Consider the following 72,089-nt stretch of genomic DNA (forward strand, 5'->3'; position numbering starts at 1 on the left):
CGTGATTAGCGTGTTACTAGCATGTTGTTACCATGATTAACAAATTACTAGAATGTGGCTAGCATGATTAGCATGTTACTAGCATGTTGCTAGCATTATTAGCAAGTTACTAACGTGATTAGCATGTTACTAGCATGTTGTTAACAAATTAACAATTATTACTAGAATTAACAAATTACTAGAATGTTGCTAGCATGATTAGCATGTTACCAGCTTGTTGCTAGCATGTTTCTAACATGATTAACATGTTACTAACATGTTTTTAACATTATTAGCATGTTACTAGCTTGCTGATAGTGTTTTGCTAACACGATTAGCATGTTGTTAACATGTTACTAGCATGATTAGCCAGTTACGAGCATGTTGCTAGCATTATTAACAAGTTACTAGCATTATTAGCAAGTTACTAGCATGATTAGCATGTTACTAGCATTTTGTTAGCATGATTAACATATCACTAGCAGGTTTCTAGCATGATTAGCATGTTACTAGCATGTTGCTAGCATTATTAGCAAGTTACTAGCATTATTAGCATGTTACTTGCATTTTGTTAGCATGATTAACATATCACTAGCAGGTTTCTAACATGAATAGCAAGTTACTAGTATGATTAGCATGTTACTAGCATGTTGTTAACAAATTAACAATTATTACTAGAATTAACAAATTAATAGAATGTTGCTAGCATGATTAGCATGTTACCAACTTGTTGCTAGCATGTTTCTAACATGATTAGCAAGTTACTAGCAGTTGTTAGCATGATTAGCAAGTTACTAGCATATGTTTCTAGCATAATTAACATGTTATTACCATGTTGCTAGCATGATTATCATGTTTAAACCAGCTAAAACCAATTGATTCAGTAAAAATAGGCTGGTTGTCTAGTCTTAGCTGGTTTAAACTTGGCTGGTCTTTAACAGGTCTCCCAACTTGGCCAGCTAAGACCAGCCTGACCAGCTGGAAAAGTGGCCAAAACCACTGTAAAACCAGCCATTCAGCTTAGGCTGGTTTCAGCTGTTCTTAAGTAAGGAGTTGTTAAGCTTTGCTATAGCAATAAACAGCTTAGATGCACCATAGGTCTCTTTGTCTAAAAGTTTTCACCCCCTCAATGAAAGTCTATGGGATTTTAGGTGGTTTTGATAGTCTGGTGTTCGAAAACCATAAGCCGGATCAGTTAGAAAAAATATAGCAACTAACTTTAGTCCAGTCTGAAGGTCTTACCTGAGTTTGGTGGTTGTAGCTTTAAAGCTCTAGGAGAAGTAACTTACTAAATTTTGGTCCAGAAGAAGAAGAATATAATATAGCAGATCAGTAAATTGGCTTAAATATATATTACAATATGTGGGAAAAATTTAAAGCAGTTTAACATAAGGCTGCAACAACATAACATGAAAAAAAGAAGAGGTATGAATACTTTCGCAAGGCACTGTATATATATATATAAATTATAAAATACACAATTGTACGCCACTGCTGGAGATGTGGAGTCTTTGGGTTTGTTTGCTGTGTATATTTTTAGATCTCAGTGAATGGATTATTCTGTTCGCTCTGTTCCTAAAAAAGTATGTTGTGAAATGACAACATAAACCATATCCTTTAACCCACATTTGGACGCCACCAAACAGAATCTCGAGGAAAAAATTTCCCTGGGTGCTTTTGAGAGGTCAGTGATTGGGCATTTGCTCTGGAAAACCAATGAAACTAGTATATGATCTGGTGTAAAATTAATTTTTAATAGAATCAGTACTTTGCTAACTAATATTATGCCTTCTAACCTCACCTTTCACCTCTTTTCACCATGTTGTTTTAATAAAAACATTTACATATTTTGTCAGGCACACCCCGTTCATAATTTTCCCATCAAAATAAAATTCTTCAGATGCTTAGATGTTCATCTCATTCACTGCTTTTGTTCTTCTCCTCATGAGAAGGAAATTTAGCCTGGATTCTCCCTTTATTCCTAGTGGGATAAACCAATCACACACTTTAGCAGGTGGTGGAGCAGAACATGTTGAGACTTGCATAAAAACATTGCAACAGCAGAGGAAGACACTCACTAAATGATGCTTCATTTGATGCTCTCCTCCACAACTAGACTATTAGATAAGATAAGTGACATTATATTATATTATATTATATACATTAACACATATTGTAAGAGGACTGCTTTCAGGGTTCATACAAGCTGCTTAAAGAGCTTTTCGAAACTCTGAATCAGTTAAATCACTGATTCAAAATGATTCACTGTTTCAAAGCAGTATGGCGTATCGCGAATCTTTTGATTCAGATCGGCACTTCAAATCACGTATTGCGAGTCAGACTTTGGAGCAGGTTCACAAATCATTTGATTTATATCAAAACTTTTGAGCAGTTTCTCAAATAATTTAGTGAATTAACTGATTCACGCTCCAAAACAATCTGAAAGGATAGTTCACAAATCATTATTCAGATCGGGACTTCGGAGCACAGAGTGCGAAATGTGATTTATATTGAAACTTTGGAGCTGGCTCACAAATCTTTGAACTTCAGAGTGTGGATCGTGAATCATTTGATTCATATTGAAACTTCTGAACGAGTTTGTGAATAATTTCAGGAATTAAATGGTTCATGCTCCAAGTCCTGATCTGAAATGATTTTTCGCTAATCTTTATTTACATCGGGACTTCGGAGTGTGGTTCACAAATCATCTGATTTAGGCTATATCGGAACTTTGGAGTGGTTCTGCAAAATTTTGAGATTGGGACTTCAGAGCGGGTTCATGAATCACCTGATTTTAATCGGAACTTCAAAGCGGGGATGCAAATCATTTCACGAATTAAATAATTTGTACACCAAGTCCTGTTCTGAAATGATTGTTTTGCGAATCATTATTCATATCGGGGCTTCGGAGTAGGTTTGCGAATCATCGGATCTGGATCGGAACATTGGAGCGAGTTTGTGAATAATTTCGGGAATAAAATGATTCAGGCTCCGAGTCCTGATCTGAAATTATATTTTGCAAATCAGATCGGGATTTCAGAGTGTGGTTCACAAATCAGCTGATTTAGGCTATCGGAACTTCTGAGTGGTTTCGTAAATCTTTTGAGATCTGGATTTCGAAGCAGGTTCAAATCATCTAATTTAGATCGGAACTTTAGAGCGGGTTTGTGAATCATCTGATTTTGGATCAGAACTTTGGAGCGGGTTTGCGAATCATCTGATTTTGATCGGAACTTCGGAGTGAGTTTGTATTTAATTTCTGGAATTAAATGATTTGCGCTTAATTACAAATGATGTATTTAATTTCTGGAATTAAATGATGTTTCACAAATCATTATTCAGATCAGGACTTCAGAGTGCGGTAGGCGAATCATCTGATTTTGATCGGAACTTCGGAGCGAGTTTATGAATAATTTGGGGAACTAAATGATTCGCGCTCCTGCTCAGAAATAATGTTTCATAATCATTATTCAGATGAGGACTACGGAATGGTTTCGTAAAACTTTTGAGATCTAGATTTCGGAGCAGTTTTGCAAGTCATCTAATTTAGATCAGAAACTTTGGAGCAGGTTTGTGAAACATCTGATTTGGAAGGGAATTTCGGTACGAGTTTGTGATTATTAAATGAGTTGTGCTCTGATCTGAAACAATGTTTCACAAATCATTATTCAGATCAGAACTTCAGAGCGGTTTCGCAAAACTTTTGAAATCGGAACTCTGGAGCGGGTTCAATTTGATTTAGATTGAAACATCTGATTTGGATGGGAATTTCGGTACGAGTTTGTGATTAACTTCTGGAATTAAATGATTTGTGCTCTGATCCGAAACAATGTTTCACAAATCATTATTCAAATCAGAACTTCAGAGCGGTTTCGCAAAACTTTTGAAATCGGAACTCTGGAGCGGGTTCGCAAATTATTTGATTTAGATTGAAACATCTGATTTGGATGGGAATTTCGGTACAAGTTTGTGATTAATTTCTGGAATTAAATGATTTGTGCTCTGATCCGAAACAATGTTTCACAAATCATTATTCAAATCAGAACTTCAGAGCGGTTTCGCAAAACTTTTGAAATCGGAACTCTGGAGCGGGTTCGCAAATTATTTGATTTAGATTGAAACATCTGATTTGGATGGGAATTTCGGTACAAGTTTGTGATTAATTTCTGGAATTAAATGATTTGTGCTCTGATCCGAAACAATGTTTCACAAATCATTATTCAAATCAGAACTTCAGAGCGGTTTCGCAAAACCTTTGAAATCGGAACTCTGGAGCGGGTTCGCAAATTATTTGATTTAGATTGAAACTTCGGAGTGAGTTCGTGAATAATTTCGGAAATTAAATGATTCGTGGTCAGCGTCCTGACCCGAAATAATTTTTCGCGAATCATTATTCAGAGCAGGACTGCAGAGAGCGGTTTGCGAATCATCTCATTTAGATCAAAACTTCGTAGCAGGTTAGCAAGTCATTTTGTGAGTGAAATGGCTGGTGATCCACACTCTAGTCCTGAAATTATGGTTCATGCAGATTATGAATTATTTAATTTAGGTCACAACTTCGGTTTGCAAATCTTTCGATTCAGATCAGGACTTCGGAACATGTTCACAAATTATCTGATTTAGATTGGAACTTCAAAGTGAGTTTGCAAATTATTGCTTGAATTAAATGTATCTGCGCTCCGAGTCTTGATCTGAAATGATAGTTCACGATCCACTGTTCGGATCAGGACTTCGGAGCGGGTTCTTGAATCATCTGATTTAGATAGGAATTTCGGATCGAGTTTGTGAATAATATTGGGAATTAAATGATTTGCCCTCCGAGTCCTGATCTGAAATGATGTTTCACAAATCATTATTCAGATTGGGACATTGAAACACAGATTGTGAATAATCTGATTTAGGCTATATCGGAATTTCTGAACGTTTTGCAAAGCTTTTGAGAACGGAATTTCAGAGCGCGGGTCGCAAATAATTTGATTTAGATCGGAACTTCAAAGCGAGTTTGCAAATAATTTCACAAATTAAATGTATTGTGATCTGTGAGTCCAGATCTGAAATGATGGTTCACAAATCATTACTCAAATTGGGATTTCACAGCGTGAAACATCTGAATCATTTGATTAAATTCGGGACTTCGGTTCACTATTTTCAAAAATGTTATATTAAACAGTAGAAAACATCAAACCATTAAGGCAGCACAGTTATAAAAACAAAACAGAGAAAAAAACAAAGAAAGAAAGTATGCACAAATATGTATTTGTACAAATACCTTAATAAAATTAACCATGGATTTACTATAGTAAAAGTGTAGCAACCATGTTTTTTTTTTGTAAAACCAAAGTTTACTACAAACTCCATGGTTAAACTATGGTTAGTGTATCAAATCCACAGTTAATTTGTAGTTATCATGGTTTAACTATAGTAACCTTTTTTTTTTTTTTAATAGTAAAACTTTTTTTTTTTTTTTTTTTTTTTTTTTGAGTAACGGGTGTGCTGCCAGGTTATCAAAAAAAAAAAAAAAAAAAAAAAGTAATAGATGTAAATGTCTTTTTATGATGAACAGAGCTCTACACTGTAAAATCTAATTAGTTGGGCTTACTTAAAAAAAGCATGCAAACCGATTGCCTTAAAAAAACTAAGTAAAGTGAAATAGGAATAGTATGTTGTAGTGACAAATGCTTAGTATAGTTTAATTACACGAGAGTTCTAGTAACTAAAAAAGAACTGTAGGGGGTACTTAATCATTTACTTTAGGCTTACACTTGACTTAGTATAGCTACTTACTGACTCCCAGAGTGCATTGCAGCATGAATAAATTATGCAATTGCTTTGTTTTACTGTTGTTCTTTTTATTTGCTAATTTTATTTACTGACTTGTGTCAGCAGTAACACAACAAAAAGAGAAAATAAAATAATATAATGGTTATTGTCACAATTAATAAAAATAAATAAAATTGAATTGTTACCATTGTTGTGATTCACGTGCTGAATGTTGAAATCTGTGACTTGAGCACATCACCACAAATATAAAAGGATTGTTTCAACCCAATAAAGTTTCTCAAGGTGTTTATGAAGAACAATAAAATTGTAAAAGATCATTAATAAACATAAAAAAAATACATTAGCTAAAGAATTAAAAGATTTAGCTAATTGAAATATCAGAATTAGAAGGATACTTTTTAAAAACAACCTACTTATTACTTTTCTTCCCTTGAAATCAAAAATTATGACTTCATGTTGCATTGCTGCATCAAGAGGAAGAAAATTATAATAAGAACAGCAAAGTTCCAAGTGCCCAACCAAACGGAACATTAATCACTATAATGGCAAGTAAAAAAATAATAATAATAAAAAAATAAATAAATAAAATAAGACACACAAACAACATTTTACAAAAAAAAAAAAAATCAACATCAATTTATGAAGTCAGCTTATGTGATGTCCTCTCAAATATATAGTTGTATTGAAACAACATTCAAGATGACTTTGGGAAATGTGTGAAGGTAACTAGTGAAAAATAACTGCAGATTAACAGTTGCCACCTCAAAAAAAATTATTTTCTTCTTCTTCTGTTGTTATTTTGCAAATTAGCAACATATTAGTGCACTGCTGCCTCTCACTGGTTTATTAATGTCATTGGTTCCTTTGTGGCTACTTGAATATTTTAAGTAAGCGTCACTCAAAGTAGTAATTAAACTGTTTTACTCGCTTGGAAGTAGCTGTAACTTAATAAAACCTAGTAAGTATAGCAACTAAGTAAAGATAACTAATTATATCTAAGTAAGGTAAACTATTGGATTTTACAGTGTAGAGTAGGGGTCACCAGACCCGGTCCCTGCAAAGTTTAGCTCCAACCCTAATCAAACACACCTGAACCAGCTAATCGAGGTCTTACTAGGTATACTTGAAACTTCCAGGCAGGTGTGTTGAGGAGGTAAACTCTGCAGGACACCGGCCCTCCAGGAACAAGTTTGGTGACCCCTGCTCTAGAGGGTTTCCATGTACTTGTCTAGATCAACTTTAAATAAAGAGAGATTTAGAGCCAGATTTCTGATTATGTATGTGAAATTTAGCTATCAACAGGAAACACAAACTAATTAAGTAATATTTTTCTATATTCTCTTTTACGTAGTCAAAAAATTCCAAAGTGCTTCCCTTTTTTGATGTTTTGATTTATTAGTGTAATTGTAATTCTTTATTTATCTTTTTCAAAATTTGAAAGACATTGATTAGTGAGATCTTTGTTTGAAATCCTTGAAAATCAAAAAGTAGTGCTTGAAAGTCCTGACATTTCATTTTGCAGTATCTGTACAAATCATGTGCTTTTCTGTCACTGTGTCTTTAAGAAATCTCCTCCCGCCTTTTGCTCAAAGTTCCGCGGTGAGTGTCAACACGAAACATGTGCGAGAACACGGAAGTAAACTTAGTGTATTTCACGTATGTAAACGTCTCAAATGAACATTATATGTTGATTCAATAAACGTTAGTTTTTATAAAATGCGTGAGACCGTATATTGTCTTAAACGTTACAGACACGTGACGTCCATCAAGAAATACGCGCCTAAACTTCAGCAGTGTAAGTGTTTATCACTTTGTTTAACGAGTTAAGCGATCATTTAGTCAGTTTTGTTACTTGTTAAAGTGATATGTAACTTATTATATTCTGTAAAATGTTCATTGAAGTCTTTTCCCAGCACTTGTTAATGCTGTTACACACTTGAATGCAGCTGTGATTTAGTTTTAGCCACAACGGAATGAATGAGTATGGTGCATTTACAGTGATTTACCATGGTAACTGTAGTTACCTCTAAAATAGCGTAGATAATGCAGTTATTGTTACTAAATACAATAAGTTGGTATTGTTATTAAGTGTTCAACTAAAATCTGACAAAAAACTAAAGCTAGAAAAGGCAAATACATATACATACATACACACACACACACACACACACACACATATATATATATATATATATATACACACACACACAAATTGCTAAAGTTAAATATGCAATAATACGCTGTCATTTAATTATTTATACATGGACATACACACTGTATAAGTAGATAACAAGTAAACAGCAATTTGTTTGGATTTTTTATTAGAAACATTAGATTTATATTTTATTGGAAATATTAGACGACTATTAGAAATAATGATTTTTTAAATTAAGTTCAATTTAATTATTTAGTATTTAATAATTGTTAGAATTTATATAATTATAATTAATTTATTATTTTTTTTTAATAGTTAACAATTACATTTAATATTAATTAATTGATTTTTAAAAAGGTAATTATTTAGTATTTTTTCTGTAGTGGTGATGCTCATGTGCTGATCTTGAGTTTTACTCACTGCGGTTCATTTCTGTTTTTTTATTGATTTTAGTGTTTCCAATTAACACCTTTCTTTCTCTCTGCCTGATGTTTTGTCTCTTCAGTGCAGGGGCTTGTCTGAACATGGCCGCCCAGTCTAGAGATGTGACCCCACCGCGGTGATGGAAAGATGAAGACGGAGGTGCCAGATTCATCTCTCCTTCACTTTTCTCAGTATATGTTGTTTGTAGGAGGGGCTGAAGAAAAGAAAAAAAGGAATAGATGGAGAGTAAACAGGCGGAGGAGAAAGTGTGGCTGGCCACAACTGATGGAGAAAGAGAAGAAGGAGGACATATTGATGGTTTTTCAGCTAAAAGAGGAGCGATGATGGGAATGGAAGTGGGACTGGCTTTACCAGGTTTCTTTGGGAACTCGCAGTTGGAGGAAAGTCCACCATTAGGACTTTCTCTCTCATCGGACCATACGGACACCTGGGCTCCGTCCATCTTGTCGTCCTCTTCCTCTTCTCTGCCCTGTCTCTCTCCTCCTCTTCCTCCATCGGTGGGGCTGGATGGCGTGTTGGCAGAGGGCCGACTGATTCTGGACGTGTATCGGGGAGGTGGAGAGGTTCTTCCTGTGTTTTGGGAGCATGCTCAGGACCGGATGATAGGCCTGCAGTACCTCAGACTGGGATCAGAGGACGAGGGGGCGTTAGACAGAGCGCTTAGTGTCCTGCCCAGACTCACACAACTGCGCTCTCTGACTATCAGAGGTACACAAACACACATCTATCTATCTATCTATTTATCTGTCCATCTGTCTATCTGTCCATCTGTCTATCTGTCTGTCTGTGTGTCCATCTGTCTCTCTTTGTCTATCTATCTACCTTTCTGTCTGTCTGTCTATCTATCTATCTATCTGTCTGTCCCTTCATCCGTCCATCTATCTCTTTCTGTCCATCTGTCTGTCTTTGTCTATCTGTCTATCCATCTGTCTCTCTTTCTCCATCCATCTACCTTTCTGTCTGTCTGTCTGTCTGTCTATCTATCCATATATGTGTCTGTCCATCTGTCTGTCTATCCTTCTATTTGTCTATCTATCTGTCCATCTGTCTGTCTTTGTCTATCTGTCTATCCATCTGTCTCTTTTTCTCTATCTGTCTGTCTATCTATCTATCTATCTGTCCATCTGTCTATCCATCTGTCTCTTTTTCTCTATCTATCTATCTATCTATCTATCTATCTATCGGTCTGTTTGTCTGTCTGTCCGTCCGTCCGTCCGTCCGTCCGTCTGTCCGTCTATCTATCTATCTATCTGTCCATCTGTCTATCTGTCCATCTGTCTGTCCACCATCTGTCTGTCTGTCTGTCCCTCTGTCCCTCCATCCGTCTATCTGTCTCTGTCCATCTGTCTGTCTTTGTCTGTCTATCCCTCTGCCTATCTATCTCTCTATCCATCTGTCTCTCTTTCTCTATCTGTCTACCTTTCTGTCTGTCTGTCTGTCTATCTATCTATCTATATATATGTCTGTCCATCTGTCTGTCTGTCTGTCCTTCTATTTGTCTATCTGTCTGTCCATCTGTCTCTCTTTGTCTATCTGTCTACCTTTCTGTCTGTCTGTCTGTCTATCTATCTATCTATCTATCTATCTATCTATCTGTGTCTGTCTGTTTGTCGCCTGTGTGCCTACCTGTCTGTCTGTTACCATATTTTTTTGTCTGTTTATCTGTCTGTTATGTTTTAGGTCTGTCTGTCTATATATTCATCTGTCTATCTAACTTCATATTGTTTCTTTATAACCTATATATACCTATATACCAATACCTTATATACCTACATTGTTTCTCTATTATGTTTCTGTCTCAAGGACATCGTTTCTATGACCCTCAGGGTGACCCTCTCCCCGGCCTGCTCTCATCTCTTCCTGACTCCATCTCCTCTCTGTCTCTTCTCGTTCACCTGGATCTCTCCTTCAACAGTCTCTCCTCTCTTTCTCCCTGTCTCCTGTCTCTCTCTCATCTCTCGGATCTCCTGCTGTGTCATAATCGGCTGACGGGTCTGCCGGAGGGTCTGGGTGCACTGGTGTCCCTGCGGCGAGTGAGTCTGCTGGGGAACAGGCTGCAGGATCTGCCACAGGGCGTGGGCCTTCTCTGCAGGCTAGAGGAGCTGGACGTGTCCTTCAACCAGCTGGAGAGACTTCCAGATGAACTCGGCCAACTACAGGACTTACAAAAACTGGAGCTGTCAAATAACAAGCTCAGAGCGCTGCCGGAGACTCTGGGTGAGGAACACAAACACACACAAACATGCTGGGTTTCATGTTTTATGGGGACTTTTTATAGATAGTGTAATTTTTATACTGTACAAAAACAGTATTTTCTGTCCCCTAAACACAACTCTCACAGAAAACAATCAGTATTTTTACATCTTCAAAAAAACCCATTCAAATTTCTGGTTTTACTATCCTTGTGGGGACATTTGGTTCCTACAATGTAGGGTTTACCTTAAGGGTCTGTATGTGTTTTTCAGGGTCAATACCAGTCCGATTATTATAGATCAAGTAGACCGACAGACGATATTTTGAACCTATATATATGTATATGTATATGTCTGGTGTAAAACTGAAAATGAATCTCAAAATTAAGAATAACAAGGGCCCTGACAAAACTTTCTTTAAATGCTTTTAAAATATTTTAATGGCAAATCGGTTGAAAAAATGACAGAAACTGATAACCATACAAATGCTCAATATTGGCTCTGATTATCAGTTGACCCCTAGTTTACCTGGACCACACACTGTCTGGCTAAGACTTTAATCGTTTTATATAAAGCAACTTATAAATAATACCGACTAACCATGAGAATAATTTGTTTACCTAGTTGTTTTATGGCATGTTAGCATCTAAGGCTATTTTCATGGCAAGCATGGTAAAAATGTTTTTAAAAAATAGGTAAATAAAATAATAAGCATATAATAATAATAATAATAATAATTTTAACATATATATATATATATATATATATATTTTTTTTTTTAAATAGGTAAATAAACATTTATTAGTCATTTTAATAGTATTTAATATTTAATTTTACTTTAAGGCTTTTTCTTGGCAAAAACAGTAAAAATATGTTTTAGAAAATAGGTAAAAAAAACTTTTCATAATCATGTTAATAGTATTTAATATTTAATTGTGTCTAAGGCTATTTTTCATGGGAAGAGCGGCAAAAATATTTTTTAAAAATGGGTAAATAAACATTTCTTAATCATTTTAATAGTATTTAATATTTAATCACATCTAAGACTATTTTTATGGCAAGAAAAGGTAAAAATAGGTAAAAGACATTTGATAATCATTTTGTTATTATTTAATATTTAATTGTATCTAAAAATCTTTTTTTTAAATAATTAAATAATAATTTTTTTTTATTATGTTTAAAAATATTTTATAATTATTTTTATATTTAATAATAAGGTAGGCAAGGGATTATAATTTATATGCAAAAAGATAAATTCAAGATTTTTAGCTACTTAGAATAAAACAAAATATTTATTTATTTATTTTATGTACAGTATGAATAGTTTTTCCAAATGAGGATGTGCCTAGATGTCTGCAAATAGAGATTTTGGCACATTTAATTTCTGGGGACAATTTTATTTTCAAACTATAGCTAAATAAGCACACAGAAACCACTCAAACACTTTCACATTGGTAGTGTAAATGCTAATATGTCCTGATGTGTCCCAAACAACACCAAATGACCATGTACTGCTGTACACTGATGCTATCTTTGTGCCAAAAAATTGTTTTCAATTATGACAACTATAGTAGAAGCAACTATTTCTTTTAGCATTTGAAAGGAAAATCTAGTATTTGTGACATTGTTTGCAAGTGTCTAATAAACTGTCTAATAAATGGCTCATTCTCTCTCTCAGGGTCTCTTCGCTCTCTGAGGCAGCTAGTAATCCACTGTAATGATCTGAGGAGCGTTCCAGAATGTTTGCGCTCCCTCCCACTGCTTGACAAACTGGACGTGAGGAACAACCCGCTGGGCCGACCGTCGACACCCCCACTGATCGCCCACGTAACCCCAGGTCACTATCGTTTAGATTGCATTATTGTATTGTTTTTATCAAACATATATGGCCTATTAAGATTCTGTATTCTGCATGATTTTTTTGCATTGGTAAATGAAACCCCAAAAAATAGTAATTTTGACAATGACACTGTTTGTGTTTTATAGTTCTGGAAGAATCTGAGATCCCAGAGCTGCACCTCGGATTTGGTCAACAAAGGTGAACTGAGCCCACCTTTATTTACCATTCAAAGATTGATTGAATCTTTGATGAAAAAGGATTAATTTCTTTTAAAAATGTCACATACTAGTTTAAAAGAATACAATATATACATTCTATAATGTTAGTTCCTATTGTAATGCTTCTCTGCTCATCAGTTTTCAAGTATCACCTGCTGGTTGTCACGTGTTCCTTCCTGGAGGGGCGGAGCTCTTGTTTCCACGGAGATGCGTGAACGCAGTCACTCAACTCCAGTGGGCAGAGAGGAGACCAGACAGGAAGTGGGTGTGGTTAGAGGAGCATGACGTCCTGTTGAGTCGACCGTTGGAGCTCTGCCCACATGGAGCCACATTTGAGGAGGTTATCGTTTTTGTTTATACTTATATAGATGTAAACACTTAAAGTGAAAGAAAGCTCCTGTTTTAATAACGTATAAATAATAATTTTTTTAAGTATAATTTATTATTATTATTTTATTATTATTATATTTATTATTATTATTATTATTATTATTATACATAATATATACAAGTAAATTAACAGTTGTAATGAATAAATACATTTATAAATATTAATAAGTAGTTAAAATAATTTTTTAAAGTGAAAAAGCTCCTTTTTTGTTGTAGAAATAATACAATTCATAACTATAAATTAATACAATATGATAGTATTATACATCATTCACAAATGCATTAAAATAAATAATAGTTGTCATGAATAAACATATAAATGTTTAATAAATGATAAATAGTTTGAATGATTTTTAAAGTAAAAGCTCCCATTTTATATTGTATAAATAATACAGTTTATTACAGAAAATAATAATACAGTAGTATTATACATAATATACAAATGTATTACAATAAATAGTAGTTGTAATAAATAAATATATGAATATAAATAAATAAATAGTTTGAATAATTTTTAGTGAAAGAAAGCTCCTATTTTATATTGTATAAATAATACCTTTCATAACTATAAATTAATAAAATACAATAGTATTATACCTAATATGCAAATGTATTAAAGTAAATAATAGTTGTTATAAATTAATGTATGAGTATTAATAATTAATAAATAGATTAAATAATTTTTAAAGTGAAAGGAAGCTCCTATTTTACATTGTATAAAAATAATAAAACAATATTATACAAAATACATGCACATTTATTAAAATAAATTAATAGTTATAATAAATAAATATTAATATAAATAAATTAAAAATAGAATAATTTTTAAAGTGAAAAAAGCTCCTGTTTTATACCGCATACAGTGCTATTATAAGTAATAAAATATAAAAACTATAAATAAACATGTAACTAATAATTATAATAAATAAATAATTATTAGAATATTATAACAATTTTAGAGTAAAAGAAAGCTTCTGTTTAATGATGTATACATAGAACTAATAACTAAAATTAATACAATACAATATTATTATAATTATATATGAAGAATGATAAATTAATAATTATAATCAATACATATGAATACTGTTAATGTTTAGAGTGAAATAAAGCTCTATTTTATGTATAATGTATAAGTAATACATTTAATAACTAGTAAAATACAGTATTATTTTTAATATATGAATATAATATATGAATTTAAAGCTCAAGTTGTATAATCTATAAATAATACAGATAATAACTATATTAAAATACAATATTATTTTTAATAATATATGGACAATTATAAATAAAAACATAGTATATTAATAATTATTAAAGTATGAATATTAACAAAATATAGTAATTCTAATAATATTAAAATGACTGATTAATAAATAATTAAAATACAGTATGTTTTATAATAATTACAGTAATTTTTCTCGGTGTCACTGTTTTAGCCGGTCGAGGTGTGTATTCCATATCGTAAAACACGGAAAGGTGACGTTGCGGTTCGCAGGTTTGATGGTCAGTCTTGGACGACACTTCTCACCACGACCAGGAGGGGAAGTGAGAAACACAGCTGCAGGCCAGGTGGACGCCCAGCACGGGTGAGCCAATCTCTCTCTGTCCAACGCCTGTAAACAATCCTGAGAGCGTTAATGCACACATATATATTATCATCTGTGTGTTTGCAGTTGGCCTGCTGCAGTGTGTCGCAGTTCTCGTGGTTTGTGGCCATCTCACGTCCGTTCCTGGACAGTTGCTCTGTGTCTCCAGCGGGGGCGCTGCTGGTGTCCCAATTCGACCCGGGGATCAAACTTTCTTTCCCTCCAGAGTGCACAACAGTGACACGTACGGTCACAATGCAGGTCAGTTAAAATGATCAGAATGTTAAAATGTACAGTAGAAATTATGAATGATTGTTTATATATATACGCATATATTTTTTCTTAGGTCCTGCAGGTGGCGCTGTCTGAGGTGCAGGACCTGACCGGAGACCCTCATGCGAGTGCCAGCCCACTGCTATGTCTCTCTCAAACTCCCAGCATGCACTTCCTTCAGCCAATCAGAGTGCAGATTCCTCTTCCACCTGGAGTGACTGGTATTGCATCACATTTACTCTTCACTTCTTTCCAGGAAACTGTTTAATTGTTAAACTGAGCAAATTCTAAACTTTAAGAGTCTCATTCATGCCTGAGAGATTAAAGTTCATAGAGATTAATGCTTCTTAAAACACATGAGGAATGTGTACAATGTGCTTATATAGAGCTCAATGTACAGTCACACAATACTGACTGTCTTCATTTTCAACACTACATCATTGTTTTAGCATTTCAAACTCAACAAACTACTTTGAAGTATGCTTGAGCTGATTTTTTCTTTTCAATAAATAACAGCTTTTGTATTTTTATCTAATGCAGGGATTCCCAAACTGTTTAGATGTAAAATATTTGTTTAAATAATTTATTTGTTTTGTTTAAACAATTTCACAGCACATTCACATGTTTTCTGATGTTGGTTAATAGTCACATGAAAGTAAATGGATAAACTATTCAGTCTTTTTTGTAAGACATTTATTTTGACAGTAATTTAATTTCAGTTCACATTACATTCTGGGGTTTTAGGAACCCAATTAAACTGAATAATAATAATAATAATAGTAATAATTATTATGTTTTACCTCTAATTATAAAAATGAAGTCAGATATACAAGTTTGGGATCATTAAGATTTTTAATGTTTTTAAAGAAGTCTCTTATGCTCATTAAAGTTACATTTATTTTATCAAAAATACAGAAAAATATGTAATATTATGAAATATTATTGCAATTTATTGCAACAGTTTTTTATTTTAATATACATCAAAGTAGAATTTATTTATGTGATGCAAAGCTGAATTTTCACGTTATTGAATATTTGACTGCCATTTTAATTTAATAAACACAATGTTGTATACTGCAGATGCATGTTTTAGGGTTGTGTGTGTTTTCGTGTTCAGGACACATGGTAGACAGATCCCGTTTGCACCTGATGCACGGCGACCCCACGGCCCACACCTGGACTGACATCACCGCTCAGGTGTCACTTTATGTCACGCACATCTACGCCGTCTTCTCCATCACACACTTCTCATGGTAAGCGTCTATAAGCACACAAAAAACATAAACATGAACCTGCACATACTTCTGTCATATATGTGTGTGTGTGTGTGTGTGTGTTCAGGTACTGGTTGTGGTACACCACTCACAGGTGTGTTAGTGGCGTAGTCAGGAAGATGTATCAGCGCTTGAAACAGTTCCGGGTTCGATTTCTGGCGCTACAGAGAAAAAACGACCCAGAGCAGGTTCTGCTGCAGTGCCTGCCTTCAGACAAGGTGAGTGAATTTGTGTTTTTACCATCAAAATGAGACACTTCACCTTTATGAGTCATGGTTTATGTCTCTTTTTAGGCTGAAAGCAGGTTGGTGTCTCTGTTGGAGCAGTATGAAGGTCCTCAGCCGTCTGAATTGTGTGTCCTGCTAGAGGGAGAACAGTTTTTCGCCGGCTTTGAGAGAGGCATTGACATCAGTGCAGGTGGACGAACACATACCCACAACAAAAACTCTACAGCCTACTATCAAACATATTGAAATCTCAATAATAGCTTAGCTGAATGTATTTTGAATGTGTTTCAGACCGTCCGGATTGTAAAGATGGCAGACTCTCATTCACCTTTTACTCTCACCTGAAGAACATTAAAGAGGTGCACGTGTGTCCGGCCCACCCACAGCAGGGTACCATTAGAGGACAGGTGAGACGTTCAGGTCATTCAGGGGTCGTAGTTGTTGGAACAGCCCAGTATTTGAAGTCAAAACACTAGTGACTAGACAAGTGACTCTGCCTCCCTTGTAATAAGATGTGTGTTCTCCCAGGTGTCATTTTACCGTGGTGAAGTGCCTAATGATCTTCCAGAGGAAGTGGCGAGGAAAAGAAAAGGTCACGACGACCAGTGGTTGGCGACGCTTCCTCTCCGGATTCCTGTGAGTGATCTAGAAGATCTAGAACTTTATGGGTCTGTCACAAACCACAGTGTCTTGTACAAGGTTACGCTGTGTATTATAAGATACCTAGCTCTGTCATGATGCTAACATGAAATATCAGATGCACAGTAGTTTTTCACAGGTTTTTTTATTCGATTGCGCCGCTTTTCCAGTGTTTTTTCTATGTGAACATGGACGCGCTCAAGTTTTTCTTATTCACAAAAACACAAAAGCTCGTTCTTTGTGAATGGTAACTAGCGATAGGAGCGCGTCACACGTGAGCGGTTAATCGTGTGCACCAACATGTGGTTGAATTGTTCTTTTCTCTTTCTCTTTTCACTGGCATATTGTTGAAGTGTCTAATTATAACATTTGGTAATATTTCTATTGAAAATCGCAATTCCTCAAATTCAAAAAAGTAAAATTGTGCCAAAACATTACATATATATATATATATATATATATATACTTTAATTCTTTAATAATACATTTGATTAAATATTAATTTAATAATATTATTAAAGTGTTTTGTATCGTGTGGTATTTATATTATGTAATATTTATTTTGTGTTATAGAATATATATAAAAATAATATATTTTATTTTTTCATTACAAATATGTATGTAATTTAAATATATACAATTATATATATATATAGTAATTATTTAGAAAAAAATATATTTGTAATTTAATTTTTTATATATATATTTTTTTTTTCATATTCATATTCAAATATTATTAAAGAATTTATTTTGTATAGTTCAGTATTTATATATTTATAGTTACATGTAGTATTTATTCTGTTATAAGCTTAATAGTATACAATGCTCAGTGAAAATGTTTTAGATATTTATATTTTTATATTATTATAATAGAAATATATTTTATTAAGCACTGTCACTGTTCAGTTTTTATACAAAATTTCCAATTTAATTGCAGAAAATAAAACTATTATACATTAATTTTAATTATTATATAATAATACATATTTATTATACTTTAAAATTATTAAAGTAAATAATACGTAATATTAATAGAATAAAAATAAATTACATTTGACAATATTAACTTAATAATATTACTAAAGTATTTATTTGGTAAAGTGTAGTGTTTATATTATGTAGTATTTATTTTGGTATATATACTTTAAATATATACAATTTTATGCAATGCTTAATGAAAATATATTATGTATTATTACATTTTACATAGTATTAATTTAATAATATTATTCAAGTATTTATTTTGTATAGTAAAGTATTTATATTTACATGTAGTATATATAATGCAGTTGTAAACAAACAAAATACGTGTTTTAATATTTTGTTATATTAGTAGAATATAAAATTATATATAATTTTAATATATACAATTTTATGCAATGCTTAGCAAAAAATATATTATTAGAATATAAAACAATGTATAATTTGTATAAAAGTATGACAAGACTCTACTGAAACCGTCTGTGAGCGTTCGTCAAGTTGTCTGTGTGAATTGTGTGGGACATCTACTGTAAGTGACTATTAACTGAGCTGCTGTCCATTAATGTTTCAAATCAGCGATTTGTTAGGTTTTCTTTTAGTTAAGATGCTGCTTAAACAGTAAACAGTGAGGCAGCTCACTAGTGCCCATGAAAAATATCTATAGTTCAGATCACTTATTTCTTTCATTTTGTGCAGCATTTCAGTCTATTGTAAACTTTGACAGAAGAAGAAGAATTGTTTTATATTAACACACACAGAACGCAGACTGTGACGGGAACATCTCTGGCGAGCTGAACCTGGGCGACCCGGAAAGCGGCTACCTGACAGAGACCAACCTGCTGTCCATCTCCTTACGCATCAACCAAGAGTGGCAGAACATCGGCATCAACCTGGGCATCAGCTACGACCAGCTGGAACGGATCCGAAACCAACACAGGTAAGCACCGATCAGAGCCAGCAGATGGCGCTGTTAATCAGGACTAAACGGCACGTTCAGTCTTTATTACAGGACTGATTTGCTACAGATTTTACATCACATGTGATCTCCAGATCCACTTAACAATATCTATGGTGTTCAGTGATGCAGTCATTTCAGATTTTAACAGAGCCGTAATAACAGGTTAGACATAAACTGTATGATACATTTTTCCACAAATAGGTTGTTCTCCATCTTATAACATTTATTATTTGCATTACATTCTATTTGCATTCTATGAGTGGACAGTCCAGGAATTATTATCAAACCAGATCTGTATGAGCTCATTAATATTCATGAGCTGTTACTAACAGAACCGGATATCTTCAGTTCTGTTTTTCTGTCACAGATGTGTTTGCGCTGGTGTAAAATCACTCATACTTTCTGGGAAATGCTTACAGAGCGAGAGAGGCAGTGTGAAAATGAGTGATGGAGGAAAGAGATTAAGATGGCACTGGTTTTATGAGTGAATCTGAGTGTTTTGTGTTGATGGCTCAGCCATCTGGGACACTGCAGGAGATGGTACACACTCACACGCATGCATGCACGCTCAGTTTGTCAAGCCCTCCATGTCCCTTTCTGTAGTCTGTTCATCTTTTCGTATTTAATATCACTCAATTCAAGTTAAATTTGAAATATTGTCTTTTATTATGGAGCAATATAGCAGTCAGAATAAAATATATAATTTTGCAACCAATAAATAAAAATAAAAAACAATATCAAAATGCATGTATTTCAAGGCATTTGTTCAGACTTTTGTTATCATTTTTCATTTCAAGGCATATTTAATGACACATTTTATGCTAGTATATGTATATATTTGTGTGTGTGTGTGTACGTGTGATATTTTAGTATTTTTTTATTCCATTGAATTTGTTTTTTTTTTTTTTTTTCATATCTTCCATTTTCGTTTTAATTTTAGTTAAAAGTTTAAATAATTGTGGTGTTTTTGTTGTTTATTATTTTTTAATATGTGTATATAATTTTTATGAATTTTATTTCAATTATTATTTATATATATATATTTATATATAATTTTATTTCATTTTTTATTTTAATACATCATATTTTCTATTTTAGTTTTCATTTGTTACAAATTTCATATATTGTGTTTTTGTCGTTTATTATTTTTATATGTAATTTGTATTAATTTTATTTCATTTTTATTTAATACATATTTTTCATTTTCTTTTTAATTTTAGTAAAAAAAAATAATATTTGTTTTTGTTTGTTTTCTTTATATATAAGTATATATCATTTTTTAATTTTAATTTTATTTTAGCTATTTTAATACATTATATTTTACATTTTCATTTTAATTTTAGTTCAAACTTTTAATAATTATGTTGTGTTTTTGTCATTTATTATTTTAATATATATGTATGTCATTTTTATTAATTTGAGTACATTTTACTTTTATTTTACTTTTATTTTATTTAACAAAAAAATTAACTTTAGTTAAAAGCTATAATAATTGTGTTGTTTTTGTTGTGTATCATTTATATACAATTTTTATAAATTTGATTTAATTTTAGTTTTCGTTATTTTTAATACGTTATATTTTCCATTTTCTTTTTAATTTTAGTTAAAGGTTTTAATACTATTTGTTTTAGTCGTATATTATTTTTTTATGTATATGTATAAATAATAATTATTTTTTATTTCATTTTAGTTGTAACTATTTTAATACATCACATTTTTAATTTACTTTTTAATTTTAGTTACAGTTGTAATAATTGTGTTGATTTTGTTATATATATATATATATATGTGTGTGTATATATATATATATATATATATATATATATATATATATATATATATATATAATTTAGTTAAAAGTTTTAATAATTGTGTTTTTGGTTATGTGTATATCTCTCTCTCTATATATATATCTATCTATCTATCTATCTATATATATATATATATATATATATATATATATATATATATATATATAAACTTATTATTTTGTTCATTTTAATTTTAATTATTTAATAATAAATAATCATTAAGTTATAAATAATACATCATATTTTTTTTTATATATATGTATGTATAACTTTATACATTTTTGTTCATTTTAGTTTTACTTAATTTAATACATCATATTTTCCATTTTCTTTTTGTGTTTTTATCTTGTTGTATTCTTATCGTTTATTATATTTAATGATGGTTTTAGTTATTTTAATAAATTTTCATTTCTGTGATCATTTATTTAATCGAAAATGTTTTTTAAACAATAATGACCCTGATGAGAATGCGTGTTTTTGTTTTGTTTTATTGTTCTGGAATACACCACTAAAATTTGAGTTAAAGGTGCTTATTTGTTAAGAAATAAATGCAAAAATGTGATATTTATAGCAACATTTCATTACATATTTAATTATGTATAATAATAAATTACAATATTATTATTATATTTTTGTTATACTGTAAAATCATTATTGTTTTAATTATATAATAATTTAATTAAAATGTACAGTATCAGGACTGATCACTTTAGTAACAGAACTAGTAATGGTAATAATAATAGTAATTAAAAAAACTGGCATCTTCCTGTGTTTGTTTTGTCAGGGACTTTGGGGCCCAGGTAATGGCGATGCTCTTTCATTGGGCGAGAGCGCAGCAGGGGGCGGGGCCTGGGGCTGTGCAGCGGCTGATGAAAGCACTGGTGGACAGTGGTAGGCGGGACTTGGCGGAGGAAGTAGAGGACATTGTGACTCTGGGGAAGAGGAAGTATGAAGAATCACTAAAGAGAGTCGGACTAGAAACACCAGCCAGCTCTGCAGACCCTCAGTCCAGCTGACACACACTCACACACCATTAGGATGATTGTGCTGCTCGTGCCGAGAACGGCTGCCAACTACATGACATATAAACTCCCACCAGCAGCACTGCAAACAAACACAGTGACACACACGGACATACACTACAGTGTCTCATCTCGCAGGACAGTCACTGGGTCTCAGAGCAGCTGTCTGTGTGAATAATGTCTTCATTAGACGCCTGTGTCTCTCTCTCCTGTGCCTCTGGGACTCACAGTGTCCAGCAGATGTGTTTTATTTGTAGTGAGACACAATGTAGCATGTTTACACTGTGCTAAATGAGCCACGAGTATTTGTTACATGTTTTTTTAGTATTTTAACCAAGAAACAATCAAAATGTTTTTATGTATATGGGTGAATCTTGCACAGTCCCTCAAAATAACATCATATTTCACCCCAAAATAATAAGAAATGTAATTAACTTAACATTTAACTTATGTTAAATACATAGAAAGACAATAAATTTTGCAAAGAAGTCTCTTCTGCTCACCAAGCCTGTATTTATTTGATCCAAAACACAGTGAAACCAGTCAAATCTTGAAATATGTTTACAGTTTAAAATAAATGCTTTCTATTTCAATATATTTTAAAATGTAATTTATTCCTGTGATTTGAAAGCTGAATTTTCATCATTTTTACTCCAGTCTTTAGTGTCACATGGTCCTTCAGAAATTATTCTAATATGCTAAGAAACATTTATTATTATCATCATCATCATCAATATTTATGGGGGGAAGAAATGATAGAAATTAATACTTTTATTTAGCAAGGATGCTTTAAAATGATCAAAAGTGATGATAAAGACGTATAATGTTACAAAAGGTTTCTATTTCAGAACATTGTTACTCAGCTGTTTTCAACATATTAATAATAATAATGTGACTGTAGTAATGATGCTAAAAATTCAGCTTTGAAATCACAGGAATAAATTGCATTTTTAAATTTAAGTAGAAAACACTTTTTTTAAATAGTAAAATTGTTTCAACATTTTACTATTTTTGCTGTACTTTGGATCAAATAAATGCAGGCTTCTTTAAAATTAAAACATTACTTTAAAATTAACATTAAAAATCTTACTGTCCAAAACTATTGACTGGTAGTGTATGTATGTATGTATGTATGTATGTGTGTGTGTGTGTGTGTGTGTGTGTGTGTGTGTGTGTGTGTGTGTGTACTTGTTTTTGCTACATTGTGGGGACCACAAGGATAGTAAAACCTGAAATTTTTAACATTGTGGGAACCGGCCTGCGGTCCCCACAATGTTAAAAAATTATTGAAAATAGTAAATGATGTTTATCTGAAAGTGTAACGATGCAAACATGTTTTCTGTGAGGGCTAGGTTTAGGGTTAGGGTTGGGTTAGGGAATTGCGTTTGGTCAGTATAAAATCTATAGAAGTCTATGGAAAGTCCCCACAATTCACAAAAACAAACGTGTGTGTGTGTGTGTGTCTGTGTCAGATTTCGTGCGAGGAATGGACGAATGAAGACGAAGGTCCAAGATAAAGTCTTTATTATAGGCAACAGGCAAATCCACAGCAGGCGGGTACACACATTAACGCTGACGAGACCGGACGACAAACACAGAACTGAATGCAACTTATATAGACAGGTGATAACGATGAACTAAATTAAGACACAGGTGATAGAAGGTTAACTAATGATGATTAAACAAGGACAGGAAACGGGAACAACCAAATATGGGCAGAAGAGGGAGAAACCAACATAAACAGTCCACAGGGGTGTGACAACGTGTGTGTATGTATATATATGTATATATGGGTCAAAGACGTCAAGTGATTTTATGTCCACAGAAAGCACATTAAATGTGTCTACTTGTAAGGCTTCAAATAAGTTTTTGGAGAATAAAATGTCAAAATTTGATTGAAATAATATTACATTGTCATTCGGTGTAACACTGAATATTAATATTTATGTAAGAATTGAAACAACATGACTTTCACATATTAAAATATATAAAAGAAATGAGCATATTAAATTTTATTGTGTTTTAAACAAGTAAAAAAAAATCTTACTGAAATTTTTTTTTTAAAATGTAGAATTACAACTAATTAGTATTTGGGGTGAAAGTAATTCATAAATCATGAATTGATTTTTGTTGTAAATATGCCTGACAAAATTTTCTACACTGAATTACATTTTAGTGGGTGTCTTCTGTAAATTAGGGATAAATGTATGATATTTATTTTTTGCTCAGAAAAAGACAAACAAAAATGCAATTAAATTAAACAGAAAACATTTATTTATTAATGTGTTTTTTTGGAAAAACAACAATTTAAAGCAGTATTACACTTATTGTTTTTATTCTTAAACCCTTTTTTGTCTTTGACCCATATATGTATATATATATATATATATATATTACTGATTTATATATATATATATATATTATAAGGGCTGGCAAACGATTAATCATGATTAATCACATACAAAATAAACGTTTGTGTTTGCCTAATATATGTGTGTGTACTGTGTGTAATTGTTATGTATATATAAATACAAGCACATTCATGTATATGTATTTAATTTATTTATTTTTTATATATATATATATATATATATATATATATATATAGTATATAAATAACATTTATTTTAAATATATACATTAATTTGTGTGTATTTATATATACATAATAATTACACAGGCATATATCAGGCAAACTCAAACTTTTATTTTGTATGTGATTAATCGCAATTAATCGTTTGCCAGCCCTAATATATATATATTAAAAATAAATATTACAAAAAATTTATAAAAAAATGGTCTTTTGTAACAACAATACTTTTTTTTTTTAATTAAATACTGTACACTTTTAATTAAAATAATTAAAAGCAGTATATCAAATACCACCATAATGTACACAAGTACAATTTTTAGTAATAATAAATCAATTCAAAGAAAAATGTTATAATTTGTTTTAAAATGAAAATAATAAATCATAGGATTTCATAGGACATAGGGCTCATAGCAGCTATAGGGAAGAAACAAGAAGAATAACAACATTAAAATTGTCTGCACTACAAACCAGTATGTTCATAATTAAGATACTACATTAAAACTAGATGAGTAAAGTTTGAGAACAAACTTTAAGTTGGCTTGAGAAAGCCTAGCCTGAAAGTTTGAAGCAGTTGTAATAGTATGGAAGCAGCATGAATTAACACATTGCTTACATGATTTAACATGTTTTAGCATGATTAGCTTATTGCTTGTATTTTTATAGGCTGATTACAATGTTGTTAGCATGATTAGCATGTTGTTATCATAATTTGAAAGTTACTAGAATGTTGATAGCATGTTTCGCTCATGATTAGCATGTTACTAACATGTTTCTAACATAGCTAACATGTTACTAGCTTGTTGTTAACATGTTTCTAGCATGATTAGCAAAGTTGCTAGCATGTTTCTAGCATGATTAGTATGTCGCTAGCATGTTTCTGGCATGATTAACAAGTTGCCAACATGTTTCTGGCATGATTAGCAAGTTATTAGCATGATGTTAGCATGATTAGCATGTTACTAGCATGTTGCTAGCATGTTTCTAACATGATTAGCAAGTTACTAACATGTTAGCACGTTTATAGTATGATTAGCATGCAACTAGCACATTGCTAGCATGATTAGCACGTTACTAGCATGTTGTTAGCATGTTTCTAGTATGATTAGCATGTAACTAACACATTGCTAACATGATTACCAAGTTACATGCATGTTGTTAGCATGATTAGCATGTTACTAACATGTTGCTAGCATGATTAACATGTTACTACCATGTTGCTAACATGATTAACAAGTTACTAGCATGCTGCAAGCGGATTAGCATGTTGTTAGCATGTTTCTAACATGATTAGCATGTTACTATCATTTTGTTAGCATGTTTCTAACGTAATTAGCATGTTGTTAGCATTATTAGCATGTTACTAGAATTTTTCTTAGCATGTTTCTAACATGATTAGCATGTTACTAGCATGTTGTTAGCATGATTAGCAAATTACTAGCATGTTGCTAGCATGATTTAATGAGCTTAAATGAGTCTAAATGGATTAAAAACAGTGCATAGAAGTGAAGCTTGATTGAGGCTCAAGGGATTCTGGGAGTTTAGATTTGAATTTTGTCAGTTGGAGTTTGAATAGTGTTGCTCATCTGAACATTCCGTCAATGTAAGTCTATGGGATTTTTGGTGGGTTTGATAGACTGGTTTATGAAAACCGTAAGCCGGATCAGTTAGAAAAGATACAGCACACCGAGTCAGACCAGTCTGAAGGTCTGGACCGAGTTTGGCGGTTCTAGCTTGAAAGCTCTAGGAGGAGGTAGATACCGAAATTTGGCTCAGAAGAAGAAGAAGAAGAAGAATCTTAAATAGTAGATCAGTAAGTTGGCTTTCTCAAGCCAACTTAATAATATGGTAAGACACACCAATTTGCAATATCAAGCCGCAAAATGAGCTGTTTTGTACAGCTAAAAATAACTGAACGCTGGTGAGACCGGAAGCCACACCCATAATGTTTACAAATGGGGTAGAAAAGTGCTTATCTGTCATGAAATCAATGCAAAAAATCTGAAGAGACACAAAAAATAAGTTTAGTAATCCCTGCATAGCCATAGCAGTGTAAACATCTGCACAGTCCAAACTACATCAAATTATTAAATCAGTAATATTCATGCTCCAGTTTTTGGACCTTTTTTAAGCATGTAACAAGTGTGGTGTATCCCTAAATCCAAACGGGACTCCAACACCAACGGGGCTACATCCTTTTTTGATGTAGCACCCGCCCCTGTATACAGCTCAAGGTCAGCGTTGCGTGACGCCGATGACGTCAGCACGCATTTTTTTACCTTTGCTTAAGCAGCAGAAAGAAATCTGACGGCGCTGTAACGGACACGCACCAGCAGGCGGCGACGGAAAAACACGGTATCCCGTCCTTTCCTCTCCTCCTTCTCCTCCTCCTCCCGTCGTGTCGTGCTTTAACTCCCTCCTTTTCCTCCAAACACACGCGAACGCGAGTAACACCGGCAGCTTTAACTATTATCACACTGTCACCGGAGGAGGAACGTTACCTGAAGCCATAATAACGGGACAAAACTGCAGGATCCGGTATGTAGCGTTTTTTACAAGCGCTTTATTTCTTTGACGAACATTTGAATGGTATTAATATTCATATTTGTATCGCCTAAGGTGACTGTGAGAAGAGAATTATTTATGATATGATCGGTCTGCAGAGGAGGCAGAAATAACGGTACAGCTGTTCATATAATATGATGCGGCTGAGCGTTTCCCGTTATGTGGCACAACACGATTCCCCATCGCTGCGTGACGCAAGAAGGCGTTTAAAATCCAAACAGACAGATCAAACCGGCAAACGGTTTGACAAAAACGCGAACGCGCTTCTTTGACAGCTTCTTTCATTCTAACGGCCGCGTTCTAGCTTGCGTTCCGCGCGCGAACATCTGTTTTTCATCACACAGCGGTGCGCGTTTCGTCTGCGCGTTCTTGTACGTTAACCGGGTTTGATCCCCGCGGGATTAACCGGCCCCGCGGACGCGGCTGCGCGGAATCCGCCCCAGAGGCATTAACGACGGACGTTATGTCTGTACGGATCTGCAGCGGATCATCGGCAACATCAGGGCGCTGCGGCGCGCGCGTTCTCAACGCGCCGTGCGCGCTCTTGAGTCTCTCGTGGATTTGAACAGGATTCTCTGCAGCAGAATTATGTCATCAGACACTATCATCGACCTCGTTCAGATACTGCAAATATTTCTTCTTCCTTCTGTATATTTTAGCAGTTTGTTTACCAGATGAAGTAATTGCGTCCTTGGACTAAAAGCAAATGACCGTGTTAGAGAATCATGGTATTCTGGACATGTTACCTTGAAATACCATGTACATGGCATAATGCATGAATTTCAGTACTGTGGTGTATTTCAAAATACTGTAGTATTAACACCAAGGTAATACCTTGTCTTTATGCTGACACCATAGTACTGCTATGCTGGGTTAAAACAACCCAATTTGGCCTATATTGGTAACCCAACGCTGGGTCAAATATGGACAAACCCAGTGTTTGGTTATTTTAACCCAGCCAGTTGGGTTAAATCTTTGACCCAACATGTTGGACTGTTTTAATTAACTCAAATATTGAATGAATTACTATTTATGGCTTAAAGTTAACCAAAAATAGGTTGGAAATTAAAAAGCAGACACAGAATTACTACACTCTAAAAAATGCTGGGTTAAAAACAACCCAGCTTGGGTTATTTGGCAACCCAGTGCTGGGTAAATATTGGACAGAACATATGCTGGGTTATTTTGACTCAGCTGGTTGGGTTAAATGTTTTTACCAAACACGGGTTATTTTATTTAAGCCAACTATTGTTTAAAAATTATTATATTGCTGATTTAAAATGGACTGGAACTTATAAAAACACACAGAATTACAATAATCAAAAGATGAACATTTATGAAACAAGAACACATGGACAAAATACAAGACAAATTGAATTTATTTGGGTGAATACAGCAGAGTTTACAATATTACATACATTTAAACTCATTTAACAAGCATTTAAGACAAAAAATGTAACATTTAAGTAGAATTTTAATTTTGGTGTATTCAGTCGATCTTTGTAATTGCTTTTTACCGAAATGGTGTTAATTCTCATGCATTCTAAGAGCTAAATATCACATTTTTGGAGTCGCTTTAACCCGCGGACATGAAAAACAACCCACGGCAACAGTTTTAAAGTTGCCCAATTATGCGGGAAAACCGCAGACTTGGTAACACTGATACAAACCTTAATTTCACTGAAGAAGTCCACTAAATTGGCGGCATTGAGGACTCGCTCTCTCCTAAAGAGAATGAAAAGCCCGCACTCCGACTCTAACCCAACAGCTTGGTTGAAGTCAGGGTTGCCAGGTTTTCACAACACAACCCACCCAATTGCTGCTCAAAACTAGCTTTAACTTGCAGAAATGAAAAACAACCCACGGAAATAGTTTTACAGTCGCCCAATTCCGCAAGAAAGCCACGGACTTGGTAACACTGACACAAACCTTCATTTCACTGAAGAAGTCCACTAAATCAGCAGCATTCAGGACTCGCTCTCTCCTAAAGAGAATGAAAAGCCCGCACTCTGACTCTAACCCAACAGCTTAGTTGAAGTAAGGGTTGCCAGGTTGCTACTCAAAACTAGCCCAGACGCATTTTGGAGGGGCTCCCCTGGTAAAAATCGCGTTCTGGTTGGTAAAATACACATTTTATGGCAGGGTTCCCCTGGTAAAATTCGCATTCTAGGGGTTAAATATAACGTTTTTGAGGTTGCATTAACCCGCTGCATAAAAAACAACCTGCGACAACAGTTTTACAGTAGCCCAATTCTGCGGGAAAACCGTGGATTTGGCAACACTGTTTGAAGTGAGTACGCACTGGGTTGTTTCACTGGAGGGAGGGGGAGGGTTGTATAGTTTAGTGGTTAGTGAGATTGACCCAGCCACTAACCCAACAGCTGGGTTACACAAAAAACTACCCAACACTAGAAAAATAACCCAACATAATAACCCAACAGGCATAACCCAGCATTTTTTTAGAGTGTACCATGTTTAAAAAAAACATGGTAATACCATGATGGTACTTTCTTTGTAGGTTGCTTCATCTGGCTTGAAACCGTTGCGATTTTTGCTGTTTCATATTGACTAAGCTTTAACTTTACAATGTATTTTTTTCAAACACAATCTCATCTGAAAAGTGACCTTTAGTGTAAGTTAATGACTGCTGGCAGGGTAAAGGTGAAAGATAACTAGTTAAGACAGAAGAGCAGAACACCTTGCAGATAACAGGTTGCTTGTAAGTTGTCCTTTAGTCACAGCCGTATGAAGATTTTCCCGTACTATCTCACTCAAATAATAGAATACATGGTTGCAATTTATTTTACAGTACGTGGACTTGCAGTGTACTTAGTGTGTACCTACCTAAGAAAGGTCTGCTAATATAAGGTGACTACATGGGGTAGGGTTCGGTTTAGGGGTAGGTTCAGGATTAGTACCTTGTTATTACTTAGTTATTGTAATTACTATAATATGTACATAGTACATACTGTAAAATAAAGTGCTACCGAATACATTTCAAAAGAATTTAAGTTATTTTGCTAATTTCTATATTGCTTAATTTCCATTGTGCCTACATAATTTCATTTAAATGCAATGCTGTGTTCACACACACACAAACACACACACACTCTTCTTAAACTCTTCCCGGCTTAATAGTGAGCACCGTGAGAGAAAGAGAGAGTGAAACAGCATACGGTCATGAGAGTACAGTACATCAGCTAACCAGTTAACCAGCAGACAGCGAGAGCTCATGAACTGAGTGGCTGATATGACATCTCTCTCATCTTATCATGGTTTACACTCAGTAAATCTGTTTTTGCACTACAGTCAGTCACTCATCACTGTCGGCTCATTTCTGCACACATTGATTCACCGGTCAAACTCTGACACTGCAAATCTACTGGACGCTGAGTCTTTCTTTCTTTCTATCTGTCTTTCTTTCTTTCTTTCTTTCTACTTTTTAAAAATGTAGTTTTTAGTTGATAAATTCAAATATATATTAAAAATATTAATGATTAAATATTAAAAAAGTAAATGAAGTTTTTGGACAGTAAGATTTTTAATGTTTTTTAAAATCTTGAAAAACATTTTTACTCACCAAGCCTGCATTTATGCATTTATTTGATCCAAAATACAGCAAAAAAAGTACAATTCTGAAATATTTTGCAATTTAAAATAATTTAAAATAACTGTTTTCTATTTGAACATATTTTAAAATATAATTTATTCCTGTGATGTCATTACTCCAGTCACATGATCCTTCAGAAATCATTTTAATATTTTGATTTGCTGCTCGAAAAACATTTTTTATTATTATTATTATGTTGAAAACAGCTGAGTAGAATTTCTTCTTTATTTTATTTTATATTTTTTGTGTTTTTTTTTATTCATGCTTGGGGTTGTTAAAATAGTCCAGTGGTAATACCATGGTCCATTTATTTTATTTTATTTTATTTTATTTGTGCTTTGAGTAGTGAAATTCGTGTTTGGGGTTGTAAAGATTTATTTTGTTTTTGAAAGAAAAGTACCATAGTAAAATCCAATAGTTTAATTTAATTTAAATTAATTTAATTTAATTATTTATTTGTGGAAATACCATGGATTATTTTATTTTTTATTTTACTTTGATGTTTTGATTAGTAAAATTTATGTTTTTGATAGAACTTTTTTATGCTCACCAAAGCTGTATTTATTGGATGTTTTCTATCTGAATATATTTGAAGATATAATTCATTCCTGTGATCAAATCTGAATTTTTAGATTTCAGAAAACAGCTGAGTAGAATTTCTTCAGCTTTTCTTCTTCAGAATTTTTTCTTTCTTCAGAAGAACAGCATTTATCTGAAACAGAAATCTTATAGTGTAACATTATAAATGTCTTTATCACAACTTTTAATCAATTTAAAGCATCCCTGTTAAATAAAAGTATTAATTTCTGTAATTTCTATAAAGTATAATTTCTACATATAGTGTATAATGTCACAAAAGATTTTTATTTCAGATCAGTGCTGATTTATGGAACTTTCTGTTCATCAAATAATTCTGAAAAAAAAATTACTCAGCTGTTTAAAATATTGATAATAATAGTAATAAAAATGTTTTTTGAACAGCAAATCAGCATATTAGAATGATTTCTGAAGGATCATGTGACACTGAAGACTGGAGTAATGATGCTGAAAATTCACCTTTGATTACAGGAATAAATTACACTTTAAAATATATTCAAATAGAAAGCAGTTACATACAAATGTTTGGACTAGTGTTAATATTTGTCCACTTCTGATGCATCTCAGTATCACTGTAATATTTGCTTACTGGGATGCTAATATGCACTCATCTCTGTTTGTTCTCACAGTAGCATTTAAATGCAATATATGGTTGTCAGATTTCACTCTGTGTCATTGTGTGGTGATTATAATCAGAAAGCACAGCTGGATTATTCTGGGTTTGAAGCACAATGTAAAATCTCCTGAGATCAAACACAGACACAGCGCTCAGACTGAAACCATGACAACAGGCCTGCCGAGACAAAGAGAGATGAGACGGCCTGTAAATAATACTGTAAATAAATGGGCTGTACATGTGCGTGCGGAGCCCGTAGAGCATCTGTTATCAGAGACCGATGAACGACGGGTGCGGTTTGGTCAAAGGTGCACAGAGATTTCTAATGGATTCAGGAACGGACAACAGCTGGAAAAAGCAGGTCACAGCAGCTTAAAAGAATAATTCCGCCAAACTCGCACTCGCTGAAATGCAAAACTAGATTTTTTTCTTGTCTTCGTATTCGAACATCTTCGAAATTCGTATTTTTATTCAGCGAGCATTCAAATGCAAAAATCAGTATATTAGAATGATTTCTGAAGGATCATGTGACACTGAAAATTCAGCTTTGATCACAGGAATAAATTATACTTTATAATATATTACAGTAGAAATCAGTTATTTTAAATAGTAAAAATATATCAAAATTTTACTGTATTTTTAATCAAAAAAATTGCTTTGGTGAGCAAAAGAGACCATTTTTAATTTTTTTTTTCTAAACGCCTACTAATCTACAGAATTTTTGATAAAAGCAACTCACTTTAGGCTGTCGTGCTACAGTAGGCGGTTTGTTTCTCTACAAGCTTTAACCATCTTAATCGTGCTGATCTACCAGGTTGAAACCAGGTGTGCCCATTGGTAGACCAGCTGATGTTCATAAATGTCTGACGAGAATTTTTTCCAGCAGGGCTTTTATAGAAAGAAAGGGTGACTGATTGTGCAGTTTTTGGATTCAGCAGCTGCTTGTGATCTCAGGTCGACTTCACCTACTTTCTTCTCCTCCTCCTCTCCCTCCATCTTTCCCTCCTTCCGTCTTCTCTCTCCTCCCACCCAGCTGTCTCTCATTACAGCTCCCTTTTCACTCTCTCTTTACACTCCTCCATCCTTGTTGGTTCTCTACATCCCTCCAGTTGGCAGAGAAACACAACATGTTGCCTGTATTTTATAGCTGACCTCTTGTGTTTTTCTTTATAGAAAAGTACCATAGTAAAATCCAAAATGGTTATTTTTTTTATTTTATTGGTGTTTTGGGTAGTGAAATTCATGTTTGGGGTTGTAAGATTTATAATAGTAGTTAATTTAATTTAATTTAATTTAATTTTTGGAAATAGTCATTTGGTAATACCATGGTTTATTTATTTTATTTTATTTTACTTATTTTTTGGTGTTTTGGGTAGTAAAATGTATGTTTGGGCTTGTTAAGATAGTCCTTTTGGTATAATTTAATTTAATTTTTAATTTAATTTAATTTTTTATTTTATTTTATTTTATTTTATTTTATTTGTGTCTTGGGTAGTGAAAATCATGTTTGGGGTTGTTAAAATAGTCGTATGGTAATACCATGGTTTATTTTGGTTAATTTAATTTAATTTAATTTATTGGTGTGTTGGGTAGTGAAATTTATGCTTGGTGTTGTTAAATTAGTCCTATGGTAATACCATGTTTTTTTATTTAATTTTATTTAATTTTATTTCATTTCATTTCATTTATTGGTGTTTTGGGTAGTAAAATTCATGTTTGGGGTTGTTAAAATAGTCATATGGTAATACCATGGTTTATTTTGGTTTATTTTATTTTATTTCATTTCTTTTTCTTTTCTTTTCTTTTCATTTTATTTATATATATTTAATATTATATTATATTATATTATATATATTTATTGCTGTGTTGGGTAGTGAAATTTATAAATTATTATTATTTTTTATTTAATTTAATTTAATTTAATTTTATTTTATTTTTGGAAATAGTCATTTGGTAATACCATGGTATATTTTATTTTATTTTATTTTGTGTTGTTTTATTTTATTTTTGTTTCTTTTATTCATGTTTGGGTTTGTTACCAGTGCACTGGCAATACCATAGCTCATTTATTTTATTTTATTATTATTATTTTTTTTTTTTTTGTTGATGTTTTGGGTAGTAAAATTTATGTTTGGGCTTGTTAAGATAGTCCTTTGATTATACCATAGTTTATTATTTAATTTCATTAATTTAATTTAATTTAATTTTTTTAATTTAATTTTATTTAATTTTATTATTTTATATTATTTGTGTTTTTTATTCATGTTTGGGGTTGTTAAGATCCAATGGTAATACCATAGTTTATTTATTTTATTTTATTTTATTTTAATTTTCTTTTTATTTTTTGGTGTTTTGGGTAGTAAAATTTATGTTTGGGCTTGTTAAGATAGTCCTTTGGTAATACCATAATTTATAATTTAATTTAATTTAATTTAATTTAATTTAATTTAATTTAATTATTTATTTGTGGAAATTATTTTATTTTATTTTATTTTATTTTACTTTGATGTTTTGAGTAGTAAAATCTATGTTTGGGGTTGGTTAGATTTATTTAGTTTTTGATAGAACTCTTTTAGGCTCACCAAAGCTGTATTTATTGGATCAAAAATATGGTAAAAACAGTTAAATATTATTACAATTTAAATAGCTGTTTTCTATCTGAATATATTTTAAGATATAATTCATTCATGTGATCAAATCTGAATTTTCAGCATCATTACTCCAGTCTTCAGAGTCACACAATTATTTAGAAATCATTTTGGTATGTTGATTTGTTACTCAACAAACATTACTGCTGCTTTATTTTTTTGGAAACTGTGATTTTTTTTCCAGGATTCTTTAATGAATGAAAAGTTCAAAAGAGCAGCATTTATCTGAAACAGACATTTTATAACATTATAAGTGACACTTTTGATCACTTTAATGCATCCTTGCTGAACAAAAGTATTAATTTCTTTGCAAAAGTATTTCTAAGACAAAACATGAGTGATGAATGTCCTACTACTGACTGTTAGTCAGCACAGGCGTGTGTATGAACATATTAGCCCTGTACGTTCATTAGTCACAGCAAATTACATTCACACACATAAACGACAGGCCTGATATCTGCTGGAAGACATGTGGAAATCTCTGGCACTCATTCATAAGATTTTCACATAGCCATTTTCAGTCCGTTTCCATGGAAACTATCTGACTTGTGTTGTGTAGAAATACAGACTCGTCCTTGCTGGAGGAGCATGAAGATCAGAGCAGCATTAGGAGGTTGACATTGTTGTGGATAGTTGATATCATGCGGCGAGTGTTTTCTGTTCTCTCCCGTGATCTCCAGAGTTTAAATGGGTTCAGAGTGCTTCATTGTTGGTTTTAAAGTCCACACTTGAAAGTAAACGTCTTTAAAGTGCGAAAGTTGTTTAGGCGTTTATAGTAATAGCAAGATAACCGCTATTTGGTTGGCCAGTTTGGGTCAGCTATGTGCTGTAGATGTATGCTGTGAGACTAGTTTGAGGCTGTTTGATTTGATTTGTTTCTGTTGACACACTATCTGGCTTGTCTTCGTTGTTGGCTGTCACAAGACCCAAACCACCGCTAACACACAAACATCATTCTCAGCTTCTTCTGTTCCTCTATGGACTGAAAGTGAAAGCTGAACAGTCATGAAGGTCTCAGAGTAAATGTTCAGTGCTCAGATGTTGCTCTTTCATTGCGGTGGAGACGCAATAGACGATTTAATTAAAGTATCTTTATTTTCTCAGACATTTCTTGCGTTTTCGTAAACCGCAGGCTTTGCAGAAGATGATTTGCAGAAAGAGTAAAGAGCAGTGTTATTTACATAGCAATGTAGCAATAATAATATTTTGAATTGTTTTTTGTTTTTTTAATTGTAGTTTAAGATTTAGTATTTCTTCTTGTGTGAGTTTGTCATTTTTATTAGTTGTTTTCAATAATTTATTTTATTTTTTATTTATTTTAATTTATTTATATTACAGATGGTTTTAATATAACATTTTGACTGGGCTTTTATTTTTATATTTTCAGTTTTCATTTTAATTGTCATTTGAGATTTACTATTTTTTTGTTATGGGTTTTTATTAGTTATTTATTTAATATTTATTTGTTTTATTTATTTTCTTATATTTTAGAATTTTTATTTTATTTTATTTTTATTTTAGTACTTCAGCTTAAACACAATCTTATATTTTACTTAATTGCCAAGACAATATTTACATTTTTTTTAAGTTGAAAGTTTTTCTAATATTTATATTTTATTTGAATTACTAATACATTTTATTTTTTATTAATATTTTGACTGAGCTTTTATTTGTATATTTTCAGTTTTCATTTTTTTTATTTTAATTTAAGATTTAGTTATTTTAATGAGTTTTGTCATTTTTAACAGTCATTTTTTAATTATTATTTTATTTTATTTATGTTTTAGTAATGTTAGTGCTTTAGCTAAAATCAAATACATTTTATTTTAGTTTAGTTTAGTTGTTTAGTTTAATTTAGTTTAGTTGTTTAGTTTAGTTTAGTACTTCAGCTTAAACTTAAACTTATTTTTCACTTAGATGCCAAGGCAACATTTTTTTTTTTAAGTTTAAAGTTTTTTAAGTTTTGTCTAATATATATATGTATATATATATATATATATATATATTTAATTACAGATGTTTTAATATTTTGACTGAGCTGAATTTTTATATTTTCAGTTTTCATTTTAATTTTTTGTTATGTTTTTATCATTTTTATGAATTGTTTTTAATAATTTTGTTAATTTAATTTAATTGAATTGTATTTTATTTTTTAGTCATTTGAGTACTTCAGCTTTGTTGCCAAGTCAACATTTATTTTATTTTTTAAAGTTTAAAGCTTTTAAAAATGTTTGTCCGAATATTTGTATTTTATTTTAGTTAATTTCAGTTTAGTTTAGTTATTTAGAGATTTTTTAAAATATAACATTTTATTATTTATTAATACTTTGCGTGAGCTTTTATTTTTATATTTTCAGTTGTCATTTTAATTTTAGTTTTTACATTTTTTTTTAATTTAACTTCATTTTATTTTATTATTATTATTTTAGTACTTAAGCTTGGTTTATTTCAGTTTAAATAATAAAAAGTTTTTTTAAGTTTGTTTTTTTATTTGATATTTATATTTGTTTTTTTATTTCAATGACCTAAATATTAATATATTGAATTAGCTTTTAATATTACATTTTAATTTTAGCTTAAGTTTTAGTAATTTTGTGATTGACAATTTTATTAGATTGTGTGTGTGTGTGTGTAATTTTATTTTAGTTTATTTTTATTTTAGTTTATTATTATTGTTAGTCATTTTAGTACTTCAGCTGATACTTTTCTTGGTTGCCAAGTTTTGTAAACGTTTTATTTTAAGTTTATTATCTTATAGTCATATTTTATTTTATTTTAAAAGTCTTAGCTTCAGTTGTAATTTTACTTCTCAATAAATAGTGTAGAAATGTGGATAGCAGTTGGCTCTTGTGAATTTGATGAGAAATCTTTGAGTTCACATTGAGATCTTTGACCTTTGAACGAGACTTTTTCTCAGCAGAAGTCTCAATTTCATTCAAGCAGAAGTGATTTTTGCAAGATTTATTCTTTTAGTATCATTACTTGACCTTCATGGGTCTCAGAGACCTTGCGAAAGACATTAAATATCAGTGATTTAGTGTTCACTGATAGTAGGAACACTGTGCCAGTCAAAACACACCTAATACAGTCTCTGACAAAGAAAAAGATGAGAGTAGGATGGAAAAATAATAGTGCTGCTGACGAACCAGGAGGTTTCAGCTGGCCCATACTGGTTTGTGTTAGTTATTGCTGATCTAACAGGCCGTATTTTTGGGTCTGGTAACTCGTGTGAGTAAGTTCACTCTCTTTGGGCGAAGAAAAAGAGGAAACCAGACAGTGGAAATGCAGAATTGAAGGTAGAAGGGTCTAGTCCAGTCAGCAGAAATCAGGAAACGCATGAGTGGAAAGCAGGAGGAAGAGGGGGAGGAGCCAGAGTCAGAAAAACATGCTGATTGGCTGAACGGAGGGGAGGAACGAGGGAGAAAGTCTGACTGTCTTCAAGTCGTTCAAATTCCACATATGATTAGCAGGAAACACAGCAAACACCTCCTGACCTTCTGCCTGTTTATAGTGAAGATTACGCAATCATTAAAACACTGACAAACACTTGTGAATTTGTTTAATGGAGAATGATTCAAAACGATGCCATAATTCCTGTTCCTTTAATTATACGCTTTAAGGAATTTTCTACTGCGTTTAAACATTTCAGGAACTGCAATAGTTTGCAACTTTAAGCGAGTTCTGCCACCAAAGAGACTGGAAAAGCGCTTTCCATCAGGACCAGTGTCAACAATGTCATTATTTATCACTTTAATCTACATTTGCTTAACATACTGTATGTATACTGTATATGTTACTTCAACTTATTTCAGTTAGTTGGCATTTTTACTTGTTATTTTAGTGTTTTTTAATCTAATAATCCAATATTTATATTTAATAATGTTGTTATTATTAAACATCTTAATAATTATAGTTATTATATAATGATATTATTTACATAGAGCAAAAAAGTGTTTCTAATTTTTGTTATTCATCTAATATTAATATTTATTAATATAGGTAATTATTGGTGATCATAATAATAATAATAGTAGTAATTTTTATTATGATTGTATTTATTATTGTATTATTAAGTTAGTTGTTAAAGCAGTTCTAAATTTTTGATTTTATGTTTGTCATCTTCATATTCATTTTATATATTCATGTTGTTGTTATTATTATTATTAATAATAAAAAATATTACAATATTTTTGTAATAATAATAGTAATTATTTTTATTATTATTATATTTTTTTATTTCATTAATTTATTTTTTTTTATTAGTAATAACACTAATAATAATGTGTGTGTGTGTGTGTGTGTGTGTGTTTGTATATATATATATAATAATCTAATATTTATATTTAATAATGTTGTTAGTATTAAACATCTTAATAATTATAGTTATTATGTATTAATATTATTTATATTAATATCATTAACTATTATTAATAATAACTATAGTAATCATAGTAATTATAATAATTATAAACTATAATAAAAATAATAATTATTACTACAGTACTTTTTTATTTATTTTCTTAGTAATTATTATTTATGTAATACTACTTGTTATTATTATTATTATATAATTCATGTTTGTAATAATTTAAATAATATATATATATATATATATATACACACACACACATATATATTTGTAATAATTTATTAATAATTTTAATAATTATTAATATTACTGTATTTATTTATTTTATTATTTTTGTAATACTAGTATCTATTATTAGTATGATTAATTTTACTTAGATGTTAAAGTGTTTCTAATTTTTTTATTAGTTTAAGTTATTTATCTAATATTAATATTTATTATTGTTATTAATTATGAATAATAATGACAATAACAATAATAATACTCATATTTTTATTTTTATTATATTTATTTTTGCATTATTAATTTAGTTGTTAAAGCTTTTGAATGTTTTTATTTTTCATTTTTTTATCTAATAAATCTATTATTCATGTTATTAATAATGTTAATAATAATAATAATTATTACTGTATTTATTAGATAATTTATTCATGTATATAATTCATGTTTGTAATAATTTTAATAATAATTATTATTATTACTGTATTTTTTATTTATTTTCTTAGTAATTATTATTTTTGTAGTACCAGTAGTTATTATTATTATTATTTATTTATTTAAACTTCTTTCACTTAGTTAAATTTTTCTAATTTTTGTTTTAGTTATTCACCTAATATCAATATTTATTAATGTTATTTATTATGAATAAAAAACAATAACAATAATAGTATTCTTATTATCATTATATTTGTTATAGTATTATTTTTTATAAAAAGCATTTCTTTTTTAGCTTTTTTTAAATCTAATATATATGTTATTAATAATAATTATTATTCTGTTATTTATTTATTTATGTGTTTTCTAAAAAATATTTATAGTAATAATAGTAATTATTATTATTAGTAGTAATTTAACTTATTTCAGTTATATGTTAAAGCATTTCAAAAAATTGTATTATCTTTTAATAGTCAACATAAGACCAGAATTGACTCTTAGACAACAGAATATTCTCTCTTAATCCATTTTTGTGGACAGTATGTACATTTTTCTCCAAATAAAAAATGAATGCTTGCCCTCAGTAGTCTTTCAAAGTTGCTCTGAAATGACTGGTATCACTCTGGCCTCTTATTTTCTCATTTAGAAAACATTTATCACCATCCTGTTAATTCCCAATGGCTGAACTCAAGCCTTGCCCTACATTTTGTTTTGTTTTTTTTTACATCCAGTTTTAATCAGACATTGCACGTAAGCACATATGCTTACAAATACCTTTTAATGCTTTTAGCTAGAGCTGACACCAGTCTGACAGAAAACAACTTATCTGTGAGACAGACAGACACTCGCCGTCTATTTTAAACTTTCTGTGCAGCCGGCAGAATGTGATAAGAATAAAAATAAGACATCGAGAGATGAGACGAGACAACACATGAGAAAGGAAAGAATGAGTCCAGCGTGAGGAATTTCTGGAGTCAAACAGTGAGAGATGACACCTGAATCACAAACACATTAATATCGTCTCTGTGTGTGTTTCAGAGATCTGCCAGAGGACGGTGAACAGGCTGAGATCACAAAAACCAAAAACACTCAGAGAAATCTGCAAAGACGTGCACTCTGACGCCTTAAACACACACACTGAAGAAATACAGGGAGCCAGATAAATGGCTGACAAACAGATCAGGTGAGTTTAGGGTCACAGCAACCACCCAAAGCTCAATAATACTTTTATGCATCTCTTTTATGAACCTCTTCTGTCTCGTCTCCAGTTTGCCTGCCAAGCTAATAAACGGCGGTGTGGCGGGACTGATCGGCGTTACCTGCGTGTTTCCTATCGATCTGGCCAAAACCCGCCTTCAGAACCAGCAGAATGGATCGCGCCTCTATACCAGCATGTGAGTGTTCAAACAGATGATTCGAATCGTTTAGAAGATTCAGTTCGTTCGGTTCACACGTGGATTATCCTGTATATATATGCTGTGCCCTACAGGTCAGACTGCCTTATTAAGACCATCCGGTCAGAAGGATACTTCGGCATGTACAGAGGTACGTCAGAGTTTATGTGGTAGCAGACTAGTTAATTGTCAACTAATGTTGTCATTGAGAATGTATGTTTTTGTCTGTCTCAGGTGCGGCGGTGAACTTAACTCTCGTCACTCCAGAAAAAGCCATCAAGCTGGCGGCAAATGATTTCTTTAGATATCACCTCTCTAAGGACGGGTGAGACGTAAACACACACACACACACAGGGTAAACACACAAATGTGTGTAAACACGATGACTAGGTCTTTGAGCTGACTGTGCCCATTCACACACACTGACACATCATCTGGTCCAACACACTGCTTGGGTTCATTCCCGGCCTTCGGCATGTCAACAGACATTTTAAATATTAGTTTTTCATTTAGTATTTAAATTGTATTTATATTTATATAATAGATCATATAATTTTATGGGTATATTTTTATGGTTTTATTTATTTTATTTACATATTATTTATATATTTAAATTAAATTACTATATATTATAATTAAAAATATTGTTATATTAATGCTCTCTCTATATATATGCATCAAATAAATAAATAAAAATATTATATATTATATTATATGTGACCCTGGACCACAAAACCTGTCATAAGTTGCACAGGTATGTTTGTAGCAATAACCAAAAATACATTGCATGGGTCAAAATTATCGATTTTTCTTTTATGATAAAAATCATTAGGATATTAAGTAAAGATCGTGTTCCATGAAGATATTTTGTAAATTTCCTACCGTTAATATATCAAAACTTTCTGATTAGTAATATAAGAACTTCATTTAGACAACTTTATATGGGATTTTCTCAGTATTTTGATTTTGATAGTTGTATCTCAGCCAAATATTGTCTTATCCTAACAAACCATACATCAATGGAAAGCCTATTTAATCAGCTTTCATGTCATGTATAAATCTTAATTTGGTCCATGGTCACAAATTATATTATATTATATTATATTATATTATATTATATTATACATGGCTTATATATTAATTCATATATAAAATGTAATAATAGTATAATAGTATACTTTTATTTTTATTTTATATATATATATATATATATATATATATATATACATATATATATATATATTAATATACATATTTTTGTTGAAATTAAATTACTATAAATTATAATATTGTATTGTAATAATATAATAAACATTGTTATATTTATTGCTATATATATATGCATCAAATAGATAAATATTATATTATACATAGCTTATACATTAATAAATATCTGAAATGTAATAATAGTATGATAATATAATTGTATTAGTATATTTTTATTATTTTATTTTATTATATTATTATTATTATACATATTACTAATTATGTTTAAATTAAATTATTATAAATTATAATATTGTATTGTAATAATATAATGAAAAAATACTGTTATATTTATTGCTATATATATATATATATATATATATATATATATATGCATAAAATAAATTAATGAAATAAATGAAATCAAATAAAAAAATAAATAAATGAAAAATAAATATACTGAATATTGAATTATAATTATATTATATTATACTTTATATATGTTATATATCTGTATATATAAAATATATTGTATTTGGGTTTATATAATTATATATATATATATAATTATATAATTGATATAATTTTATTTGTATATTTCAATAATTGTATTTATTATATACTAATATATATATATATATATATATATATGCTTACATATTATATATATATATATATATAATGCATCAAATAAATATGTTATAATATAATTTCTATATTATTCTATATATGTTATATAAATTTCTATATTTTTTTATAATTATATTGAATATATGAAATAAAAATCAATATAATGAATCATATCTATCTATCTATCTATCTATCTATATATATATATATATATATATATATACACATTATTTTATAATAATTTTATAATTTTATATTATAGACCTATATGCATATTTATTTATTTATTTTTTTTTTTGATAAATACATACACACAGACACGCGTCCACAAACACAGCTCACCATGTCTGTCTTTTCTATGCTATTAATCAATATGCTATTTAACCAACACCATGGTGCTCATCAAAATACCATGACATTACCATCTTATACAGCCACAGTGCTGACATACCGACACTGTCAAACATCTCAATCAATTCAGCACACAGGATTGCGTTACCCGACCCGCATTAATATTAAATAAGTGTGGAAGCACACAGACAATACCCACAATGCCGTGCTCGCCGGCGTCTCCATGGCGACCCAAAAACGGCACCGGTGAATTATTGACCGCTGAGTAAGAGTGTAAATTATTAACGTCCCGCGGTGTGTGTGTGTGCGCTGATAATGAGAGCGGTCGCTTCATCTCTTGTTCCCTCAGGCAGAAACTCACTCTACTGCGAGAGATGCTGGCCGGCTGCGGGGCGGGAACGTGTCAGGTCAGTATGCAGACACACACACACACACACACACACGTGCTTGAGCCTCCGTTAATAGATGTTCCACTATTATTTTATTCAAGTCTGCACACAGACGATTCAGCGGCAGACAGATCATTGTGTCTGTAATGGGCCAAGAGACAAAACGCAGATGCATTAGGGGTACAAACACACTCCCATTAAACATTCCCATCATACACGCGTGAGCTCATCTGACACAAACAGCTTTTGTTGAGCAGCGTCACCTGAACCAGATGCTCATTCACAACCAGCTCTGCTTATTATACTCGTGCTAAACAGTTTTCATGACGTTCGGTTCGTTAATGTGTGTGTTCTTCCATGATACAATACTAAAATCTGCAGGAACAGCCACAGGTTCCTCTCATAAGTGAGACGGGGTTCCATTCATATATTTGTAGGCAGATTTTGGGATGTTGCATTAAAAAATGCTGGATGAAAAGCCAAAGATGTGAATAAAATGTCCAAAATGTGCATAAAACATTTTTTTTTTATATTATATATTCATTATATTATATTATATTATATTATATTATATTATTTTTAGCAGTAGTTTTTATTTGTAAACTAGTACATATTATATTACATATTAAATATTACAAATAATACATATGCTGCATTTAAAATGCTGGATGAAAACCACTAAATTTACAAAAACTTACTTAAAAATTAATTAAGTATTAAAGTATTAAGTATTAGTAAATTTAATAGTACATCCAAAACTTTTTTTCATTGAATGTATTTATGTTTATATATATATTAATATATATATACATATATAAATAATATATAATTATATAAATAATTACATAAATAATAAATATTATTCATATTAATATTAATTAATAATAATATTGAATTGTTTATTAATTTGTTTATTTATTTATTGTTTATTAATTATTTGTGTATTTATTTATTTACATTTCTATATTTCTATTTAGCTTTTCATTTATTTTTAAGTTTTAGTAATTTTAGTACTTCATCTTAGACTTATTTCAGGTAATTGCCAAAACAACATTTTTAACCATTTTTTATCTATAGATGATTTATATATGAAATAAATCATTAAGTTTTATTTAATTTTATGTTATATATCATTTTTATTTCATTAATATTAATTTAATAAATATAAAAAAATAGAAAATATATTTTTGTATTTTATATATATATATATATACAGTACATGTGTGTGTGGTGTAATTTAAAAGTAATATTTATTATTATTATTATTATTATAACTAATATTTATATACATTTTTATTGATTTATTTAATGCATGTTTTTAATAATATAAATTCTAAATAATTAATTTGTAATTATTAATTTTATTTTTATAACTAATAATAATCATAATAATAATACAATTTTATATATATATATATATATATATATACACACACACACATTTTGTTGATTTATAATTCTAAATATTTAATTTGTAATGATTCATTATTGTTATTACTAATATTTATATACATTTTTCTTTTTAGTGATTTATTTGATGCACATTTTTAATAATATTAATTTTAAATAATTAATGTGTAATTATTAATTTTATAATAATGATATGTGTGTGGGGGTGTAACTAAAGTTATATTTTTATTTAAGATGATGATGATTAATATAAATTCTAAATAATTAATTTGTAATTATTAATTATTATTATTAATAATAATATTTTAAAATTATATATATTATAATTCTATATAATATTAATCATATTTTTTTATCAGTAATAATAACTATAATAATATTAAAATAATTATATATACAGACATTTTTATTGATTTATAATTGTAAATAATTATTTTTTAATGATTAATTATAATGTTTCATTAAATGTGTCTGTATATATATATATATATATATATATATATAATTTATACAGATTATTTGATGCATGTTTTTTAATACTATTATTTTTTAATTTGTATATATATATATATATATATATATATTCAAGAAATAAAACTAAACTAAATAAAACTATATATATATATATATATATACACACACACATTTAATAAAACATTATAATTAAGTTTAGATAAGTTTAATCATACAAAAATTAATCTACAATTAAAACACAGTGAACACAGGATATCCAAAGTACTTGAATTTAACATTTAGTTGAGGTAACATCACATAACGCTCAGTTGACATGATATTTATAAATAAACCCATTTATTTCAGACAGACTGAGAAAATAAAGTGTCTGGAATAGCACATTAACTAAATGCACTAAGGACTGCATTGCCTTCCACTACTGACAGCTTTCTTAACTGATTTACCTAATTGAGTTACACACATCGTAGTGATCCAGTCATGTGACATCTCAGCGGTGATCAGCTTCCTGTCAATAAACCGTTTCCAGCATGTAGGATTAAATGATGGGATTACAGCAGACTGACATGCTGTTTCCACCCAGCGATATCTCACTCCAGTAATCCCATCAGCAAGTGCCGAGTCAGGTTCACCGGGACCGAGGGCTTCCCGTCCACCTACAAACCCCTTCAGATTTGATTAAACGTGTAATTGGGTCTCCGGTGACAGTGGCGCTAGCGCACATAAACACGTCCCTCGTGATGCCTGTGCTACTGATGTTCATGCTAATATAATCTTCACTCAGCTATATGAACCGCATTCAACTTCTTTCCGTAATATGTCACATTATAGAAGTAAAACAGGTTGCAGATACACGTCTGAACCTTAGCGTGTAGGAGGATGTGCTAATTGTATGTTTTGAGATCGTAATAGCAGAAAGTACAGGCTTTCAGACCAGCCTTCGATAGGCTTATTTATGGCAAGCTAAAGGAGAGGTGTTAACTTTAGTGTAGAATTACAAAACCAGTGTCTTTACTGTCATTTTAACCATTTGAAAGCAGCTTTAGGTGTCAAACTTAAATACGTGTGTGGCCCTTTAAATGTGCTTGCTCTCATTTTCATTGGCTGAGGTTTCCTCTGACCTTGTTTCTGTTGTGTTGCAGGTCATCATCACAACACCAATGGAGATGCTGAAAATTCAGCTGCAAGATGCCGGAAGAATTGGTAAGAATTTAGACTAAAAAGAGGAAGGAATGATAGGAAACATGAGAAAGTGAGAAAGCAAGACACAGGACAGAGTAGAGGAGTGAAGTGCTGCCACCATGTGCTCACATTTCTCTAAACATTAGTGTCTGATTTTACATCATTTTGTCATATTTACACATTGAGCAGTACACAATGGCTATTTGTTTGTGTTCTGCTTCAATAAAAGCATCTGCTAAATGAATACTTTTTTGTTACAGAAGAGGTTTTTATTATAGATGAAATGTGTCTGTTATAAAAAAAATATTGTCAACAGTAATACATCAATATATTATTCTATATGTTATTTATGCAATGTATTAAATATTAGATAGATTTTTTTTAAATATAAATATAAGTTTATATATATATCCCTAAATACCAATATAAATATTGAATATTTGTCAGTATTATTTTTTTTTCTATTTATTTTTTTTTGCCATTTTTCTTTTTTAAAATACTGAATATTAAGTAATTGTTAGCAATATATGTGAAATACTGAATATTATTTATTTAGTATATTAAATATTATTATTTTTTAAATCTTTGCTTTTACATTTTAGATTTTTTGTTAGAATATTAAATATTTTATCAATAGTTTTTCTTTTTTAATTTTTAAATAGTAAATTACATCACTGTCAATAGTACTGTTTTTTTAATACTGAATTTATTTAGTACATAAATATTATATTGATTATTTTCAGTATTCATTTTTATTTGTAAAATATTATATATTATATTAAATATTACAAACAATACATTAAATATTTTTTCAATTTTATTGTAATTTTCTTAAACACTGGATTTTACATAATAAATATGTTTTCAATTTATTATTATCATTATTATTATTAATTTAAATATTATATTAAGTAATTGTCAGCAATACTAAAGTTATTTAAAAAGGTGAATATTATTTAATCAGTATATTAATATATAAATACATTAATATACTGATTAATATTATATATACATTTTTTTCAATATTTGTTTTTCAATTTTAGATTTTTTATGTATTAAGTATTTTATCAATAGCTTTTCTATTTTTTTTAAAGATGTACTAAACATGTATTTATTACATAAATATTAAAATAGGAAATATGAAGTCATTGTCAGCTGTACTGAATATTTATTTAGTACATAAATATTATATATTTTCAGTATTAGTATATTTTTATTTGTGAAATATTATATTTTATTTATTTTACATATTAAATATTACAAACAATTCAGTAAAAAAAATCAGTTATATTTATTTTATTTTATCCTTTAATTTTAAAATATGGGATGGTATGTTTTCAATTTATTTTTTTTCTTTCTTAAAATACTGAATATTAAGTAACTATATACATATATATATACATATTGTTTTTTTCCAATATTTGTTTTTCATCTTTAGATTTTTTTGGATATTAAATATTTTATCAATAGCTTTTCTGGTTTTTTTTTTTTAAAGATGTACTGTATATGTATTTATTACATAAATATTACATTTTATCATAAATATTACAGATTATTTTCAGTATTATAAACAATTTAGTAAATATTCTTTAAAAAATTCTAAAAAATTCTTTTAAAAAATTCTATTTATTTAATTTCAAAATACTGGATGTTACATATTGAATATGTTTTCAATATTTTTTTTCTTTCTTAAAATACTGAATATTAAGTAATTGTCACCACTACAGAATCTTACTTAAAAAGGTAAATATTATTTATTCAATATATATATATATATATTTCAGTTTTTCAGTTTTTACATATTAAATATTACAAACAATTTAGTACATATTTTTGCAATTTTATGTATTTGATTATTTTTTTTATTAATGTTTTTCATTTACATATTGAATACGTTTTCAGTTTAATTTTTTCTTTCTCAAAATACTGAATATTAAGTACTTGTTACCACTACAAATCTTATTTAAAAATGTAAATATTATTTATTATATACTTTATAAAAAATTGCCCTTTTTTTAAAAAAATACTGAATGAAGTCATTGCCAGTTGTACATTAGCAACAACAGCTTAAAACATTGCTATTTTACATAAATATATACATTTTAACAATGTTTTCAAGCAATATTTTAGTTTACTCATGTTAAAATCTGCCATATAGTTGCTTACAAATAGAAGTCAGCAAAAATAAAGTTCAATTTTATGTTGAATGCCGTAATGTGCTCTGTTTGTGTGTGCAGCGGCCCAGAGGAAGCTGATGCCTCAGGCTGTGACCCCTGGGGGCCCCGTAGAGGTGAAGTCCCCCACAGCTATGCAACTCACCAGACAATTACTGAAGGAAAAGGGCATCGCGGGTCTTTACAAGGGCCTGGGAGCCACGCTGCTCAGGTTTGGAAGTAAACATGCAAACATATCACACAATCAGTCATCACATCACAGACTCTCAGAGTGTTTTCCGTCTCCCTTCAGGGATGTCCCGTTTTCTATCATCTATTTCCCTCTGTTTGCTAATCTGAATAATCTGGGGAAGCGAGGAGCCGACGGTCCCGCTCCCTTCTACGTGTCTTTCGTATCGGGCTGCATTGCGGGCAGCACAGCCGCCGTCGCCGTCAACCCCGTAGATGGTGAGTTTCTCCTTTGACTGAAATGTTTTGTATCTTAATCACAATGTTCTGACAGTGCTCTGTTTTAAAGTCTAGTGAGCTGCCCACACAGAAAGCATTTGAAAGCAGCCTAGAAATACCTCTGACGCAAATGCTGTACCACAAAATTTGTTTCGGCCTAATTTTGCAGTAAAGGCAAACCAAAAATGCACTGAGCACAGTGGAAAAATATACACTAAGGAAAACAGGGGCAAGAGAAATGACAAATACATTTCAATCGATGCTTAAAATATCAACAAAAAATGTTCTAATGTAATTAAATTAATAATTAATGTAATTATAATCTAATTAAACATGGTAACATTTGTTTTTTTTAATTAATAAAACTGAATATTAAGTATTAGATACTTTTCCTGTGTTTTGTTTATGAATTGCTGAATATTAAATATTGCATTTTTGCAATATTTTTTCTTCAGTTTTTAAAATACTGAAAATTAAATATTGTATGTTTTATGTTAGTTTTTTTAATTTTTAAAAAATAAATATTAAAATATTAATCATGTATTATTTTTATTTTTTCAGTGCTGAATATTAAATATTGAATATTTCTGTCAACATAGTTTTTTTCTTAATTTTTAAAATATGGAGTATTAAATATTAAATATTTGTGTATTATCATTTTTATTTTTAAAATACTAAATGTTAAATATTGAATATTTCTATATTAAAATACTGAATACTAAATTTTGTATTAGTTTTATTATTGAATATTAAATATTTGTTTTGTTTATTTCTAAATATAAATATTTATATTTTAGTATTATTTTTTTTTGTTTTTAAATGCTGAATATTAAATTGTAAATATCTTTCAGATTTTTCCCCTTAATTTAATAAAAAAGTTAATATTTTTTATTAAATGCTGAATATGAAATATTGAATATTTCTGTCAATATAGATTTTTGTTTACATTTTTAAAATATTGAATATTAAATATTATATGTTTTATATTATTTTTGTCTATTTTACAAAATACTAAATATTGAATATTTTAATATTAGTTTTGTCTCATTTTATTACTGTTAATGAAAGATGTTTTTATTTTCTAGTTTTGAAATGCTGAATAGTAAATATGGAATATTTTTCTGATTTTTTTTTAATCTTCAATTTTTTAAATACTAAATACTAAATTGTTATTTAGTTTGTCTATAAATATTATACATTTTTCAGTATTTGTTTTGTCTGTTGTTTATTACCAAATATGACGTATTTTCCAATGTTATAGATTAGTTTTGTCTATTTAAAAAAAAATACTAAATATTAAATATTTAATGTTGTTATATTAGTTTTGTCTGTTTTAATTACTGAAAATTAATGTAATTAAATTACTTAATTCTTTTTTATGTTTTTATTTTCTGCTTTTGAATTGTTAAATAGTAAATATTGAATATTATTGAATATAAGTCTTTAAAATACTGAACATTACACTTTATTTATTACTGAATAAATTACCACTTTTATTATTTAGATTTTAAATATTATTTTGTTTTATTTTTTAAATGCTGAATATAAAATATTGAAGATTTTTGTCAATATATATTTTTGTCAATTTTTTAAAATACTGAATAATAAATGTATAGACATTTGTGGTACACATTCGAGTGCAAACTCTATTCAAAACAATTTTGGAATTGAGTTGCTGTTTACCTAAAATGTTCCCATCCAGTCAAGTTTCTCTCCGTCAGTATGCTAAGTAGGCAGTATGCAGTGAAGCAGCTCGCTAGCTCGCGGAACGGAGCCTGTATGTAAGCAAAAACGGTTGTGCAACGCAAAGAGCAACATCTGTTTGGTTGCGTAACTGAGAGTTACACCGTGTGTGTGTGTGTTTCAGTGATAAAGACCAGGCTACAGTCGCTAACACGAGGAAGTCAAGAGGACACTTACAGCGGAGTGACCGACTGTATCAGGTGATTTGCTTTTCATTGGCCAGTTTGAGGTCAACAGGTGACCTTATTTAACTAAAACTATTGATTTGGCTACAAAACTTTTTTCCATTTTTGATTTATCTGATCACAGGAAGATATTACGCAACGAAGGTCCCAGCGCTTTCCTGAAGGGGGCGTACTGTCGAGCTCTCGTCATCGCGCCGCTCTTCGGCATCGCTCAGGTGGTTTACTTCCTCGGCGTGGGCGAATTCATCTTGAGCTACCTGCCCAAACGGAACAACTAACCACCCGTCCCATCATGCATTGCACCAGTCTGATCCCCGCCCCCCTCACAGGTCGCCATTACCGAAGGATCAAAGCGTAACGTGGACCCGTCTGACTGATTACTTTAATCGTTTGTCGTCGTGCCGTTTTCGTTCAAAGCGCCGTGTATTTTGATCTGAATGTGGTGGTTTTAATACTGAGCGTAAAGTGAGATTGTGTTTGCCAAGCTGCCTGTTTTTTGTCTCGTCCCGTCTCACGCTGAGACTAAATGATGTCCTTTTAATCGTTGAGCCATCTGACATTTAAAGCGTAAAATCGACGATCAGTCGCAGCGCTTTGAATCGTAGAGCTCTTGTTAATTACGTACTGAAATATCAACCCAACACGAAGCTTGTTTTAACTGCTAATTTCCTGAAACAAGAGGACATGCCATGTTGATTAGTTTGCCCTTTATATTAGCCGTTTCCGCCTTTCTTGCGAACTCTGAATGCTTTTCCTCTGGGCTCTGAATGACCTTGAGGAAAAGCAGAAGTTGTAAAATAGCATCCGACCCGAGAGCAGCGTATCTTTGTGCCCTATCAGTTCTTTATTCAGCGTATGCTTCGAAATTACATGTCGGCACTGGAGGTTAATTCAATTAATTTCTCAGAAACACTGAGAGAAATGTGAATTAGACTTGAAAGCATCTCTCAAATTGACTGAAGCAAAATGAAAATGCCTCCAACCGGGGATGTATCGGCCATTAAAACTTCTGCAAAGTTCCCTTACTCTGGGAGATAATCATTAGAGATTATGAGATTCGTTTTGCATGGCCACAGCACAAAGACAATTAATGTCAGTCATTTTTTTGCCGTATTTGACTCAAATCTGTTTCGGTATTTGGAGGCTGAACAGCAAAGTTAGCATTAAATATGATCTTAAACCTCATTTAAACCACATTTGTAGGTGGTTTGAAGTTTAATTAAAACATTTCGGGTATGCAAAGTAGTTTTTCCCCCTTATTTAGGATGGGACACGAATGTAATGTCAAACACAATCTGCAGTATTTCTCAGATGTTGAGTGTAAGCAGTTCTTACCAGTGTTGTTATTGCTAACTAAAATTACAATTATTAAAAACATTTTTGCTAATTGAAATAAAGCTGAAATAAAATAAAACAGAAATATTAGATGGAAATTTAGTATAAATAAACAAATAAATAAAGCGTGACAATAGAACATACCAAAATTACCAAAGATTAAATGAAAATGAAAATGAAAATTACACAATAGTAAATAAAATGAAAATGAGAAATGTTGCTTTGGGAATTAAGTAGTAAAATTACTAACTAAAATAAAAATAAATACAAAAATTTCAATACATAAAAACTAAATTTAAAAAATGACTAAATCACTTAACAAAATTACTACAAAATTAATTTTGAAAATTAAAAACTGAAATAAAAAAATTCTAAATCAAAGGATGTTGAAAAAAAAAATCACAGGTTTATATATATACATATATATATATATATTTATGAATCTTGAATTTAGTATTTAATATTCAGTAATACAATCAAAAAATCTTGAAAAAAAATCTATCACAGATTTAGAAATTTATTAAGCAGCACAACTGTTAGCAATGTTGATGATAAAGCTGTAATGCTGCAAAAAATTCAAATAAATACTGTGCTTTTGAACTTTCAAAGAAGCAAAGAATCGTGACTCGGAGAATTGTGAATCAAAGAATCAAAAAATCCTGTATCAAAGAAACTTTATAAAATTATTGAAAAAATGATTTATCACAGATTTAGAAATTTATTAAGCAGTACAACTGTTATCGACGTTGATAATAATGCTGTAGTTGCAAAAAATGTAAATAAATACTGTTCTTTCGAACTTTCAAAGAATCTTGAATCAAAGAATCAAAGAATCGTTAAATTAGAGAATTTGTGAATCAAAGAATCCTGTATCAAAGAATCTTGAAAAAATCTATCACAGATTTAGAAATTTATTAAGCAGCACAAATGTTGTCAGTGTTGATAATAATGCTGTAATGTCGCAAAAATGCAAATAAATGCTGTTCATTTGAACTTTCAAAGAATCTTGAATCAAAGATTCAAAGAATCATGAATCAGAGAATTGTGAATCAAAGAATCATGAATCAAAGAATCTTGTAAAAAAATCTATCACAGATTTAGAAATTAAGCAGCACAACTGCTATCAACGTTGATAATAATGTTGTAATGTTTCTCAAAAAAAAAAAAAAATACTGTTCTTAAAATAAATTAAATTAAATTAAAATAAATACTGTTCTTTTGAACTTTCAAAGAATTTTGATTCAAAGAATCCTGAATCAAAGATTTCCCAGAAATGAGTTTTATAAAAATAAAAGCTAATTCAAAATATTAAAAACTTTAACTCTATATAAATGATACTAAAATAACACTGGTTTGTTCTTGCTTGCATACCAAATCAAATCATCTGGATCTGTGTGGACATCACGGACCTAATTAATATTTATGAGCAAAGCTAATACATTTTACATTGTGTCCCACCCACTGCAAACCCACTTTAGCTACTTAGATTTCCCACTACAAAAAATGCAATACTGTACTATTATAAAAACTTTTGCAACCCCAAATGCAGTTCATATCGGTCAGATCAGATCTGAGAAAGAGTACTAATATACTAAATCAACAACAAGAAAAAAAAGCACCAAAGTAATGTGCATATCGATTGTAAGTCCTGCCCTGTGAACTTATGATGGGCGGAGCTAATAATCACGAACATTAACGCATTCGGATGTTTTCCCACAGTGCACCGCCGCCCTGCAGTGCATCATGGGAGATTTTAGTAGTCATTCCAGTTTGTTCGAGAAGCCGAAAGCACAGACTTTGGATGGAAGTCGTATTTATTGACATAATAGATGTAAACACACCTATAGTATATCTCACTATATATTTCTATGGATAGTTTTATCAGTGTCTGATTGTTTGTGTGATCATTGTTGATTACTGTGTACTGTACATATGCAGATGAAATTATGAAGCGATTATGTTTTTGGTTTTGTATCCGACGGCTTATTTGCACACCTCTCCCCCCGTTCCTTCTCTTTATGTTTTTGGCATCTGGAAGAGTTCATATGCCAGTTTACAGCGTGTGAGCCGGACCCGTAATGTATCAGTGTTGGAATCGTGAGCTCGTTGTTCACGCTAGTGTGCACTACCAAATGAACCGAACAAACCTGAAGGCTTTCAGCTCGTAGTTCTCGTTTACTTGACGCTGTTTGTTTTTATTTCTCGTGCAGGCGTTCGGATCGATCCGCAGCCTATTGTGGGGAGGCAAAAACACAATGTTTGGGCTCACAATAGTGCTGACAGGACGCGCCGACGGCTGGAGCGTGATAAGCGCTGCCTATGTGTGCAATCAAGAGCGGTTTTTGGCTCAGGCTGACAAACAATCGAGTCTGTTTCATACTGCCAAACGATTCCTGACCAAATCCCTGCCTAGAATACCTCTGTCTTCTTTCCCAGTTCATGTAATAGTACATTGGTTTTCTAAATGCGTCCGGTTTATATTGTCCTGCAGGTGAAGATGCACTACCATTCAAAAGTTTGGGGTCAAAAAGATTTTTTTTAATACTTTTATTTAGCAAGGATGCATTAAATTGATCAAAAGTGACATTTATAATGTTATGAAAGACTTCTGTTTCAAACAAATGCTGTTCTTTTGACCTTTCAAAGAATCCTGAATCAAAGAATCAAATAATACTGAATCAAAGAATTTTAAAAAAAATCGATCACGGATTTCACAAAAATATTAAGTGACACAACTGTTATCAACATTGATAATAAAGTTGTAATATCGGGAAAATAAATATTTTAAATAAATACTATTCTTTCGAACTTTTCAAAGAATCTTGAATCAAAGAATCAAAGAACACTGAATCATAGAATCTTGAAAAAAATTTTTTGCATGGATTTTACAAAAACATTAAGCAGCACAACTGTCATAAATATTGATAATGTTGTAATGTCGCAAAAAAGTTTTTTTTTTTTTTAATAAATACGGTTCATGTGAAAGTTCACAGAATCTTGAAAAAAATCGATCACGGATTTCACAAAAATATTAAGCAGCACAACTGTTATCAACATTGATAATAAAGTTGTCATTTAAAAAAAAAATCAAATAAATACTGTTCTTTCGAACTTTCAAAAAATCTTGAATAAAAGATTCAAAGAATCCTGAATCAAAGAATCAAATAACACTGAATCACAGATTCTTGAAAAAATAATATTAAGTGGCACAACTGTTATCAACATTGATAATAAAGTTGTAATTTCGAAAAAAAAAATTCAAATAAATACTGTTCTTTCGAACTTTAAAAAATCTTGAATCAAGGAATCAAATAACACTGAATCATAGAATCTTGAAAAAATAAAATCTATTACAGATTTCACAAAAATATTAAGCAGCATAACTGTTATAAATGGCGACAATGTTTTAATGTCGCAAATTTTTTTATTTTTTTTTTTAATAAATACCGTTTATTTGAACATTCAAAGAATCTGGAATCAAATAATCCTGAATCACAGAATCTTGAAAAAAATCGATCACGGATTTCACAAAATTATCAAGCGGCACAACTGTTTCCAACTTTGATAATAATGTTGTAAAATTGCAAAAAATTCAAATAAATACTGTTTCGTTTGAACTTTCAAAGAATCTTGAATCAAAGATTTCTGAATCAAGAAATTATGAAAAATGTATTTCACAAAAATATTAAGCAGCATAACTGTTTTTAACATTGATAATAATGTTGTAATATTAAAATAAATAAATAAATAAATAAATACAATTCTTTTGAATGAAAGAATCTTCAATCAAAAATCCTGAATTTTGAATCAAAGAACACTGAATCATAGAATCTTGGGGGGGAAAAATCTATCACAGATTTCACAAAAATATTGAGCATCACAACTGTTATTAACATTGATAATAATGTTGTAATGTTGCAAAAAAAAAAGCAAAAAAGGTTCTTCTGAACTTTAAAGGATCTTGAATCTATAATCTGGAAAAAAAATCTATCAAAAGAACTTTTAAAGAATCCTGAATCAAAGAATCAGAGAATACTGAATCAAAGAATCTTAAAAAATCTATTATGAATTTCACAAAAATATTAAGCAGCACAACTGTTATCAACTTTGATAATACTGTTGTAATGTCGCAAAAAAAAAATATTTTGAACATTCAAAGGATCTTGAAGCAAAGAATACTGAATCAGAGAATCTTGAAAAACAATTACACAAATATTAAGCAGCACAACTGTCCTCAACATTGATACTAATGTTGCAAAAAAAAAAAAAAAAATCTAATAAATGCTTTTCTTTTGAATTTTCGAAGAATATTGAATAAAAAAATACTGAATCACAGAATTTTGAAACAAAAAAAGCATCACAGTTTCCACAAAAATATGAAGCATCTCAACTGTTTTCAACATTGAAAATAATCATGAGCAGCAAATCAGCATATTAGAATGATTTCTGAAGTATCATATGACACTGAAGACTGGAGTAATGATACTGAAAATTCAGCTTTGATCACAGAAATAAAATACATTTTACAATATATTCAAATATTACTGCATTTTGATCAAATAAATGGCTTGCTGACGATATCTGACTTAAAATCTAACTGACCCCAAACTTTGAAACAGCCGTGTAGTGTAAAACGTAACTAATGAATATATCAGTGACTCTAAATAATAATTCTCCAGAGGTTCAGAGGGTTTATGGTGCTGTCTAACAAGTAAACATCTCTAGTCTCGCTGACAATGCGCTTTATGCCATTTGAATGAGTTCAGATGCTCTTATTTATTTTTTAAAGGTCATAGGTCGTACTTTACAAGGTCAGTGCGTGCATAACCCTTCTGACGGTTACCTCACACATCGTTAATTGTTTAAATGAATGCAAATGGTATTAAAATGGAAGTACGTTTCATGCCTACTATAAACATCTGACCTTAATGACCTTGTTTTGCCTTGTATTTGTTTTGCCAGCGTGTTTTTCCGAAACATTCCAGAAGCTAACATATCTGTGATGACTCTGATTTTATTCTGTTGTTTTGTGATGATTTAGTATTATTTAGATTGTTTTCTCAGCTGTGAACTCATAGTGTTTGTGAACGGTGGCGTGTTGTGTGTGTGTGTGCGTGTGAGGGGTCAATCGTGCGCACGGGTGTAAATGTCCGGGTTGTCGTTTCTTTTCCGTCGTTTACGCAACACTAAAGTGTGTTATTCACTCTCTCCCTCTTTTTCACCATCTGTCCTTCTTCCTTACGCTGTACTTGAAGGAATTAGACAGCAGGTGGCAAAAAACACCAAAAATAGCATCGATGATTTTACAATCCAAGCACAAAAACAAATCTGGCACAAGCGCAATCCTCACACGGCCGTACTATAGTCAATATACTAGACTGCACATATTATAAGCAACGTATCGCCTGTTTGTTTCGACAAACCAGAGAATGTATCTTTGAATTGTATAATCCATGTAAATTGATAGTATTCAATCTTATATAGTAGTAAATTAGATGTTAGATATTTGTGATTTCACTCTTCATGTAATGAAGAGTCTATATATATATAGAAGGACCAGCACATATTTATGCAATAATTAAGAAATTATTAAAATACATAAACACGGCTGAATCTCATGAAAATATGTCATGGTCACCTTTTACCCCTTAAAAAAATTATATAAATATAGATAGATAAAATTACTTTTTTTGCATTGTATCATTATTTATGACATTTACTGTAATACAGTATTGTTTCTTGTCATGAAAACAATGTAAAATATAAAAATAACCTAAAAATTGGTTGGTTTATTAATATTATTATTATTATTATCAATGGAACCTTTAGTATTTGTTGTAACGTTATTTTCATGACAATTACTGTAATATACTATACAGTATACAATACAGTATATATTTTTTGCTTTATTATCACAAAAAAAACAACCATTTTTAAAACATAAATATTTAAAACCTTACATATTTTTTGAATTGTGACATTATTTTTATGACATTTACTGTAATACAGTATTTTTTTCTTGTCATGAAAATAATGTAATTTTTTAAAGAACCTAAAAATACTGGCTGATTTATTATTTTATTTTATTTTCATGACAGTTACTGTAATATAATGTAGTATATAGTATATAATACAGCAAATATTTTTGCTCTGTTGTCATGAAAATAATGTAAAAATATTACAATAATCTAAAAGTTGCTTTTAATTATTTTTGTTTTACATAAAGAAAATTAAGACTTTTATTAAACATTATTTATTAAACATTAATTTTTTGCATTTTCATGACAGTTACTGTAATACAGTTTTTTTTTTTTTTTTTGCTTTATTGTCATGAAAATAATGTACACATACCTAAAAAAATAGATATATTAATTAATATAATTTTTTATTTTATTTATTTGGTTATTTATTTTTTGGTTTATTTTTCTCAGTTACCGTAATACTTTTTTTCTTTTTTGCTTTATTGTCATGAAAATAATTTAAAAAAATAAATAAAAATTACCTAAAAAATTAGATGTGTTCATTAATATCATTCTTAATTTTATTTATTTATTTTTTGGGGATGAAACATGGCCAAAACATATTCTTTCTTGACATATTTCATGAGTTTCACCCGTATTCTCCATATGGTTCAGTCATGCTGCTGTTAAGCTGTAGTTATAGACAGAACCTCCTTCCTCCACGACGCCTTTGCTTTCCTCCTCCAAGAGGAAACAGTGCAATAACGCACTTTAACTACAAACACAAATACGCAAAATGCACAACAAGGCCCTTCTGGAAGACAACGTCGGTCTGTATGTTGCGACGTCATGAGTGCTGCTGTGAGTTTATGTGTGTGTTGATGCACAAACAGCCACATGTGTGAGACTGAAAAATGACAGTTGTTTTAATCGTTGTTGCAGAAACCGAAGACACGCTGATCATATTGAATTCCTTGTCACAGATTGTTGTTCAATAAAATAAATTGTTCATAACAATACTTTGTGGCTTTAATGTTTCTGTCTGAACAATGCAATCATTTTTATAGAGGTATAAAAGCTGAAAAAAACGTATGCATCTTCTAAACCTCTTCTAAACAGTCCATTTGAACTCATAAATCCTCATTCCGTCCTTTAATCTAAAACGTTTTATGCTTGTCAGTCACGTCAGCAGTCCAGAAAAATCACTTATTCCCCCCCAAAAGAGTAAAAATGCAAATGTTAGAAGTGTATGCCCGATTTTAGTTTAAGAGTCTTTAATGACTCAAAAAAACTTTTTCTCAAGGTCGTTTAGTCTTGCAGTACTTAAAGCGGCCGCTGGGTGTCGCTGCGGCGCTAATCTTAATTATTTCCCTGACTAGAGATGACTAGAATTATTTCTGTGGAAGGGCCACAGTGATGAAATATGAATTACGTGATTCTGAGAGACACTGAAACTCTTAATATGAGCTTTTATTTAACAACAACAACAGGACTGAGGGGGTCAAGCAATTAAAAACATGCATTAGTTTGTCAAAAAAACTCACCAGAGTTTGTTTCTCTCCTCATCCAACAGTGACTGAAAAACTGCTTTAAAGGAGTTCACTTCCAGACAAAAAAATGTACAGATAATGCATATGTACTCACCCCCTTGTCATCCAAGATGTTAATGTCTTTCTTTCTTCAGTCGTAAAGATTTTTTTTTTTTTTTTGAGGAAGACATTTCAGAATTTTTCTTCATATAGTGGACTTTAATAGTGACCCTGATTTAAACGTCCAAAATGCAGTTTAAATGCAACTTTACACAATACATTTTTTAACCTCAAACGCTCGTCTTGTCTCGTCTGCCTGTCTCGTTTTTTCCCGGTTCATGACAGTTAGGGAATGTCGAAAAACTCCCTATTTTCTCCTCCAACTTCAAAATCATCCTACATTGCTGTTTTACCTTTTTTTTGTAAAGGGTGTATAATTTTCTTTTCATGTTCACTTTGTAAACACTGGGTCGGTGCTTCTGCAGCGATGCAGAACGATTTTAAAGTTAAAAAGGAGAAGTCCACTTCCAGAACAACAATTTACAAATAATGAACTCACCCCCTTGTCATCCAAAATGTTCATGTCTTTCTGTCTTCAGTCGTAAAGAAATTATGGTTTTTGAGGAAAACATTTAAGGATTTTTCTTCATATAATGGACTTTATTGGTGCCCCGATTTTGAACTTCCAAAATGTAGTTTAAATGCAGCTTCAAAGGGCTCTAAACGATCCCAGCCGAGAAAGAAGGGTCTTATCTAGCAAAACGATGTCATTTTTTTCGAAAAATAAAAATGTGTATACTTCTTAAGCACAAAATCTCATGTAGCACAGGCTCTGGGATGCACGTCCACGGGTCGTTCTTGAACGTTTCGTTTATTTTGAACGAATCTTTAAAGTGACCCGCGAAGAACGAGTCATCTCGGGGAGTGATTCGTTCAGTCGCGCATGTGCAACATCCTATTAGGTTCTGCACTGGAATTAGTTCACCTGTTTCCAGTCTTCGGGTTTTTCGAGTCGTTTGTTCATCTTATGGGGCTGTCACGTGACACTGATTTTGCTAAAATTAACGAAATGACTCGAAAAAAGATTCGTTCCTTTTGCTAAACGAGACTCAAGTCCGAGTCAGTAAAATGATCCGAACTTCCCATCACTACTACAAATCACGTGTAAGTTCATCGTCTGTGTACTCCAGCTAAAAAAAGTAGAGTATGGCAAAAAACTCTTTTAAAATAAAAAAACTATTTTCTCCTACAACTTCAGAATCCTACAACTTTTTGTTTGTAAACAGCGTTTGACTTACTTGCACTTTCTTAGTCTTTGCACGTTCACTTTGTAAACACTGGGTCTGTGGTTCTGCGTGACCTTTCGACGTGATTCAATAGTACGTTGTGAACGTGCATCCCAGAACCTGTGCTACACAAGCTTTTGTGCTTAAAAAGTATACACATTTTTATTTTCTAAAAAAAAAAATGACCGATTGTTTCGCTAGATAAGACCCTTCTTCCTCAACTGTGATCGTTTAGAGCCCTTTGAAGCTGCATTTAAACTACATTTTGGAAGTTCAAAATCGGGGGCACAATGGAAGTCCATTATATGAGGAAAAATACTGAAATGTTTTCCTCAAAAACCATAATTTCTTTACGACTGAAGACAGAAAGACATAAACATCTTGGATGACAAAGCGGTGAGTAAATTATTTGTAAATTGTTGTTGTGAAAGTGGACTTCTCCTTTAACTGTCATGACTGGGAAAAAACCAGTTCATGCAGACAAGAATTGTCTTATTTTTTAGAAAATAACCGATCAAGGAATAAGACCCTTATTCCTCGACTGGGATCGTTTAGAGACATTTGAAGCTGCATTTAAACTACGTTTTGGACATTCAATGGAGAAAAATCCTGAAATGTTTTCGTCAAAAAACATAATTTCTTTACGACTGAAAAAAAAAAGGCATTAACATCTTGACAGGGGGTGAGTACATTACATTATCTGTACATTTTGATTTTCCTTCCCATCTTTGCTTTCCAGGGGAAACCAGACGGGAAATTTAATCAGACACACACAAACCTAAAATACAGACTTGTGTGTGTGTGTGTGTGTGTTAGTGAAATTCAATGTTTTTTGAGGCTTTTGGTTTCCTATCGACCGCGGTGAATGACATGCCATTGTTTACTATGGATCTCATTCACTGAGTGTTCGCTCTGCGGGTCACTATATGAGTCACTGCACATTTACTATAAGTGCATTCTGGGTGAATACAAACAAGAGAACATCAATGCTAAGTTTAGATTGATGCTTTAGGGTGAGCAGCTTTGATACCAGATGTATGAAATAATATTATTATTATATTACACAAGCTCTTAAAGAACAAAAGTCTTTATTTAGTCAGGCCAATGTTGTAATTCACTTGTGTGAAACGCATTTTTATGGCGCTTGAACACATAATGTGACAGCATATGTGAAGTTAAGAATATAACGATCTTGTTGTCATTATTTTAATGTATAGGAGGTTGAGAGATGAGCTTATATTAAACAGCTATATTCTCTGAGCATCTGATCTATTATTAGGCCGTCTCTCCCACTCAAACACACACAGAGTAAGAGCAGTTAGCATAAGTGAAAGCAGAAGAGAAACAGCTATGGAGAGAATGATGACCATTGAAGCGAATGGGGGATGTGGAAGAGAGAGAGAGAAAGAGAGAGACTGGTAATGTGTATATAGGCCACTAAATCAATGGGAATCAGGTTTTCTGAGAGGAGAAGACAAGGATATTTATAGAGAGAGAGAAAGCAGATGCATCTGTACTGACGGAACAGATGACTAGGAAACCTAACACACACACACACACATTTTTTTGGGATGCTTACTAACAATTGCATTAAATATAGAGGCTATTAATTTTTTTTTAAAATAATATATAATTTCAAACTATTATATATATATATATATATATATATATATATATATAAATTGATGTTAAATAAAAAACTTAAACTAGTAATGAAATTAATAAGTTTAAGTATTAAAGTTACTAAAACTAAAACTGAAATAAAAACAAATTAAAGCTGTATAGAAATATAACAAAACTAATAAAAACGACTAAAACACATAAGCACATAAATGACTAAAACAAACCAAGTTTGAAATGAAAGCCTAAATATAAACTAAAACTAAAATAGAAACAAACTACAGCTTAAATCTGAAATAAAAACAAATAAAAACAAATTTAAAAATAACTCTGAAAATATAAAAAGCATAAATATAATCTAAAACTCAAATAAAACCAAATTAAAGCTAAATAGAAATATAACTTAACTAATAAAAATGACAAAAGCACAAAAAATCAAAACTAATGCTAACATATAAAAACCCTAAATATAAACTAAAACTGAAATAATAATAATAATAAAAAACAAATAAATTAAAGCTGTATAAAAATATCACAAAACTAATAAAAATGACAAAAGCACATGAAAAATTACTGAAATAATAATAAAAATAAAGCTGAAAATTGAAATTAACTCTAAATAATAAAAAAGACAAAAGCACATACATAATACTAAAGCAAACCAAAATTAACTCTGAAAATATTAAAAGCTGAAGTATAAACTAAAACTGAAATAAAAATGAAAGCTGTATAGAAATATAACTTAAAACTGTAATAAACACAAATAAAAATGACAAAAGCATATAAAAATGACTAAAGCAAACCAACATTGAAATTATCTCTAAAATATAAAAAGCCTAAATATAAACTAAAACTAAATAATAATAAAAACTTAAAACTGTATAGAAATATAATGAGAATGACAAAAGCACGTAAAAAAATTACCAAAGCAAACCAAAATTCAAATCAACTCTGAAAATATAAACTGCCTAAATACTAACTAAAATTGAAAAACTAAATAAATCAATTAATTAAAGCTGTATAAAAATATCACGAAACTAATAAAAATGAAAAATTACTAAAGTAAATCAAAACTGAAATTAACTCTGAAAATATAAAAACCTAAATATAAACTAAAACTGAAATAATAATAATAATAATAATAATAAAAATAAAGCTGTAAAGAAATATAACTTAAAACTAAAACAAAAACAAAATTGAAATTAACTCTAAATAATAAAATAAATAAAAGCACGTACATAATACTAAAGCAAACCAAAATTGAAATTAATAATTTAATAATTGAAAATATTAAAAGCCGAAGTATAAACTAAAACTGAAATAAAAAATGAAAGCTGTGTAGAAATATAATTTAAAACTGAAATAAAAACAAATAAAAACAACAAAAACATTTTACTAAAGCAAACCAACATTGAAATTAACTCTAAAATATAAAAAGCCTAAATATAAACTAAAACTAAAATAATAATAAAAATTAAAACTGTATAGAAATATAATGAGAATGACAAAAGCACATAAAAAATGACTAAAGCAAACCAAAACTGAAATCAACTCTGAAATTATAAAATGCCTAAATGTAAACTAAAATTGAAATAAATAAATAAATAAATAAATTAAAGGTGTACAGAAATATAAGAAAAACTAAAAAATTTACAAAAGCACACAGAATTACTGAAGCAAATGAAAATTAAAATTAACTCTGAAAATATAAAAAAAAAAAACTAAAACTGAAATATAAAACAAATCTGCTGTATAGAAAAATAACAAAACTCATAAAAATCACAAAAGCACATAAAAATTACTAAAGAAAACCACAATTGAAATTAACTCTGAAATTATAAAAAGCCAAACTAAAAATAAAAAAAACAAATTAACAAATAAATAAATAATATAATATTAACTAAAATATTAAAAAGTATTAAAAGCCTAAATGAGTGAATAAACAAATAAATGCAATAATAATACTATATATATATTATTTATATTATTAGTTTATATTAAAATAGTAATATTATACACTGCAACAAACTCTTGCTTATGTGATATTGCTCTAATATACAAAAAATCGTTTTTTTCATTAATAATTAAATATATTTAATGTATTTACCAAGATAGGTAATTTGGGTCAACAAGAAACCACCTAAGAAGCATCCAGAACACCTTAAAAACAGCGTAGCAATGCTCTAGCATCAAGATGTGACTTTTGCATGGGCGCATCTCATGTTTTCTTCAGTATCTGGTTTCTAGTGTGATTGTGTGATGGTGCTTTGGTGAATAATGCGATAAGGAGCAAAGAGACAAAGCCACCCGACACCTTACAGCAGCAGCAGAGATTACAGTAATGAGCCTCATACAGCTCACACTCATTAATGGCTCCGCAACCATCACATACATGTAAAATTCTGCTATTTCACATGATTCAATAAGGTTATGTGAAATAAACTCAACTCAAATATCACATCGCAGACACCTTTGCCTGTGTGTGCAACAAACCATTAATCTTCATATACCGCCGTTTCTGACTTGAACATGTTACATTTTTAATTGACCTCGTTTAAATGCTGACTTTTGCATGAGATGAGCAGAATGAATTATGGGTAATTACTGGTATGAGCATGTCCTTTCTTTTTGGATTAACGCATAAGAATGCTGAAAGATGCTGATTTCACATTATGAATGCACGTCTGATTTTATTAGTAATGTTTTGGTCAAACAAGCTTCCTCAGGTTTACAAAACACAAAATTAAAACAACTCATTAAGGGAATAATTCACAGACAAATGAAATTGGCTGAAAATGTACTCACCCTCAGGCCATCCAAGATGCAGATGAGTTTGTTTCTTCTTTAGGTTTAAAACATCACTTGCTCACTAATTGATGTGAATGGGTGCCATCAGAATGATAGTCCAAACAGCTGCTAAAAACATCACAATAATCCACAAGTAACCCACACTCTGGGAGAGGATTGTGATGTGAGAAGAAAAATGGGATGTATTTTTTTTTTTACTGGAGGAAGTGTTATTATGGATTATGGACTCATATTTTAGCCAGAAAATGGCTTCATGATGAATTTGTTTCTTATAATAACACAGCTTTTCCCTTCACAAGATGTTAACTGATGGACTGGAGTGGTGTGGATTACTTGTGGATTATTGCAATGTTTTTTTCAGTTGTTTGGACTCTCATTCTGACAGCACCCATTTACATCCATTGGTAAGCAAGTGATATAATGCTACAGTACATTTCTCCAAATCTACTTCTTGGTTGTCCTGAGGGTGAGTTTGTTTTTTCATGAGTTTGATTTGGAGAATGTAGCATTACATTACTTGCTCACCAATGGATGTGAATGGGTGCCGTCAGAATGAGAGTCCAAATAGCTGACAAAAACATCACAATAATACACAAGTAATCCACACCACTCCAGTCCATCAGTAAACATACTGTGAAGCCAAAAGCTGTGTGTTTATAAGAAACAAATTCATTCATAAGACATTTTAACTTCAAACTGTTGCTTCTGTCTATAAGTCCATAATTCATAATACTGCTTTCTTTAGTGAAAAAGTCATCTTGGCTGAATCAGGAGAGAAATATGCAGAGATCAAGCACTGTTCACAAGTGAAAATAGTCCAAAATAGCTCTAAATTAATATGATTGGAGGATTTTGATGTAAGAAGAAAAAAGTAGATTACCTTTTTTAATAGGGAAAGCATTATTATGGGTTATGGACTGATATTCTAGCCAGAAAATGGCTTAATGATGGATTTGTTTCTTACAAACACTCAGCTTTTCACTTTACATGATGTTAATTGATGGACTGGAGTGGTGTAGATTACTTGTGGATTATTGCGATGTTTTTATCAGCTGTTTGGACTCTCATTCTGATGGCACCCATTCACATCCATTGGTGAGCAAGTGATGTAATGCTACAGTACATTTCTCCAAATCTACATCTTTAAATGTCCTGAGGTTGAGTTTGTTTGTTTCTTCATCAGAACAGATTTGGAGAATGTAGCATTACATCACTTGCTCACCAATGGATATGAATGGGTGCCGTCAAACAGCTGATAAAAACATCACAATAATCCAGAAATAATCCACACCACTCCAGTCCATCAGTAAACATATTGTGAAGCCAAAAGCTGTGTTTTTATAAGAAACAAATCCATCATTAAGACGTTTTAACTTCAAACTGTTGCTTCTGGCTAAAGTCCATAATTCATAATACTGCTTTCTTCAGTAAAAAAGTTGTCTTAACTGAATCAGGAGAGAAGTCTGCACAGGTCAAGCACCGTTTACAAGTGAAAATCATCCAAAACGGCTCTAAATTAATATGACTGGAGAATTTTGGTGTGAGAAATAAAAAAAAGGGATGAACTTTTTCACTGGAGAAAGTGTTGTTATGGATTATGGACTCATATTTTAGCTATAAAATGGCTTAATGATGGATTTGTTTCTTACAAACACACAGCGTTTTGCTTCACAAGATGTTAACTGATGGACTGGAGTGGTGTGGATTACGTATGGATTATTGTGATGTTTTTATCAGCCGTTTGGAATCTCATTCTGACAGCACCCATTCACATCCATTGGTGAGCAAGTAATGTAAAGCTACATTTCTCCAAATCTGATAAACAAACAAACTGATCTACATCTTGGATGGCCTGAGGGTGAGTGCATTCAAACAAGATGACTTTTTTACTGGAGAAAGCCATATTATGGATTGCAGAGTCATATTTTGGCCAGAAGTGACAAAAAAAACGTTTTAATGATGGATTTGTTTCTTACAAACACACAGCTTTTCACCTTACAAGATGTTAACTGATAGACTAGAGTGATGTGGATTATTGTGATGTTTTTATCAGATGTTTGGATCGTTTCATTCTGACGGCACCCATTCACATCCATTCGTGAGCAAGTGATGTAATGCTACATTTCTCCAAATCTGATGAAGAAACAAACTCATCTACATCTTAGATGTCCTGAGGGTGAGTATATTTCCAGGAAATGTACATTTTTGAATGAACTATTCCTTTAAGACTAAAATACGCACTTGAACTTTGGTTTGCTTTTTGAAATAAGAATAAATCCCAGAGTTTTTCATCAGGTTTTTTCACGCCTACACGCTCAGATGACAAGGTTGCCGTAAGAGCAGCACATGCCATCCGGACACACTTCATTGAGCATCAAGTCATCCTTACGGCAGTTTTATTAAAGACGTAACAGACGACCGTAAAGGTTATATAAGAGCGTTATTATCCGTGCTCTGTTCACTAAGGGTCCCGAGGGAATATCTGCTAGATTTATTCCTCGGCCCGGCAGTTAAATAAATCAAATTTGCGTTTAATGTTTCCTAATCGAAGCTCGTGGATCGCACGTGAGCCAAACAAAACCGGTTCAATCTGTCTTTCTTTCTTTAGCGTCAACTGCTCACCTCAATCGCTGACCTTTGCTCCATCACTCCGGTACATTATCAGTCTCAACAACCACCAAACTGCTCTCTAAATTAACTCAACCAGTAGGGGGGCAGTTCTCAAAATCATTACGTTAAAAAAAATGAACTAGAGCAGCATTAAAGATGAATGAGTCTCTGCAGGAAGTGCTGCTCCTGTGAGAGGAAGCCGTCAGGCCTGCGCTATGTGTTAGCGAGGCCTGCGGTGCAGGTCTGGAATTGACTCGAAATTCATTTCAATGGCCACCAATGATGTTCTCAGAAGGTCACCCGCTGGTTTTCTCCACTGCATGCTGCATAAATGATCCTTGGCACACTGCACACTGAGAAAAAGACAGAGAGAGAGAAGGGAAATGAGTGCCGTCTCTATTTCAAAAGTCACTCATTTGGAAGGACAGGACTTTTGGTACAAGACAATTGTGCGGATCTCTGCTGCGTGTCATTATTTCAAGGTTAAAGCCAACAAATCTAACATTACACACTCGTGTAAGCACGACAGCTGAGCAACATTTGGAACAAACTAGAAACATGCACAACAATACATGTACAACCAGTGCTGTTAATCAAAAGTGACATTTATAATGCTACAAAATATTTATTTTTTAGATAAATGCTGTTCTTCTGAACTTTCTGTTTATCAAAGAAACCTGAAAAAATTCTACTCAGATGTTTTCAACATAATAATAATAATAAATGTGTTTTTGAGCAGCAAATCCAAATATTAGAATGATTTCTGAAGGATGTGACTGGAGTAATGATTCTAAAAATTCAGCTTTGAAATCACAGGAATAAATTACATTTTAAAGTATATTCAAATAGAAAACAGTTATTTTAAATAGTAAAAATATTTCAAAATTGTACACTTTCTGCTGTACTTTGGATCAAATAAATGCAGGTTTGGTGAACAGAAAAGTCTTTTTAAAAAATATAAAAAATCTTACTGTTCAAAAACTTGACTGATAGTGTATTTATTTATTTATACAGTAAATAAATTGTCAATTTTAATATTATATATATAGAGAGAGAGAGAGAAAGAGATATAGATAGATGTGTGTAAGACATGTAAGACATGTATTACATTAAAACTATAAAATATATATTAGAAAAATATAAAATGGTCTATTAGGTTGGTGCCAACAGCCTTGTGGTTAGTGCGTTGACATATAGCGCCGTTGTGCTGCAAGCGTCCTGAGTTCAAACCCCAGCTCATGGACCTTTCCCTCCGAATTTGCTTTCTGTCCCACTATGCTGTCCTATTCAAATAAAGGCATAAAAACTCCAAAATAAATCTTAAAAAAAAAGGTATATTAGAATGATTTCTGATGTGACACTGAAGACTGGAGTAATGAAAATCATCAGGACTAAATGACATTTTATTTTACATTTTAATCCTTTAACTGTCACTCCCATTTTTGAACACAGACATAAAAATGCACTATCCAGACTTAAATTTTTATAATTCATGATCGAAAACATTTTGTAATATGATTTTAATGTACATTTTCCATGGTAATGCAACGTCTGATTTAAAAATGGCTTTCAAGGGATGAATTTTGAGATTTTAAGTTTTGAAGTGATATATGATTTCTAAAACGTGAAAGGGAAAAAGGCAACGAAGAAAGTCTTTTGTGACAAAGGTCAGAACTCATGTTATGATGTAGATTTTTTTAAGTTGCACTCTATTACTCTATTACTTTTCCTACATAATTTGTAACACAAAAATATGGTAAAATATCTAGGAGTCTTAGACTTTTCCAGCGACGTATAGTTTGTCATCATTAGATTAGGATTAATTTATAATATGGTGAAGTAAACTCCCACAGAGGGGACGGTGACAGTTAAAGTGTTAAACATTAAAACAGAAAAATGTATTTTAAATTCTAATAATATTTTATATTTTATGCACTTTATGATGCTTTGTCGTTTTTGCTCCTCATCAGTACCAGTCCCCATTCACTTTCATTTTGTGTAAAACAGCTCTCTAGACATTCTTCTAAACACCTTATTTTTAGCTCCACGGAATAAAGAACCCAATAAACGTTTGGAAAAAATGGGGGGTAAAATATTCTTTTAACTGCAGGTAAGCTCTGCTTGTAATAGCACAATCTAACCGCTAGAATTCGCCACTTCGACACGCAACTCTTTGGCTGTCTGAGAGGCGTGAATGGCGTGAGCAATGAGTGAAAGCACAGTGCTTTACTGTGGGACGGGGCTGATGCATGGTCGGTCACCCGTCCGTTCGCTCTTCTCTCGTTCTGTTCCTCTTCACGGCCCCGTCGAGGCCGCCGCCTGTGCGTGCGAACCGAGATGATAGGCGGAGCGGGTGGAAACCGCTGGGAACACGGACTGCTTCCCCATCGGGATGGTGACCGACCAACCCCACCTGCGGAGCCTCATCTGCGCCGGCGGCGCACAAATTGGATGTTATGCAACAACGGGTTAATAAAGCAGAGCTCCAGTTAGTGTTTCACTGACTACTACGGTACCAGGTGCACATTCAATAACACTCAAGGATAGAAACAAGGTTACATTACGCGTTTTCCCAAACGCCCAAGCGCCTGACACAAGACCAGTCACAGATTTGACATTCAACTAGCCAGTATCTATTTCATGCTAAATGTACTTGTTTTCTTTTAAATTACAAGTAGTTGGTATAAAATGCTACTAATCAAGCTTTACTAGCAGTTACACTACTAGTTATTTATTAGACACTACACTATATTACAATTACCAGTTTCACATACAGTATTCTCACTAGTCAACAGCTTATTTTTAACTTGTCAGAATGGCTTTTTTAAAATATTAACTATAAAAATCTAGTCTATTCACCTTATTTTTGGCGGGGGCGAATGTGTTCAATGTAACTTGAATGTGCGAGACTTCCGGTGTCATTCACTACCAGTTATAATTCCTGTACATAACGGTCTGTAATGCTGCTTAATATTGCACACTTATATTTTATTTTCATAATCACAAACACACTGGTTTATAGCGCTAATAGTTTATCGTTTACTGCACTTGTTATTCTTCTAGTCATTACCTATCCACCTTTCTCTTCCCGTAAGAGTAGGGGGCGGCCATTTGTAAATATTGTGGGTGTGGCTTCCGGTCTCATCTGCTTCCAGCTCATTTTAGCTGTACAAAACAGGTCGTTTTCCTGCTTGATATTGCAGACTGATGTGTCTTACTATATTATTTTAATGTATTATCTTAATTATGAACACATTGGTTTTATAGAGCAAACAGTTTTACCGTTTACTGCATGCTGTTATTCTTCTCATTATTTCCCTATAGCGCATAATGAACCGGAAGTTTCACCCATAGGTTTGCTTCCGCTTTGAAGAAAAAGGTGGATAGCAGGGGCGTAGTGAATCATAAGTCTTGCACATTCACAGAAAATGCAGAAAACTTTCTGCATTATAAAATAAGGTGAACAGGGTTCAGTGGGTTCAAAAATATATGGTAGTAACTACTTGAATAGTAAATAAGTACTAGTATATAGTTTCTATTAAAACTGGAACATGTACCACTGACAAGTCGGAAAAGAGTATTTGATTGACACAAACCATAGATAACCAGAGATTACTGGCAAAAATCTAATTAGTTAGCAAAGGAATACATGCTTTTGTGTAATCAACAAAACTATAACTGATTAGATATTAGGATATTAGAACCTTATGAAGATTAACCTACTAAAGACTAAAAATATACTAGTCATCCATTTTTATGATGTATAAGCTATTTTCTGAATAAAAGTAAAAGAAGAATAAGATACTGTTCAAAAATTGGTGTAGAAACTATTTTCACTCTGTGCACTTCTGATTCAATTTCGAATTGTGAAGTGTAAAAAATAAATAGTAGTTTGCGTACTTGTAATTGAAAAAAGGAAGTATAGTGACATAAA

At 31.1% G+C, this 72,089-nt stretch overlaps 2 protein-coding genes across 2 annotated transcripts; both read left to right on the top strand.

The window, feature by feature from the left end:
• Nucleotides 1-6,849: 6,849 nt before the first annotated feature.
• pidd1 (p53-induced death domain protein 1) lies at nucleotides 6,850-22,269 on the top strand. The gene is made up of 18 exons (XM_051099107.1): nucleotides 6,850-6,913; nucleotides 7,326-7,416; nucleotides 7,512-7,555; nucleotides 8,421-9,067; nucleotides 10,163-10,576; nucleotides 12,230-12,388; nucleotides 12,538-12,589; nucleotides 12,748-12,949; nucleotides 14,442-14,591; nucleotides 14,679-14,852; nucleotides 14,938-15,085; nucleotides 15,982-16,117; nucleotides 16,206-16,356; nucleotides 16,432-16,555; nucleotides 16,657-16,772; nucleotides 16,894-17,001; nucleotides 18,744-18,922; nucleotides 21,539-22,269. The coding sequence occupies exons 4-18, from the start codon at nucleotides 8,578-8,580 to the stop codon at nucleotides 21,768-21,770; spliced, it is 2,835 nt and encodes a 944-aa protein (XP_050955064.1). The 5' UTR covers nucleotides 6,850-6,913; nucleotides 7,326-7,416; nucleotides 7,512-7,555; nucleotides 8,421-8,577; the 3' UTR covers nucleotides 21,771-22,269.
• A 4,389-nt stretch (nucleotides 22,270-26,658) lies between these two features.
• On the top strand, nucleotides 26,659-59,319 carry slc25a22a (solute carrier family 25 member 22a). Its single transcript, XM_051099155.1, has 11 exons — nucleotides 26,659-26,904; nucleotides 40,464-40,608; nucleotides 40,694-40,819; nucleotides 40,915-40,970; nucleotides 41,054-41,144; nucleotides 43,356-43,413; nucleotides 46,419-46,479; nucleotides 48,696-48,843; nucleotides 48,925-49,079; nucleotides 50,947-51,022; nucleotides 51,132-59,319. Exons 2-11 carry the CDS (start codon nucleotides 40,589-40,591, stop codon nucleotides 51,283-51,285), a joined length of 945 nt encoding a protein of 314 aa, XP_050955112.1. The 5' UTR covers nucleotides 26,659-26,904; nucleotides 40,464-40,588; the 3' UTR covers nucleotides 51,286-59,319.
• Nucleotides 59,320-72,089: the final 12,770 nt, after the last annotated feature.

Source organism: Labeo rohita, chromosome 25 (genome assembly GCF_022985175.1).
Source record: "Labeo rohita strain BAU-BD-2019 chromosome 25, IGBB_LRoh.1.0, whole genome shotgun sequence".
In the NCBI taxonomy this organism is placed as follows: Eukaryota; Metazoa; Chordata; class Actinopteri; order Cypriniformes; family Cyprinidae; genus Labeo; species Labeo rohita.

What these genes read in the sequence shown, in the direction of transcription:
- pidd1 (XM_051099107.1), top strand. Translation starts at nt 8,578, where the DNA reads ATGGAGAGTAAACAGGCGGAGGAGAAAGTGTGGCTGGCCACAACTGAT. An exon ending in ATGGAGCCACATTTGAGGAG is followed by an intron (nt 12,950 to 14,441) that starts GTTATCGTTTTT and finishes TCACTGTTTTAG; the next exon opens with CCGGTCGAGGTGTGTATTCC. An exon ending in TCTTCCACCTGGAGTGACTG is followed by an intron (nt 15,086 to 15,981) that starts GTATTGCATCAC and finishes TTTCGTGTTCAG; the next exon opens with GACACATGGTAGACAGATCC.
- slc25a22a (XM_051099155.1), top strand. Translation starts at nt 40,589, where the DNA reads ATGGCTGACAAACAGATCAG. An exon ending in GCGGGGCGGGAACGTGTCAG is followed by an intron (nt 43,414 to 46,418) that starts GTCAGTATGCAG and finishes GTTGTGTTGCAG; the next exon opens with GTCATCATCACAACACCAAT. An exon ending in GCAAGATGCCGGAAGAATTG is followed by an intron (nt 46,480 to 48,695) that starts GTAAGAATTTAG and finishes TTGTGTGTGCAG; the next exon opens with CGGCCCAGAGGAAGCTGATG.